The sequence below is a fragment of the Micromys minutus genome, assembly GCF_963924665.1.
Source record: "Micromys minutus genome assembly, chromosome: 25".
In the NCBI taxonomy this organism is placed as follows: domain Eukaryota; kingdom Metazoa; phylum Chordata; class Mammalia; order Rodentia; family Muridae; genus Micromys; species Micromys minutus.
The window spans coordinates 19,599,714-19,671,802 of NC_137960.1; positions in this window are offsets into that span (position 1 = coordinate 19,599,714).

Sequence of the window (72,089 nt, forward strand, 5' to 3'; positions counted from 1 at the left end):
AGGTATTTTCTTGTTTTTACTATGATGTTGTTTCCCTCCTTGGATTGGGTTTTCCACCTATTCTATATACTGGTCAATATTTAAGATATTCATTGTAATGCTCGGTTTGTGGTCAGATATTGTGTAAATTTAGTTTTGTCTTGGAATATCTTGGTCTCTCCATCTATGGTGATTGAGAGTTTTTCTGCCTATAGCAGCTTGGGCTGACACTTGTGTTCTCTTGAGGTTTGCATGATGTCTGTCCAGAATCTTCTAGCTTTCATAGTGTCTGTTGAGAAGTCAGTGTGATTCTGATTGGTCTGCCTTTATATGTTACGAGACCTTTTTTCCCTTATTGCTTTTAGTATTTTTTCTTTGCTTTGGGCACTTGGCCTTTTGACTATTATGTGTTGGTAGGAATTTCTTTTCTGGTCCAATTTATTTGGAGTTCTATAGGCTTCTTTTATGCTCATGGTCATCTCATTCTTAAGGATAGGGAATTTTTTTCTACGATTTTTGAAGATAGTTCCTGTGCCTCTTAGTTGATATTCTTTGCCCTCTTCTATTATTATCCTTAGGTTTGGTCTTCTCTTTGTGTCCTGGATCTCCTGAACATTTTGGATGAGGACTTTTTTGGCTTTTGCATCTTCTCTGACTGTTTTGTCTATGTTTTTAATGTTGTCTTCAGCCCCTGAGATTCTCTCTTCCATCTCTTGTAGTCTGTTGGAGATGTTTACATCTGTGACTCCTGATTTGTTTTTTAGGTTTTCTACCTCTAGGGTTGTGTCTTTTAGTGTTTTCTTTATTGTTTTCATTTCCATTTTAAATTTCTTCTTCAATTCCTTCATCTCTTTGGTTCTGTTTTTTTTTTTCCAGTTATTTGATTTATTTGAGTGTTTTTATTGTTTCCTCTTTAAAAGCTTCTATTTCTTTATGCTTTTCCTGCCGTTCTTGTTTAAGAATCTCCATCATCATCTTGAGGTATGATTTCAGGTCTGAGTCTTCTTTTTCTGGAGTGTTTAGCATTCCGCTGTTTGCGGTGATGGGAGAGCTGGGTTCTGGTGTTGCCAGGTTGTCTTGGTTTCCCTGGGGTAAGTTCTTTTGCTTTGCTCTTGCCATCTTGTCTGTCATTATATGTGGTCTTGTTGTCAGTGATTGTTTCCTGTCTCTCCCATATACCTGACCTGTTTCCCTGGATCTCTGCTGTTCCCATTGGCAGATACCCTGAGCTTTTTTTCTGCATGCAAGGGCCCTCCAGATGGAAACCAGGTCCCTATGGCAGAGTTCCTGCTCCCTTGAACCAATCGGGAAAGAGGGTGCATGCTTTCTGTGGGCTTGACCTAGACCCCTCTACACCCTGGCTACTCGCAGCAGAGTCTTATCAGGCCAGTATCCATGGATCTCAGCTGTTCCTCTTGAACATACATATCATGTCATGAGTTACCACTCTCAAATCAAGACTCAAGTCAAATTCTTTGTAATGTAAAATTTTTTTTCTTTTTTAAAATCAATACATTATGTTATTGATTTAGATCCCAAATGTTTCCACCCTGCCTGTCCTCTCTTACAGAGTTCTTCTCCACATCCTGTTTCCTCTTCATATCTGAGAGTTTGTTCCTCTCTCTAGTATCCCTGTACCTTGGGGCATTGAGTTGCTACAGGATTAGGCGTAGCTTCTCCCACTGAAGCCAGACAAGGCTACTATATATGTGCCTGTGACCTTGGACCAGGTTCAGTATGTATGCTTTTTGGTTGATGACTCAGTCAGTCTCTGGAAGTTTCCATGGGTTCAGGTTAGATGACACTGTTGGTCTTTCTATGGGTTTGCCACCCCCTTTACTGTTGAGGGCCGAAGGCTGCGCCCTTACAAGATGGCGCTGGTTTCAGGTGCCATGAATCAGCTAAAGTGTGGTAAATAACCACTGGACACATGTGCAAAGTGTGGTGCGAGCCAAGTCACTGCCCATCCCGGGGCGTCACGATCAGACCACTAATGGGCAGCCAATCACACAGCGACATGCCACCCTTGCGGGTATAAATTAGGGTGCCTTTTTCTGCCCAGTGTTTCCTCTTCAAGATGCAATAAAGGTTTTGCTACAGAAGGATCCTGGTGTCCGTGTGCGTTCTTGCTGGCGAGACGGTAGCGCGGGACACTTTACTTCCTACAATCTTTCACCTAATTCTTCCCTAGGGGTCTCCTACCTCCTTCTAATATTTGGCTGTGAGTGTCTGCATCGGTTTCAGTCAGCTGCTAGTAGAACCTCTCAGAGGACAGCCATGGTAGGCTTCTGTCAGCAAGCACAACTTAGCATAAGAAATAATGTCAGGGATTGGTTACTACCCATGGGATAGATCCTGTGTTGTATAATTCACTGGACTGCTATTTCTTCAGACTCTGATCCATTTTTATCCCTGCATTTCTTTTAGACAAAAACAATTCTGGGTTTAAAATTTTGTGGAGGGATTGGTGTCCTTATAATACCAATGGCTCAAACTCTTGGTAAATGGAAACTCTTGAAACTGAAAAGCTTCTGTTAATTCTTCTGGTAAGGTATTCTGCTTGACAATAACTGAGTGTACAGAGTAATAATTTTATCATAATTTATATCTTAACTTTCAAAAGCAATAATTAAAACACACACATAAAATATATATTATTGAGAGGAACTTGAAGTATTTCATATATTCTACATTTATACAAGATATGATGTAGAAAAAAATATGATATGATAAAAGAACATTACATATATTTAATAATGTTTGGCCTAGATAGTTAAGACATTCATGAACTTATTTTCTAAGGTTTTTTTTTCTTTTCTTTTTTTCTTGTTTTTTGCTTTGTCTTTTGAAAGGTGCTTTCTTTAGGTAGCCAAGGCAGACTTCAATCTTTCTGCTTCATTCTCCTAACTAATGAGATTAACTGTGTATACTACTTCTGCCTTATAAATATTATTATTTCTTGATAAAGAGTTGTTTCTAATCCTACATCGAGACAAACAATGCATTGTTGTAAATGGTATTTGGCCTGACCTAGTGCAACAGACCTCACTAATGTCTAACTATATCAGTGGCTTCGCAAAGCTCTTCTATTCTCCCTGCCTTCCTCCACTTCCTCTCTCATCACCACTGCCCCATCTTCTGTAAGTCCAACCATTTAAATTTACACATATGAGCAAATCTTGTGCTTAGAGAGAGTGTAAGGCACATGTTAGAGGGAAAGCAAGTCATGGAAAATAATAGAGCTATTCCTTTGAAAAGTCTTAAAGTATAGAACTACTTTCATTGTTCTGTTAAGATTATTCCCAAGAGAACTAACATCTGTGTGTCAAAGGGAAACACCTGTATTTGTATGCATTAATGCTAGATTTTTATGAGAGCCAGGATACTAATTCAAGAAACTGTTAATCAGTGGGAGAATCAATCAAAAAAAAAAAAAAAAAAAAAAAAAAAAGACATGTACATCGGCTACATGGCCATACACAAACTTAATAAACAGTATTCATCTATTCAAAACCTCAAAAACTGTCATTTGTGATAGCATGTATGGGCCTCTGTGTCAGAATATATTGTACAATAAATCAGGAACAAAAGGTCTTAAAATTTGTTCAGATCACTCTCTGAGGTATTCCACCTTCCAGGTCTAGTTAACCATAAGCTCTTCCATTTTACATTTCTCTAGCTGAAATTTTCTAGCTGTTCACTTATCATAATCATATTTCCTGTAGTTCTTTGAGCATATTTAGGAGGTTTGCTTTAAAGCCCTTATCTGTTCATCTAAATGTATGACGTAACATGCACTGAGTTACTTTTATTTCATTTTTACTGGTATTAGTTCATTTTTCCTACTTTTTTGTGTACCTTATAAAAACAAAAGCAACACATATTAACTCTTAATTTAGTAATGACTCAGAAAAGGGTTGTTAGTTTTATACCAAAACAAACTAAAAGAACACTCCATATTTAGTACTTTGACATACAAGCACATTAAAGACATAATCAAACCACAGAGAGATGGCTGGGAACTTAGGGTTTAACCTGGTCTCTTGCAGAGGACCCAGGATTGGTTTCTTTTACCTACACAGAGTCTCTTTACAGAACTATAGTTTCAGGAAATATGATGCCTTCTTCTGTCCTCTCCAGGCACTGCAGACAAGTAGGGCACATGCAAGTGCAAACTAAAACATGTATTCATTTTTTCCAGAATGACTGAAAGCATTTCAGTTGAGTTCCTCTAGTGATCTAAATGTTTACTGAAAGCAAATTTAACATGAGTGTAAATCATGTCAATATGTGTGTGTGCATGTGTGTTTATACGTATATAAACATACATATAAACATACATAACATGCATATGTTACTGAAGCATAAATATTTTGAATCCAAGGGAAGTACAGTTGAAGTTTCTGCACAATATCTGTTGTATCTAAAATATTTGCAAATACATTTTTTTTTATAAAGACATGTCTGCTTCCCTGTGGAACAGACACTGGAAAACAAAACAAGGTTAATTCAATAAAGTGTCATTACCTGACCTTATACTGTGGTATACATTTGCTTTCTTTTGGCTGATATATCAGTCATTTTTAACATTAATATCTCAGAAAGAATTTCTAAGGGTACTGCCTAAGGGAAGAGAAGTTTAATTATATTAAATGGTACACTAAGTAATAGACCTTATTTTTGCTCAAATGAATGAAATTTAAATGAGGATACAAAGCAAATTTATTCAAGTTGCGATTTTAATACAAAATGGTAGCAAAACAACACTTTGGGTAAATATTTAACAATAAATTGTATGAAACTAGAATGTTATCTTTAAAAATGAAGCAGAAATTATGAATCTAAACAAAACAATCATTAATTCATCACAGAGTAGAGTCATATTGACTAAATTTCAATTAAAGATGAAACATGCACAGTTTGCTAAAAACTCCACAGACAGTATAAATGTGCATGTGTGTGAGGATGTGCCTCTGTGTGTGATTGAGCACATATATGGCATTTATATGTACATGTCTCTGTGTTCTTGTGTACATGTATATGTGTGGGAATGTGTCTTTGTATGAGCTTATGTGTACTGTAGAAACTTATACGTCTTACTATCATTCGTCTAATATTATAGGAAAACAACTATTTACATATTATTTGTATTGTGATAAATATTACAGTAATCAGTTGATTTAACCCATATGGAATGCATAGATATCTGTATATGGGGAAGATATCTACAATATTGAAACTTCTTTGTGTGGTTGTCCGATTGGGAAGACTCGGGAACCAATCTTCCAAATATTCCTACCTAGGAGTTACTATACATAGATTTTAGAAGTACATTATTAGGAATTATCAATAATGGCAAGACACTGCACACTTAATCTTATTTCTTTCTGAGCTGTTTCCATGGTCTTTCATGAAGAAAATGCTATTGGAAAAGGGTATCTGGTACAAGAGAAAACATTGCCAGGTGGGAACCAGAGCCTGTATATTTTTATTTCTGTGACCTTGATTCCTTATTTGTCAAGTCAATTCTGCTATGGCACTTGAAGGGCTGTAATTATGAATTGTCTGCAAAGCACTGCCTATTGTTAGGTCAATTGAGCAGAGGCAGGAAACACTTTAAAGACCTTTGCTGCTCCCCAAATAAAGCAGGAGTCTAGTGGAACATTCCGGGAAAGAAGCAATCCCTTTCTTTGGATTCAAATGGCTTTGGTACTAGGTTTTCGCTTACACAATTTTCACAATGGCTGTTTTAGAGAAACTGCCCTGGCAAATGTATGTCTGCTAGGTCTCACCCAAATGATGTCATGCTGAATACTCAGCTTAAGCTGATTACAGGGGGCAAAACTAGGAACATTTTTAAGAGAAACTTGGAACTGGTGAGAATCAGATCTTTAAAAATAAAAACATGACATAGTCAAATTATATCTTAATAAATGTGAGACCTGGAATTTGAAAAGAGAGAGAGGAGGGTACCTTTGGAGAGATTGGAGGAAGGAACGGGAAGGGAGAAATTTTGTAATTAGATTATAATTACACAAATTACTGTAAAACATTGAGAGAAAATCATCTAGAAAAAAAATCTTTGATTTTTAATAACTAATTTTAGTTTTAATAGAACACATTATAGGTTTATATTTATTATGTGAGCAGGAGTGAATGGGTGAATACATTCATGTAACTTACCACTTTGATTTATAGAGCACTTAGACTGATATTTTTAGTGTGTGGTTCTCTAATTAACTGCTACATCCCACAATCTGTTCATCAATATTACTTTAATAAACTGCATAAACATTTTCACTCTGATGTTTACCTGAATTACAATGTAAATCTCACTCCAGTTTCCTAATTTCACAATGCAATCTTATGCACCCATGAATAAGGGAGCACACGTGGAGTTAAGACACAGGTACAGCGGGTTAAAAATCAGATTTAAAACATGCATAATGGTAGAAAAAAGTAGGGAAATATATTTTCCAATATCCTACAAATTAAAATACATGTCATGTACATTAAGACCAAATGAAACAGCCATAACTTGCCACCTGAGGCCCAGGCAATATACATGATGGTAATTAAGCTCATTGCCAATATTTTGGCCAGTCTAAATTTAACTAAATTCTGAAGCTGGGAACATAAATATCCAGAAAAAAAGGCACATTAAAATAGATCAGAATACTTTCTTCCTTGATATGTTCATGAGCCTATATTATAGATTTGAACAGTTCAGGCACAATAATAATCTGAAATAAAGTACCAGGAAGGAGTGAAGAAAGACATTTAGATTCTATCCATTTTCTTATGGTAAAGAAGCCTACGTTCCATGATACTCAGAAAACTGACTTTAATTTGTTTTGATTTTCTTTTTAGATCAGACTGGCCTCAAGCTTACAGAGATACAAATGGCTTTGCCTCCCAAGTACTTAGATTAAAGATCATTTGCAATGTTCAAACTAGGTGAGAATAATACTTTCTGATAACCATATGAAAACTTGACTGCCAAAGAAAATAATTTAGCAAAAAAAAAAAAAAATGAACATTTATATTTTCGTACAGTCAAATAATTTTTCATGTCCCTACTGTTTGCAACAGAAACCCCTTTGAAAAATGCAGAAATAGTTAAGATCACAAAATTTAAAAGTTAAATTCTTTTTTTCTCTTTTATTAGATACTTTGTATTTACATTTGAGATATTATTCCTTTCCCGTCCAAGACAGGCTTCTATCCCCCTCCCCCTCCATTTGCCTTCACAAAGGTACACTCCCTCCTAATCACCCTCTCCACCCAATTGTTTTGGCATTCCCCTACACTGGGGAAACATGCTCTCACTGGACCAAAAGCCTCTTCTCACATTTATGCCAGACACTGCTATCTTCAGCTACATATGCAACTGAATCAACAGGTCTCTCAGTGTGTGCAAAAAGGTTGGCATTTTATTCCATGGGAGTTTTGGAGGTAACCCAGTCACAAAAGTGCACTCATGGAATGTACTCACTTATAAGTGGATACTAGCCCAAAAAGCTTGGAATACCCAAGAAACCATCCACAGAATTTATGAAGCTCAAAGAGAAAAAAGACCAGAAGCTGGATGCCTTGGTCTTTCTTTAAAGAAAGAATAAAACATTCATGGGAGGAAATAAAGGGACAAATAGAGAAGCAGAAAATTTGAGAAAAGATCATCCAGATTTTATACTTTTAATACTTACTATAATGCAACATTTTGCACTTGTACTATTATGGATGACACTAATTTCTTATCTTTATTGTAAGAGAAAAATGTTTTTAGGTACAAAAAACCCTCAACTTTTCAGGAGGAAGGTCATCCTAACCTACTTAATTGTTTACTTTCAAGTCTAAGTACATGAACTGTATACATACTCTGTACATTAGTGAATAATTATACAGTCTCCTATAGCTATAAATATCAACAAGCTCTTAGTACTTTCCAATATCATTTACAAGATTATTGTTTCTGCTGGAGCTTTGAGGGAACCCTACGACTGATTGATTTTAGAAGTTGATGCTAAGGACAGTACATCAGCATCATGTCTAAACTCAGACACAAACTCTTAGAGCCCACCCCTAGATATAAAAATCCTACTGAGATAGAAACCAGTAAATTCAGGCTGAAACTAATGTTTATGATCAACCAGTAGTAGCTAGATCCCCCTTGCTGAATTTGTTTTCTCTACAAGATGTAACTGATAACATCACAGAAAACAGGCAGCATCTCTAGTCATTTAGGTTTCACCATAGTCCTGGTAGAGGAAAAATAGGGTCCAAGATGAACCAGGAATCCTAGGTGTACAGATAAGATAATTTCATATCATAGAGGTATTCGTGGTCAGAACATCAAAAACAAGTATAATGAAACTTATCTATCAAGCTAGCAGAAAAAATGGTGTAAAGATTCAGCCACATGAGCTAGCATTTGCTTAGCGATTACTTAAAACACTAAGGAGGCTAAGCCAGGTGAACTACCTTACACTGAAGCACAGATAGGATTTAGAGTGAGACAGCCTCATTAAAACAAAGCAGACAATCCAACAAGATAGAAAGTGAAGCCTAGACTCAATCAAAGGAGGTGGAAAACCCAAGTATCTCTTGAACACTCCAAAAGTCACCAACTTCGAAATGACAAAGATTTACTTTTGAAAGATTATCATAATGCTCAAAAGTGACAGTTAACAGAAATAACTGTGATGCATTCAGATTTTGGCAAGCCTTTAATGCAATATGCCAGTTTATCTTCCTCCAAATCCTGTGGGATAGCTATCAATATCATTTTCAGTTTGCATAGCACGGAACTGCAATTTAAAGAGTTGGGCTAAGTTATCTAATTGAGGATCACTGGTAGACGGAGATGAGGGAAGGAATGAAGAGACAAACCTGGAGCTTGGGATAAGCAAAGCAGTGACTACATTGCCTAGCAAAGAGCTGATCATTTTAAAAGGTAGAAAGGGGGAAACTAGAAAGCGTTGTAAAGCTGTCTAGAGGGATTACTTATTACACAATAAGAACAAAGATACCTTCATGTTCATTTCAGTACATCAGGGACTTATTTATACTTTGGAAGGCAGAAGAGAAGAATTAACCATCTGGCTACAAGTTTATCATAAGTAATCTCATCATTTTGAAACACCATTATTTGGGAGATGAGACAAAAAAGTAAAATCAAATTCCTGTAGAAATGGTCTTGCAGTCACAGTCTGCCAATATATCCATGAAAAAGAATACCACAGACTTTACCTTTGTCTTATCAAATTAAAACATATAGAAAAACTTTTTTAAAAGGGGGAAAATATAATGGAATTGAAGGTAGGCAGAAAAAAGCTGTTTTCACGTTTTTTTTTTTTTGAAAATTCTCACTTCCATTGTGAATTTGTGTGAATTCTGTGTAAATGTGTACCATGTAGCTGGCTCTTAATGAGAAAAGATGCTTTGATATGCTTGCAAAGGTTACATTTCTATGAAGAAATCATGGTACATGCTGGAAGGGTAGAATAGAAAAAGAAAAGGGTTTCAAACCATCTCTGAAATAAGGAGCAGTCTGCAGATGTGCCTCGTAGTGAAAGTGAAGAGCAGAGAGGCCCCCCCACATTTACAACCTCAGCTCACAGTCAGTCTGGACTTTATAGAGAAGAGAACAGGAAAGGTTGAGACTCAGGTGCCATGAGTCCTATGGCATTTTTGATAAAATTCCCAGTAGAATTTGGGACATGTGACCAGTGCTTAAACTTCTGTAGCATATCTCAGTGAGAGAGATGTTCATCAAGTCTATTGTTAATGTCTTCAAGAAGCAAAAGCAGAATTCTGATGAAACACTGAAGATGGTTTGTAAGGACATTCCATAGTTTCCATCCAGTCTTTTCTCCTCTCTGGGCTTCTCCTCCTGTGAGGATCTCTATTTTGCTTTCAGTTAGGAACAGTACTTCTGGAAGATTATGTTTGTCTATTTGGGATCCTAGACTTGAACCTGCACTGAAGGCTTCCTTTCAGTCTCTTTTTTATAAAAAAAATAATTGAATATTGTCTTTAATTACATTTCAAATATTATCCCCTTTCCCAGTTTCCCTCTGGAATCCCTCTATCCCATTACTTCTCACCCTGCCTCTAAAAGAGTGTTCCCCCCACCCACCAACTCCCTCCCACTTCCATGCCTTAGCATTTCCCTACACTGGGACATCAAGCCTTCACAGAGCCTAGGGCTTCTCCTGTCCTTGGATGCCTGATAGACATCCTCTGTTACATATATGGCTGGAGCCATGGCTTCCCCTCCCCCATGTGTACTCTTTGGATGGTGGTTTAGTCTCTGGGAAGTCTGGTTGATTGATGTTGTTGTTCTTTCTGTGGTGTTGAAAACTCCTTCAGTTTATTCAGTCCTTTTCCTAACTCTTCAATTAGGAATCCCTTTTTTAATCCAGTGGTTGCTTGAGAGCATTCTACTCTGTATTTCTCAGACTCTAGCAAAGCCTCTCAGCATACAGCTATATGTGGCACCTGTCAGCATGCACTTCTTGGCATCCAAAATATTGTGTGATTTTTATTTTGCTTGTTTTCTAAAACTCTCTTAATGCTTTGGGAACATCTCTTTTATTGCATCTTTTCTCATTCATTGATTTCCCCCTTTTTATATGTACATAATATATAAAAAAGATAATCCCAAGTTTGAACACAGTTTAAAATGTTTGTTAACAATTTACATTCATCATGATTTTAATTTTAATTTTTTTACTCTCTGTGTGTGCACATGTATGTGTGTTTGCATGTGTTTGTGTGTGTTAGTATGTGTGTGTGTGTTGGTCTGTGCCTGTGTATCTGTGGTATATGTTTTAACTCCTCTGGTGACCTAGAATAGCTCTTAACATATCCTCTATATACTTTTGCCTCTTTTGGTGTAAAAAAAATCTTTGTTGCTTAGTAAATTAACTTTAATATACTGCTTAATGGCTGTTACAGCCTTACTTTCATTAAACAGATATTTGTGTTGGCAGATGTGCACATTCCTGTGTAAGGACTTTTGCAGTCACAAGAGAAAAACAGATCTTTCAATATTTCTTCTAATCTTTTCTAGTTTTATTTTGATACTTGGTACCTCATGCAGAAATTGTTCTAATATGAGTTGATTACTGTGTCTGTTATTTTTGCTAAAATTGTTTTGAAACTTTCATGGGGTATATTTTTCTTTACTAGATAATACTTTTTAAACTGACAAAACTCTCCAGTTTGATATTTTTTCCATTTATTTCCAGTTGATCAAACTGTTATACTTTTTATTACTTGTACACTTCTTACAATATTTTCTTGTTAAATGAGTGATTAAATGGATAATTTATTCTGAATTGTTTTATTTAATTTCACACATATACACAATTAATGTATTTGACCTATTCCTCCATTACCCTCTCTTGTCACATCTCCTTCCATGAGACTCTGTCCCAAAAGCTCTCTCTCCCAGTTTCAAATTGGGGAATGATCTGATGTTCTTACATTAAGTGTGATGGACCCATATTAGCAGAAGTGTTGTTTTGTGCCTGTGCCTCTACATTTCTTCTACAGAGAATAGAAATATCTAGCACTGTAAGAATCCAAAATATTTGCTCAATAAATTCATGGGTTCTTTTAAGCCATAAAAGAGTGAATCAGTTCTTCAGACCTGAGAGTGACGGTGTTTGAAGTATTCACAGATACATAAATACAGCTGTGTGCATTTATCCTCATAGTTCTATCCATGTGCACTCTTTACAAACGTGTTACATTGGAATCTACTTCAGAGTAATTGATAAAATCGAATAAGCATATCTGGCTATGGGATTTTTTGGAAAATTTACTTTGGCATTCTGCCTCTATGTCAGGAGTTACAGACAGTTGTGAACTGCCATGTGGGTGCTGAGATTTGAACCCAGGTCCTTTTGGAAGAGCATTCAGTGCTCTCAACAACTGAGCATTCACTTTAGACCTTTCAAATGAGCATCTCTGATCTCTTCTCTCCAATTTCCTGGTTAATGTCTTTTATCCTTAAGAAAATATTCCTTAAGGGCTTGAGAATAACTGAAATGTTTGTTTCTCCACTGATAATAGTGTCTATAATTACATTTATTTTGTCTATTACCTTTTTCTGAAACTTAGCATTGTATGACTTTCTTGCTTTTTTTATTTGTTTGCTTTTGCTTTGTTTTGTTTAACATTTTATTTTCCATCCTGGCTATGGATGATATTCTTGAATACTACTGAGCTCATTGCCTTCCAGTGTAGGAAGTGTCAAGTAAAAAGGTAAGTAAATCACACTTTAATATTGCATCTTTCAGGTTCATATTTTTTTTTAAAGTTAGACATTGCATCAGACATGCTTTAATGAATGCTGGGCATTATTCTGTGTATTTCCAATGAGATATGGAGTGAGTGGAAGAGCCATATGAATGTCATTTCCATTACCTTATAAACACTTTCTGAGGGACTGCCAGATTGATTTCCAGAGAACTTGTTCCAGCATGCAATCCCACCAACAATGGAGGAGTGTTCTTTCTCCTCCACCTCCTCCTGAGCGTCTGTTGTCACCTGAGTTTTTGATCTTAGCCTGAAGACCCTGCTATACCACTCCTGGGCATATACCAGAAATATCATCCAACATATATCAAGGACACATGCTCCACTATGTTCATAGCAGAATTATTTACAATAGCCAGAAGCTATAAGAAACTCAGATGTCCTTCAACAGAGGAACTGATGCAAAACAATGTGGTACATTTACACAATGGAGCACTAATCAGCTATTAAAAACAATGACTTCATGAAATTCTTAGGCAAATGGATGGAACTAGAAAATATCATCCTAAGTGAGGTAACCCAGTCACAAAAGTACACACATGGTATGCACTCACTGCTAAGTGGATAGTAGCCCGAAATCTCAAAATAGCCAAGATACAACTCACAGACCATATGAAGCTCACAAAGAATTAAAACCAACATGCCAATGCATCAGTCCTTCTTAGAAGAGGGAACAAAATACTCACAGCAGATAGATGGTGGGAAAGACTAGGTGAAAAAAGAGAAGGGGGGAATCAGGTATGGGAATACACAGTGAGGATGCACAGAAGGTCAGGAATTTGAACAGAAGTGGCCAACCATGGGGTGTGGGGAACTGGCATTAACCACCAGTAAGTGTCAGATGCCAGAAAAGTAAGAAGCTCCCAGGACCCAACAAGGATGAGATTAGCTTAAATGCCCAACAAAGGGGAGGGGGAACCTGTAGAGACAATATCCAGAGGTTAGGCAAGGCCCCCTGTTGAGGCACAGACCCACCCACTCATCTCCATATTTTTAGCCCAGAATTGCTTCTATCTAAAGGAATATAGGTACAAAGTGTGGAGCAGAGACTGGAGGAAAAGCCATCCAGAGACTGTCCACCTAAGGATTCATCCCATATACAGACAGCAAACCCAGACACTCTTGTAGATGCCAAGAAGTGCTTTCTGACAGGAGCCTGATATAGCTGTCCGAGAGGCTCAGCCAGAGCCTGACAAATACAGAGGCAGATGCTAACAGCCAACCATTGGACTGAGCACAGGGACCCCAATAGAGGAGTTAGAGAAAAGACTGAAGGAGGTGATAGGGTTTGTAACCCCATAGGAAGAACAGCAATATCAACCAACCAGACCCCACAAAGTTCCCAGGGACTAAATCACCAACCAAAGAGTACACATGGAGAGACCCATGGCTCCAGCAGCGTATGTAGCTGAGGATGGCACTGTCTGACATCTGAGAGGAGAGGCCCATGGTCCTATGAAAGCATAAAGTCCTTGTAAAAGTGTAGGGGAATGCCAAGGTGCTGAGGCAGGACTGAGTGGGTGGGTAGGTGGGGGAGAACCCTCATAGAAGCAGGGGGAGAGGGGATGGGATAGGGAGTTTCCAGAGGGAAAACTGGCTAAAAGGATAACATTTGAAATGTAAATAAATAAAATATCCAATTAAAGAAATAAGTAAAATGCTGGTAAGCATGTGTCCTCCTCTCTGTGTAGAATCTGTCAGTGAGCCACCTACATGTTGTCTCTGTCATATATACTTGTCATCAACTTTTGATGGCTATTTGAGAGAACATGTGACAGAAGAGAGAATTAATGTGTTTGACTGCATACAATTTTTATTCTGCTTCTAAAAATACATTTTATTTTTTGTGTTTGTGTGTCTCTCTCTCTCCCTCCCTCCCTCCCTCTCTCTCTCTCTCTCTCTCTCTCTCTCTCTCTCTCTCTCTCTCTCTCTCTCTCTCTCTCTCTCTGTGTGTGTGTGTGTGTGTGTGTGTGTGTATGTGTGTGTGTGCGTGCAGGTGACTTTGGTTTTGTAACAGGAGGCTTTGAACATCCTAACTTGAGTTATGAAGCTGAATTTGAATCTTTTATGAGAGCAGCAAGATTAATAAAATACTGGGTCACTTTTTTAGATCCATAATTTTCATTCTGAAAAAAAATTATTTCCTGACTGAGTTTTAAAAAATTTTATACAGTCAGTTTTTTATTGTGTTGTATATTTTCTGGGATGTTTCAGCTTGAAGTTTTAGTGTCTTTTTTTAGGTTTTGATATGTGCATGAGTGTGTGGCGTTTGCTCATGCATGTGTAGTATGTATATGTGTGTGTGAGTACTTGTGTTATGTGTGTATATATGCTCATGCCTCTCTGTGTGAGTGCATGTGTTTCTATTGTGTGTTTGTGTCTCTATAGTTGTACATTCCACAGGATACATATGGACAACCTGAAATGTTAGTTTTTGCCTTCCAACTTCACCACTGCATGTGCTACGCTGACTTGCTTCCCTGCTTTAGGGGATTTTCTTATCAGTACCTCACTTCTGAGATGAAGACCACCGCCATTGCAGGCACACTGTACAGTGCACACTCATCCTTGTGTAGATTCTCCAGATTCAAACCCAGAACTTCATCCTTGTGCTGTGCAGCTAATACTTTATCTAACTCTTCATGACATATTAAAAAGCCTAGTTCAGCTTAGTTGGCATAGGTTTCCCTGGGTATTCCTGTTTAAATGCTAAACAACTTCTTCGGGTCATCCCTTATAAATATAAAAGGATAAGTGGTGATGTGTGGCTAAGTTGCTGTTATAAAGCTTGAAGCTAGACATCTGGCTGTTGGTGATGGAAAACTTTATGCTTTCTTATATCCACATTTTATGGCAGAGTTATATCTAAAGATGTTCCCTTTCATATTATTTTTAGGAGAACAAAGGAACCAGACATTTTTATTTAGAGAAGTGATTTTCAGTTAAAAGCAGAACGTAAGTTCATTGTCTTGTGCAATGAGCAGTCTCACAGAATCTGGTGGGGTTATTGTTTGCCTCCAGCAATTTAATTAAAAGCTCAAACAAATAGAGCCCTTGGGGGGTTTCCACCAGCAGCTAACTTATTACTAAATGCTGTTCTGGGTAGTACTGCAGTGAAAGTAAAATGTCTGCTGTAAGTAGCCTAATTTACGAAGGACACTAATACAGTAGCAGTTCATAAGAGTGTTCCTTCTCATTGTGCAGGAGCAGAGTCTTTGGCACTTAGCCTGATTAATTGATTGTTTGGGACAATTTTATTATAGATACTGCTACAAAATACAACCAAATATGAGTCCCTAGAATGTTTTTTCCTTGGACTCTTCTATTACTACATATATACCTACAAATATATAGACACACACACACACACACAGAGAGAGAGACTTTCTGTCTTTCCATGTGTGTGATAATTCTTGATTAAATATATCTATGATTTATTTATCATGTACTGTTTATGATTACCTGATTCTGTCTACTGCATCTGTCTGTATCTGTCATCTATAAATCATGTATATATCTATCATGTATCTGCATATCATTTTTCTATAGCCTATCATATTTCTCTCACTTGTCTCTATTATCTATCAGCTGTCTTCTTTCATCTATCTATCTATCTATCTATCTATCTATCTATCTATCTATCTATCAATCTATCTATCTAACTATCTATCTATCTATCTATCTATCTATCTATCTATCTACCTATCATCTATCTATCATCTACCTATCTGTACTGGCTGGTTTTATGTGTAAATTTGACACAAGCTGGAGTTAATCACAGAGAAAGGGGTCTCAGTTGAGGAAATGCCTCCATGAGATCCAGCTGTAAGGCATTTTAACAACTAGAAACCAAGGCAGGGGCAGGACCCTGCCCATTGTGGGTGGTGCTACCCCTGGGCTTGTAGACCTGGGTTCTATAAAAAAGCAAGCTGAGCAAGCCAAGGGAAGCAATTCAGTAAGTGACATCCCTCCATGGCCTCTGCATCAGCTCCGGTTTCCTGACCTGCTTGAGTTTCAGTCCTGTCTTCCTTTGGTGATGAACAGCAATGTGGAAGTGTAAGATAAATAAACCCTTTCCTCCCCAACTTGCTTCTTGGTTGTGATGTTTTGTGCAGGAATAGAAACCCTGACTAAGACACTATCTATCTATCTATCTATCTATCTATCTATCTATCTATCTATCTATCTATTATCTATCTATCTATCTATCATCTATCTATCATCTATCTATCTATCTATCTATCTATCTATCGATATATATATATCGATATATATATATATATATATATATATATATATATATATCATCTATCTACCTTGTATAGTAGATCTTCCACCATTTCTATTATATAATATTTCTTTTATAAATCATCAATCTACCACTCTATCATCTAACATCTTTCTACCTATCTTGAATTTGGCCCATCATATTTTATATTTACACTTGTTTACAATAATCTTACTATGCATAGACCCTAAATAATGTTTAGCTCTAACAATGTCTTAATCCTTGTATACTGAATATCACTTCAAAATATATGGTAAAATATTACTAATAACTATTAATGTTAACACAAAAACCCTTCTCTCTTCTCATATTTATAACAAGAGAATTGTGACCTTAATAGTACCTGATAAAGCTTATCTTTAATAAATAAGTTCAGGACTAAAAGTGACTTCTTTTTTCAGGCACTGATTTATCATCCAGGTTCTACTGGAGTATAAAACTAGAAATATGAAACAAAGGAATAGAATTGGCAGAGTTCCAACACCACACAGGCTTTATTTAGGCTTACTTACTTATATTACTTACTTACTTTATTTAGAATAATACAAAGGAATACATTAATACAAAGGAATGTTCAAATGTGGGTTCACAGAGCCCAAATGGATGTATATCTTGCCTTAGAAATTACTACTAGATTTGAATGTTAATACATCTTGTTTTATAGGTTATATGGGTACTGACACTCTAACTTTAATCCTCATGATTGTGCAGTAAGTGTTCTACTGCTCAGTGGTTTTTCCAGAACCAAGAAAACCTGAAGTTAAAGTGGTCTTGGCAATGATTCCTGGTAAATGCTTATTTTAGAATGTTTGAGAACAACATGAGATATAACATATTCAATTCTGTACAGATCTTGAGATTCGACAATGACAATAAGTAATGATGCTGGAGGTTCCTTGGTAACCTTTCACTTTGATGTATACTCTTGACTGTAAACTTGATAGTACTTCAAATTGCCATGGAAAGAAACCTCCCAATTGCCGAGGAGAGTTTCGAAATTGGGTTAGTGAAGATGGAAAAGCCCATCCTCAACACAACCACAATTCTATGGGCTGGGCTCCGGGGCTAAAGAGACAGAAGAAAAGTTGGAATAGATGAGCATTGCTTTCTCTTTGCTTCTTAAGTAAAGTGGAATGTGATCACCCCATTCTAGCTCCTGCAGCCACCATGCTTTTTCTTCAGTGATTGGAATGTGTCTTCAAAGTGTTGGCTTTTGCCTGGAAATCAGGATTTGAAATTCTGATCATGTTAGGTGTTTGATTATCTTCATATTGTGCCTTTTGTCATTATCACCCTCCCAACCCCCCCCCCGAAAAGAACCCTGTGATCCAAAACAAACTTCTTCTTTCTTGACTTGTTTGTATCAAAATAGAAAAGTAACTACAAAATCTCTAAGATTTAGAAAAAATTTCTCAATCTTATTAAAGTTCTCAAAGTAGATTTGGGAAAACAAAACAAGAAATTCTAATATTTAACCAGTGTTTCATAATTCATTTAGAAATCTATTGCCTAACATTCTACAATAGAATGTTTACTCTAATATAACTTAATTATATAAGTAATTCATAATCATAAAATCTTCCAGAGTTTTAGATTGTTTTACAAAGGGAAATTTCACTGTGTTATATAAATTTAAACAGATAAAAAATTTAGGTATCATGGCATTCATTTCCCAACAGTTTAATAAAAAGTAAATAAATAACTGAAATTCATTCGAGCAAAGGTTGACATCATCTATTCTTACTAACTGTGACTTAACTTTATCACAGTTGTTATTTTTCTAATTTATGAAAATTGCATTGCTTTCATGGTAATAATACATTGATGTATTATAATAGTTAAATAATTCCCCTTGTCTGTCCATAAGCAACTCATAGATTAGCAAACAGATGGAGGGGATAATAGAAAAGAAGTTGCATTTCTAATAAATATTCTATTTTAGAAATAGAAAAGTGACTACATGTTCAGACACTGTTGAAGATTACTCTAGAATTTTTCCAAAGTAATATTAACCAATAAGTTTCCAAAAATTATTAACAAGTCTAATTTTAATTTGTTATTAGAAAAAATGAGTCACCAGATAATAATAAGGATGACATCCTCTCCATAAGGAATTTTTTTAATTTAATTTAATTTTTATTTATTTATTTTCATTCTTTAGTCCACTCTTTATCACTTTCTAGGTCCACCCTCCAACTGTCCTACATTCCATACCTACCCCCTCTGTTTCCAAGAGGATGCCTCTGACACATACCCCACCATACCTCTCTACTCCCTGGGGCCACAAGTCTCTCAAGAGTTAGGTGTATCTTCTCTGACTGAGTCCAGATCTGGCAGTCTTCTGCTGTATATATGTCAGGGGCCTCATATCAGCTGGTGTACACTCCCTGGTTTGTGGCTTGGTGTCTGAGAGATCCCAAGAGTCCAGGTTGGTTGAGACTGCTGATCTTTCTCTTGGGTTGTCATCTTCCTCAGATTCTTCCAGCATTTTCCTAATTCAACCACAGGGGCCACCAGCAACTTTCCATTGGTTGGTCGTAAATATCTGCATCTGACTCTTTCAGCTACTTTTTGGGCCTTTCAAATGGCAGTCATGATAAGCATTGGTGATAGTGTCAGTCCTTGGGGACTACCCCCTGAGCTGGATTTCAAATTGAGCCTGCCACTGAACCTCCTTTTTCTTAACCTCTTCTCCTCTTTTTCTCTGGCAGTTCTTTCAGACAGGAATAATTCTGGGTCATAGTTTTTGACTGTGAATTGGCAACCCCATCCCTACACTTGATGCCCTGTCCTTTTACTGAAGGTGGGCTCTACAAGTTCCCTCTCTCCACTGTGGAGGCATTCCATCTAATATCCCCCTCTTTAACTCCTGAGAGTCACTCACCTCCCATGTCTGGTACATTCTAGGGGGTGCCCCCACCTCCTACCTTCTGAGGATGCCTGTTTCCGTTCTTTCTCTTTGCCCTCAGGGCTTCAGTCCTATTCCCCCCTGAATACCTGAACATGTTTCCCTCTTTCCCTCCCTGTTACCTTTCCCACCCAGGTCCTTCCCTGCCTCTTTTCTTCTTGTGGTTGCTTTTCCCCCTTCCCATGTGGGATTGAGATATCCCCACTTGGGACCTTCAGCTTGTTAGCCTTGACTTCTGTGGATTGTATCCGGAGAATTCTGTACATTTTGGCTAATATTTAATTATTAGCGAGTATATACCATGCATATCCTTTTGGGTATGAGTTATGTCACTCAGGATAATATTTTATAGTTCTACACATTTTCCTGCAAAACTCATGATGTCCTCGTTCTTAATAGCTGAGTAGTATTCCGTTGTGTAAAAACATTTTCTGAATCCATTCTTCCATTGTAAGACATCTGGGTTGTTTCTAGCTTCTGACTATCAGAAATAAGGCTGCTATGAACATAGTGAGCATTCCCCTGTGTCATGGTGGGGCATCTTTTCAGTATATTCCGAAGAGTGGTATAGCTGGGTCTTCAAGTAGATCTATTTCAATTACAGTTGTTAAATGCCTAATAAGGCACTTTTATATTCATTGTTTCATTAAGTACAGCAATCCTAGCAATCCTTGATTCGTCCAGTAAGATAATGGCAGAAGGCCCTACCCAGTATGTTCTGAGGCAGTAAGTCTCTAGATGCTAATACATACTGAGGCAGCGGTTCTCAATCTTCTTTTGCTTTGGCCCCTAAATACAGTTCCTCATGTGGTAATGGCCAATAATATTTCATTAATCCTTCATAACCATAATTTTCTTAATGTTATTTATCATAATATAAATATCTAATATGTAGGATATATTATATGCAATACATGTGAAAGGATCATTTGACCTCCAAAGGAGTTGTGACCCATGTATTAGGAAAAACTGTTCTCAGAAGATAAAAATAAAAGCATAACTGCACAAATTTTCATTAAACACACAGCCCTAGTACTCTTCTGAGAGAACAGATAGAGAAGATTCGCTTTTGGATTCCATGTGAATCTTTGTAACCAGTGTGAATTAACAGAGGTCTTATAGAACTGGACCAGCAGCAACACCCTTGATGACTCTTGGCATTTCCCCTGAGATGGAACCATGGCCCAAGGTTGCCAATTTCAGGCTTTGGTTCTGGTCTACAACATCTATGGTTTTGAAGTTCACTATCATTTAACAAGCACCATCATGCTGACTTAAAGATTCGATTGGTTCACACTGGTAAAATCCCAGATAACTATATATTAAAGTCAGTACTTTAATGACCGAATGGTAGCATGTATACCTTATTTTGATGTATTTTTTCATATATTCCTGAAATTTGATTGTTTTTTATTACTCTTATTACAGGAGTTTCTTACTTGTTTTTTTTTTTTTACAATGCTCAAGATTGACCCCAAATCCTATCCTTGATGGTTGACTACACTGATACTGAGCTACATCTAAAGTTGATGAGATTCTCAACCTAGTTCTGATGTTTTATTTTAGTAATATCTCCTTGTGTCTCTGTGGCATTACAGTAAATATCAAGTGTCTCTTGAATTCCTATCTAGTAAAATAAGGTCAGGTCCTCTTAGGTTTAAAAGCATGTTTTGAATTGGAAGATGGTTTCCACTTCTGAGAGTCTGAGTAGATTGAAACTTAGGACTGTTATAAAGTAGATTGAAACTTAGGACTTATGAATCATGAGTTGGGGAATGAAGTGTGAAGAAGCTTAGAGTCCATTTTTTCCCCAGCATTCTGTGGAGTTCCAGCTACCATATATCAGCTACCTGGTTTTAAATTTAGCACATATTATTAGCCACCTCCTAACATGAAACAGCTAGACAAAAGGTACAACATACACTCTTCATAGTAAAACATTTAGCATTTAGCATGTGAAATCCCAGTAGGTAGAAAAGTGATAAAGAAAAGAACAATGTGTTTTTGAGATGGCAATAAACATAGACAGGCTTGAATGAACTTTGATCTGCAGCAGAAGCTTCCTACAGCTATTGACTTCCCAGAGACAGAGAGATAATGAGATTCCTGTGGAGGTGCACAGCAAACTTAAGCAGATTCATTGAGACCAGTTCACTTGCTGTGCATTAATTTTCAGATAATGGGGCATAACTAAAATAGGTATAGGCTGTGAGCTGCAAATCAGACTCCAAGTTTAGAGAAAATCAGTGGGAAATGAAGAAGGCTAAGGCAATGCTCACTGCCAGAGGATTACACAGCAAAAGTCTCAGGCAGTTATTGAAGTTGGTTGTAGAGCGATGTCAAGCTCATCAACTGAGTTTTATAATGGTAATAATATATGACACATTTAGAGATAGATACTAACCAAACGTGTGAATGTTATTTGGATTGGGGAGTCTTAAATTTTCTCTTCAGGAATGCCATGAGAGTCATCTGTGCCTTTATTCAAAGAATATAGGAATAATTCAATATTTTTTCTTTGTATTTACTTTCAAATATTATCCTCTTCCCAGTTTCCCCTCCAAATACCACCCTATACCCTCACCCTCACCCTGCCTCTGTGAGAGTGTTCCTCCACCCACCTACTTCTGCCTCAGTGCCCTTGCTAGAAGTTTTCATAGAAGAAAAATTCCCTCCACAGGATAATTCCCCTCCCATTGATAAGGTAATCCTCTCCTTCATATGCACTTAGAGCCATGGGTCTCTTCATGTGTACTCTTTGGTTGGTGGTTTAGTCTCTGGAGGTTTTGTGGGGTCTGGTTGGTTGATATTGTTTTTCTTCCTATGGGGTTACAAACCACTTTAACTCCTTTAGTCCTTCCCCTAACTTTTCCATTGGGGTCCCTGTGCTTAGTCCAATGGTTGGCTGCATGCATCCCATCTGTATTGGTCAGGTTCCTCTCAAGGGAAAATTCAATATTTGGTATCAGCTTCCCTCCAGACATAAGTCAATGACCAAACCATGATTTTCCCTTCTAGGACCTTAGGCTACTATACTGGACAACACTGGACTGAGTCAATATTTCCAGGGTAGACAAGTCAGTAGAGACCAGGAAGATAACAAGAAACTAATTTTAGAGGAGGACAGAAAGACATGATTCCTGAATACAGTGTAATAATCTGTATAGAGTCAAGGATAAGAAAAAGCCAACTCATGTAAAGATCATGGAAACTGAAGTTGAGAGAAGAGTCAATAGCCAAAGTAATTTATCAGTTTAAAAAGAAAAAAAAAACTTAGCATATATAAGAATGATATAATATGTAAATGATGGAAAAACAGGAAAAAATCTACATGGGGAAATCTAGAACTGGGGCAATGTTTCTATAAATATGTGGTTACTCTCATTTACAAAAAAATAATGTCTTAGGTAAGATACTTAACTCAGTAGTTCTGATTCTTAATATGTCTAATTCAGTGTTTCATTTAGAATCTATCCAGAAGATGAAGAGAGTATTTTGCAGTTAATCCACAATGGGTTGCTTAGACTTTGTAGTTGAGTGAAAAAGAGCCCATGATAATAAGTGACAAGGATTATTAATTCTCACAATGGACCCTTTAAAATGCTGCTCACTGACATGAAATACGCCTTTGACATGTGCTCTTTTCTTTCCTTCCCCTATAATTAGCTACAATCATCAGTGTCGTTGAAATAAAGGGAAGACAGTCTGCAAATTTCACTTAGGTATAATAGAGAAACTCTTCAAACATCCTTTATGTAGTGTCAAATGAGAAAAATTAAAATGAGAAAATATGGTATCACCATATACTTGAGGCTACTTTATATTAGAGAAAAAAAACATGTAAAGAGAGCAGAAAACTCTCCTCTCCCCTTTTCTTCTCTTCTCTTCTCTCTCCCCCCTTTTGTATATGTATAAAACATTTCACTGGTGTGTGTGTGTGTGTTTGTGAAATATTTATCACTGGTGTGCTTGTATGTAAAACATTTGTCACTGGGATTATATTTATTGATTTATTACTATTATTTTAATCAAAAGTAATTTTATTTACCTTATCTTACTTTTAATTATTGGTTAAAATATTAAGAGAAAAAAATGTTTATTGTTTCCTTATGGTTTCAGGGTATTTGATTCATCATGGTGAGGAATGTATGCACAACAGAAAAGTCTGTATTATGGTAGTCAGGAGCAGTGACAGAGAATCATAGAGGTACTATGACATATATAGGTCCCATAACCTAATTGCAACCTCATCTAGCCTCACTGTATTATGTTATTAATACTTAATTATTAGTAATGCTCAATGTATTTATTTATTAGGTCAGTGCCCCATCATCTTTTTCTCATTGAAAGTAATAAGACATACAACATTGAAAAGTACACATTTGTTAGCTCTTGGGTCTCATTTAATACCACTGAGTTGACACAACAGGCTACTAAGCTATGAGGTTAACAGTATACTAGTAAGGATAATAAATACTTGAATGTTTAGATGTTTCTTGCTACCTTTACCAAATTATGTGTCTACCTGCATAGGTATTCATGGACACATGCAATTTTGAATGCATGCAGTCATGGAATTAGGGCCTTTGCTTACAGCTTTGCTTGCGATAAATCTAAACCATTAACACCAGCAAATTACAAGTTTCTATATCCATATTCTTGAACCATAAAACACATTTTTCACAACTGTTACCACAATATCTTATGATTTTATATTTTTAATTAATTTTTCAGTTCCCAACAGTTACAGATTACAGATTAACATCCTACTTTTCTCTCTTGAACCCTACCACTTGGAAGTATTATCCTCAATACAAAGCTTATAAGAAAGGAATGACAGAAATTAAATTAACAATAAATGCCAGGCTAGCAGGTTTTTAGAAAAAGAAATGAGGTGGTTTCCTATTTCCTAGCACATTTCATCTATCTAGTTTGCTGAATGGAAGCTATTATAAGCATCAGACATTGTTCAGCAGATACTTAAGTTTCTCCTCAAATTGAAACAAACAAGCTACAAGGCAGGGCTTGTATCTTTGTAAATTTTCCTGGGTTTATGTCAGAGAAGCCAGTTGGAAGCTGACTATTATTTCCTAATGGTAAAGTGGTTAGGTTACAACAAGATCATAGGTATGAGGACAGAAAATGACACTGGAGGTTGCTTTGAGGCTAAGTTGGGAAACAGTGATGCTACCCACATAAAAAAGGGATACCTTGTCATTGCTCAGAAGCTTCCTCATCTCTAAACTTATCCTCACCTCAGTGGTCTACTTTAGTCTTGGGTTTACTTGCTGAGCATAAGGCGTCTGCTTTTAGAAGCTTGGTTACCTTTAATTTTTTATTATTTATTTATTTATTTATTCATTTATTTATTTATTTATTTATTTATTTATGGCTACATTCTCCCTCTACTACAGGCACTCTCACAAATTCTTTATGTTCTCTGAATTCTAATAAGGAAGATATATATATAATCTGTGCAAATGTGATCTTATTTACACATCTTTAATGCACTGAGCACATTGCCCTGTGTAAGTTTAGGTATTAGGAAGACTTTGGAAAAAGAAAAATGGCATAAAATTGGCTATGTACAATTATTTACTTTGTGGTCACAGACCAGATTTATAAAGCTGTAATTAGGGTGTTGTGTACATTGAAAGCCATAGACATACCCTAGTCACTGTGAACATTGTGAAAGAGTGTGACTCTGAGTTGGCCTGACACAAATTCTGCAACCTCACATATGACTCTTTGAAAAATCAACAGAAATTTTCAAACAAATAATTGAATCAATGGGAGTAGAATAAGATATTGAATAAAATATAGATTAAAGTACAAAAGTAAAATTTTAGAATAAATATCACAAAAGAGCAATGAACTCCTCTAATTCTAGAAGTATGACATTAGAAAAGGGCCTGATGTTCAGGTTGTCTCGACTAGCATCTCAAACATACAAACATATGGTGGGTAGGTACCAGTCTAAATTCTTTTCTTCTGATTATTTACCATTCAGAAATTTATCACTGCTTCCCTGAACTATCTGCTTTATTTCCCCTTTATTTTGACTTATTTTTCAGTCTCTATCTCTTTCATAAAGTTATATGTCTCCAACGAGTGGATGGCATGTATGGGGAAGGCATTAATGTCTCTGAGTAAATTAATGATGGACTTTCACTCTGGGTATTAGAACTTGAGAATGTGCTTGGCAGCACAGAGATCCACCGAGAATAACAATCAATAATGCACATTTATTTCCTATGGTCCCTCTTTAAAAATGCTGACAAAAGACTTTCAAATCCATTTCAGTTTCCATGGCCAACACCCAAGGCATCACTTCTGAGCACACTGAGAAAGAACAGCCATAATTTTTTCTTCTGCTCCCACTACCTTCTGAGATTTATTACCTTAGTTACAGTTGGCAGAATTTTTAGTTATTGACTCTGGATTAGTAATTCTCCCAGATTTTGCTAGTTAAAAAAAAATGGGAAAGAATTCACAGTCTACAGTTATTCTTCCTGAAATTGATATGAGTCTGCTGCTAACAGAAACATTTACCCAAATGATACAAATTTGCAGCTGACCTTGAAAAGTAACAACAACTTTGTCCACATACATGCAAGTCCCCACTTGGCACTTCCCTTCTGAAAATGATCTGGAACAGGTGTTCCTTCTCAATTTGCAGGTTCATTATAGATCTATGAAAGTTTAGAAGTTTAACAAATATCTCAAGCGATTCCAAATTCTGCCATTTTCATCTGCATAGTGGGTTTATGTTCCATTGCTTCCAGGGAACATATGCTGTTCAATGCTAATGGGGTCCATTGCATCATGAGTAGTATGTAAACTTCCTCTCTGCGAAGCATTTTCCCATAAATGTGACACAGCCTGACTTTCTCCTCATTTCCAAAATTCATTTAAATTGCAAATCGTGGGTTCCTTTAAAACATTTTAACACTTTGACCAAGAGATTTTTTTTTTTTTTAAACAACCAGTATGTATTTCTTGTGACACCTTCTGGAGAGAATATATTTCCAAAGACACGGAGATGCCACTGCATAGCTAAAAGGCTATAGCATGGGACAAGCAAAATCGGAAAACAAAGCAGAATTTGTACTGGATTTTTTTCATGTGAAAGTGCCTCACTCATCTATAAATGTATTGTCCTATTTAGACACAAACAATAGTAGATATTAACATTATTTGTGTATAGTCATAAGAATGATTTTAACCTCATAGGCTGCCTTTCAGGGTAATCAAAGGGTAATCACATTACTTCCTGGTTCATCTGAACATGAAAAATGACAATGTTACTATGGATTAGTGAGAGGAACATACCAGTATAGAAAAATATTAAAATATAACATATTAGAGGTATTACACTGAACAGAAATAAGAATAGGTACAGTTTATGAAAAAAAAAGGATCTCAGGATATAAAGCAAGACTACAACACATATAATAAAAAGCATTAGTTAGATCATTAATTTAATGAAGACATGAATAATTTTAAAATGGTAAGTTAATATGTATCAAATAGTTGGTTATTTGAAATTGTCTAAAAAATAAATGGTCTTATATATTTATTACAAGTTTAATTTAAATGTTTACATTGATGGGGATGGAAAAAATGATTCAGAAATTTAGAGCACTGACTGCTCTTCTAGGAGTCCTGAGTTTGTTTCCCAACAACCACATTGTGGCTCACAACCACCTATAATATGATCTGGCACCCTCTGCTGGCATGCAGGTATATATGCAGGCACAACATACTGTACATAAAAATCTTTAAAAAGAATAAAACTAAAGTAATAAAATTTTAAATCAAATTTGGTTTAAAACATGGCAAAAACCATTAACGTATATGCTTGTGCGTTTTTGTATTTGTTGCTTAGAGTTGGTTTCACTATAGAGCTTTGCCTTATTGAGCTCACGATGTAGACCAGATAGGCTTCAATTTCAACCTGCCTCTGACTCTCAAGTGCTGCGATTAAAGACATATACCACCATCTGTGGATCCTATTAAAATTGTATTTACTACTGTGTGTGCAAATTAGTGAATGTGCAAGCCGAGGCAAAAAGGGAACATCAGATTAGCTGGAACTGTAGTAATAGGCAGTTGTTTGCTAACTAATATGGACAGGCATTGGAAACCAAACCGCCTTCAGGTGCAACTAGCACTCTTACCCACTGAGCCATCTCTCCAGTCCAAGAAACCTGGTTAAACATTGTGTGCGTGCATGTTCATGTGTGCGTATGCATTTTTTCAAACATCTATCACATTACTATAAGAAATTTTAAATCATTTTTTTTGTCTTCTTAGGCGTAGAATTTATATAATTAACTATACTTGCATTCTTTTCCCCTGTGACAGCATCTCTTCTTGTTTCTCTCTTGTATCTTTGGACGTATTCTCACCTCTGCATGTTTCTCCCCAGCCTCTTGTAAATACCATGGTATAGGCAGCTACTATGAGATCATCTCTGTGGGTTTGTTGGTTTGTTTCATTATTTTGGCATTCACATGTCAATAACATCACCCAGTTGCTATTCTTATGTGCCTGGCTTATTTTACTTTATGTAAGAATCTTTAGTTCCATCTGTGTTGCCATAGGAGACAATATTTCTTTTTTTTCTTTTTTTTTTTATTTTATTTTTTGTATAAAGTGAAGTGTTGTTTATCCATTTAAAAGTTGCTGGGCATGATGATTACTTCTCTTCATTTGCTATCTTAAATACTGGTGCATCCAACACAGTGACTCAGATGTCTTCATGGCATATAATTTGACTTTGTCTTGGTTCTTAGATTTCTTTTTTATTTTAAATATGTGGATTTGTCTATGTTCACATGTAGGTCCATGAACAGGAGTTCAGTTGGATGGTGAATCCCAAAGTTCTCAGATCCTTGGACGCTAAACTTGAAGGCTGTTGTCACCCAACATGGGTCTTTGGGAATTGAACTCAGGACCTCTGTATAAGCAATGCACACTCTTAACTGCTGAATCATTGCTGAGGCCCTTTGACTTGGTTTTGAGGTATACAAAGTAGTGACACTATTGGCTTGAGATTTTAAATTTCTGAAGAATTTCCACACTCGTTTTCTAAAGTAACTCTGATTTCCACAGTGCAGTTGACTGAGGCAGATACTGTCACTCAGTCATTGCCTTGCAGTCAGGGACTCCTGAATTAAGGGAACAGCTGAAGGATCTGACAGAGAGGATGGCCTCATTAGAAAACCTACAGTCTCAACTAACCCAGACCCCTTGGATATCCTAGAGACTGGTCCACCAACCAGGCAACATACACAGGCTACTCTGAACATCCCCATCACATATATAGCAGAGTGTTCTCTGGTCTGGCCTCAGTGGGAGAAGATGCATCAATTCTTGCGAGACTTGGGGCCACAAGGAAGGGGAATACCTGGGCAGGGGAAAGCACCCTCTCAAGGCAAGAGAGAAGGAGAATGGGGTGAGGAACTGTTGAGTGGATGGGGAGTTTTACAATGTCTGGAAGGTAAATAAACAAAATTAATTAAAAATAAAAGAGTAATTTTTCTCCACCTTCCTAACAGTCCCAAAGTTGTTCTTTTTTGTTTGTTTGTTTGTTTACTGTAATAGTGTTCCTACTAGGAAAAGGTCACATATTTTTAGATCAAATAAAAATTTGTTATTTAATTATAGTTATCTGAGAAATGATTATAAGAATATTGTTTTTAAAAAGGAATGAGAGGTAGTTAAAACACGTTAGAATTCTAAGTATTCCTGGAAAAACTTTCATGTAAGATGGTTTGCTTAACCAGCACAAGTAACTAACAAGTTACAATACTGTCCTTTTGCAGACAAAACTATTGAATTGTAAAGTTAGTTTTGGAAGTTTATTCACTTACTTTTGTATGTACATATGAGCACTCTTGTGTATAGATGTCAGAGGTCTACTTGCAAGGTCTCTTCCCATCATGTAGATCCTGGTGCTGTGTGGTGAGGACTTTTCCTAAAGACACCAAACACATATGTCAATATACCCTACAACCTATGGCAGGACAAATCAAACATACAACCAAAGTGTGAATTTTTGAACAAATGCATTTTAATGAGAATACTTATGAAAGTATGTGTGAAGAGTTAATTGGATGAGCAGAAATGATTTAAAAGACAGGTACATCACCAAAACTGTGAACATGGAACACACTATACAGCCTTCATGTTCAAGAGTTTCCCTTCCATGTGACTCAATTGGTCCAAACCCTTTTCAGGCCGTTGCCTGGTTTCTGTTTCTTTTGCACAGCTTGTATGGTCTTAGTGTCTTCTTTGAAGCTTGTCTTGTATGAGAGTAACTCTCTGGAGTCTTTATTGTTTCCTCTTGGAAGAGAGGAGCCTAGTGGCTCTGGTCAACTTCAAGGACGTTCTGAACCTATTTTGAGTTGTTTGTTGACCTTCTTGAAATAAGGAGCTTGACTGCAGGATGGAATGTTTCAGTCTCAGAGAAAACTTCTTCAGTACACTTGGGGAATCAAATTCAGGTGACCAGACCTGTAAATCAAGTCACTTTCCTCACCGAGGCATCCAACTGCCTTCCATTTAAAACTTCGTCTCAATGAATACAAATAGATGAAGTTCTGTGCTAAGTGACCAACACAGCCAGGATGGAGACTCTGTCTGTCTTGTGTAATTTTCTGTTCTTCTAATAAAACTTTAGAAACATATAACTCTGCAACAATGTATGAGTTTGCCCAGAGAAAGGATTTGAATTTGTATTAATGAGCAATCTGAAGTTATTTCAGTTGGAGTATCTATGAAGCAGGGGTGTTGGAGTTTAATGGTTATTAACTGTAGTGAGAGGAAGTGCTGCTATGTTACAGGAGATTTAGTTTTGAAAGAGCTACTCCTGACATAGAAATCAAGAATGGTGTAGTAAAAAGTCTTCAGAAATCCTTTTTACCAGGCACATGTGGCTCTCAAATAAGCACTTAAGGAAAATGATAAAGTATGATGAAAACAGAAAGCTTTAGTGTCTAAGAAGAAGCAAGGAAACACACAACAACAACAAATCCATGCCTTTCATCTTCTCACAAGGAAATTTTGGAAAGAATACGTTCTATAAATGTCTGCATGTTTGTTTTAATTGCAGATCACAGAGTTAGAAATTTCCAGAACTGTATGACACTAAGAAAGCAAAAATGTCTTAAAGACTTACCGACCTGTACGCTAAAGATGTTTCAAATGTTTCAGGGCCTCAAAACCACTACAGTAAAAAGTCTATGAGATCATATTGGTCTGAATTCCCTGGGAAAACAGAAGCAATAGTAGATCGAAGTATAATGAAGATAGATAAATAGAGTCCTAGACCCTATTCATATGGACACAAGTAAATCTTTTCCACTATTAACTAACACATGAGGATCTACCAGTGGAATGCTAGTAGATATACCAGAAATAATGGATAGATGGATGGATGAATGGATGGATGGATAGATAGATAGACCGACAGACAGACAGACAGACAGACAGATAGATAGATAGATACAGAAAACATTTATTTGATATATACATATAAATGATATATTCATGCGCATAGTAGATAAATAGATTAATAAATATAATACTATTGAAGGTAAATGGGTAGGTAAATAGGTATGTATGTAGATAGATAATGGGTGTATAAATAAATGATAATTACAAGATTTAAATTTCAGAAATTATTCTCTGAAAATTCCTATACATAGGAATAAATACTGAGAAATATATATATATTTCTTGGATTCAGGTATTCATGAAATCCCACAGGAAAGACGAGGGCTTGGAATAAATCCTAAAGGTGGAAACCTCAGTCTTTTGATGTCCAACTATCCAAAGGAAGCATATGATGGCTATCTATGCTCAAAGAAAGACAGATCTGTACCTTCTTTGAATGTTTTATATTCTACAAACATCTGAATGAGCCCTGCCCACATTGATGTAGATGAATCTTCCCTATTCTTTCTCAGTTAATGCAGCTATATCTACCAGAGAAATTCTAGCAAATGCAGAAGAAATATTGCTTCATTACTTACCTGGACATCCAATAACCAGTCAAGTTCACAAATAAACTTAATTATCACAGAGGTTAATAAAGAAAGTTCTGTGATAAGCTGTGGCTATTGAAATGTTGATTGTAACACATGCAAGACTCTCTGAAGAAGGTTTTAGTTGTCCTGACTCAGGTCAAGGTTGATAGATGGTTATCAGACTTAGGCTTAAAAACCCATCATGCGCCTGATACATATAGAACATCTACTTAAATGAAAGAAGATTTTCCATCCAACTGCCTATCTAATGAATATAAAAAGAGTGCATTGGAATGTGTATTTTTAACACCAGGGCATTTATGATATCTCTTCGGTAAGAAATTCTATAGTAGTGAATAGTCCCATAGTCACAAATAAGTGTGTGTGTGAAGCATGTCTATAGGTATGAGAAAATAATCTATGAATAGGAAGATTTCTTTAAGGTCTATTAACATGCATTGAATGGCAAAGAAAAATTTCTACAATATAATATAATCTATAAATGAGGCAGAATAAAAAAAAATGATAATTCCTTTTGGGTTAGTAGAAATTTTAAACTCTTGAATAGGCTCTGGGTCTGGTTAATTTTACTGTGTATTGTTTTTATTTGAACTTCTTTTTATAAGAAAGCTTTAAAAATTAACAATAATATACTACATTATATGTAGTATGAATGAATAGACATGTATGTATATGGATTACAGATATGTGAAAAAATAAGAAAGGAGAACAGAGATAGAGATGATAATGAGACACATATAATGCTATGGTGATATGTAATTTTACTTCTATGTACATATTTAAGTGCCCTTTCCCTCTCCCTCCTTCCTTCTCCTCCTCCTCCTCCTCCTCCTCCTCCTCCTTCTCCTCCTCCTCCTCCTCCTCCTCCTCCTCCTCCTCATTCTCCTCCTCCTCCTCCTCCTCCTCCTCTTCCTCCTCCTTCTCCTCCTCCTCCTCCTCCTCCTTCTCCTCCTCTCTCTCTCTCTCTCTCTCTCTCTCTCTCTCTCTCTCTCTCTCTCTCTCTCTCTGTGTGTGTGAGTGTGTGTGTGAAGAGTTTGGTCTGATTTATAAGATTGTTTGGTGGATTACGAGAAACCTCCACAGCTAAATCTGTTGAGGGAAGTGTAAGGCTAGAGTGAGAAATAAAGACAAAAGTTAAAACTGCAATGTGACCCAAGTGGCAGTCTCAGTTGAGCTCCTGAGGACTTCTGTATCTAAAATAGCCCATCAGAGATATCTCACAATGAGCCAAAACATTATGGCTTTTGTCTCACTCTGAAGAAGTCGCTGGATATCGGTTCCTCTCAAAACACCTGCCTTGCAGAGTTCAAATAAATTGATGCTGAGACAATCCCTGGAGTGAGAGAAAGCTGCAGACTGAGCTGCCAGCACTTCATACAGGAGCCACCTCAATAACTCTTCTTTTGAAGGGGACCTAGCAGGCACAATTCAATAACCATAGGCAGAGACAAATGAATAATAAAAGGAGGAATAAATATTTGCAAAGAATATGGCTCACCAAGGACTAATTTCCTTAGTACATAAGAATTTCTTATAGCTCAGGAGAAAATAATGAATCAAACAACGTAATAGAAAAGACACAGAGGACACAAACAGAGTTTACACCCTTCACACACACACAAACACACACACACACACACACACAGAGAGAGAGAGAGAGAGAGAGAGAGAGACTCAAATAATCATTGTAAAGAATAGATTATATCTTTTATGATTCAGAAAGCATCAAATGAAGTAAATTTGATAAATTGAGATGACAATCTAAAATCTTTAAAGATACTTTACATTAGCAATGCTTACAAGATATCAGGGAGACATGTTTTACACATTACCTAAATTTATAATGAATAGTTTGATGCTGAATGTTCATGAATTTTCATTATTTTGTAAGAATTATGCTCTTCATCTAAAATGTTCTTTTTTTCAAAATATATCCATGGCAGGTAAATATACTCCCTTGTCACCAAGTCTGATTGATGACCTGAGTATGATTCCCACCAACACACATAAGAAACAGGGAGAGCTAACTTTGATCAGTTGTTCTCTGACCTTCCCAGGTATTTCCTGTGCAGCTAAATAAATAAATAGTCATTGAAAATATTTTAACATATAATGTTATATATGTCCATGGATATATTTACTTTGTGAAACCTATTACATAAGTTATTTTAGATTTGGACAGTAGAAAATACATTCATTTCACATATCTCTGTATTTTAAAGGGAACCTTACACCCCCTTCTGGACACTACAGGTACCTACATTCACATGTATGCACCCTACACACACACACACACACACACACACACACACACACATATATATATATATATATATACATACACACTTCATGTGTTTATATGAAAGCTTTCACTGGAAGAAATGAGAGCTAATACATGGTTAACATCATGAGAACAAAGAAACTCAAAGTCAGGATGTGAAATCTTGTCTCCCAACATATGATGTCCAAGAATTTTTGCCTTAGGAAAGCATTATTTTTAAATTTCCTAAAGTTTTTCAATGATTAAAAATCGGGAATGAATACTTAATGAAAAGACTCCCTTGGATTCCACCATGACTTTCTGATGGAGAGAGACTTACACTTGCTTTCTGCTTGTTGCATATCCTTCCTTAGTGTATGAACAAAGACTGGTAGAATCTTCATTTTACATGAACACAAAAAAATATACTGATGAAAATAAATGCAAATATTTACCATTTTAAAACATAATCCAATTCCTAGGAAAATGGACGGAACTAGAGAATATCATCCTGAGTGAGGTAACCCAGTCACAAAAGAACAGACATAATATGCAGTCACTGATAATTGGATACTAGCTCCAGAAAGCTCTGAACACCACAGAAATAACTCACAGGCCATATGAAGCTCAATAAATAAATAAATAAATAAATAAATAAATAAAAGCCAAAAAGTGAAAGCCTCAGTCCTTCTTAGAAAAATAAAATGTGTATAGCACCCTCTCAGAGTCGGGTACACCTGAACCTTAAATCATTAATAACTCAAGAACTAAGAATAGAGCCTTGTGGCATTTTTGTTTTGTATTCTAAAATCATTATGCTTATTCTATACTCACCAAGAAAACTCTGACTGTTTCCATGTTATGTTCTGTTCTACATATACATTATGCTTATGGTAAATAGTGGGATTTCAATGCATGCTATCAAACCTCTAAAAGAATCAAGTACTGACAAAAATAAATTCATATAGTTTTATGCCAAAATGCCTTTAAAAATCTGTGCATGTATCTCTTTCTTAAATAAAGTTGCAAGGAAAAAAAAAACATAATTCAGGATACCCTTTAGAAGCTGGAGTAAGGAATGCCATGTTTGGCTTCGTTTTTAAGATTCTTTAAATTTTTTCCCCAGTGTGTTTGCTCTCTTTTGTATTAGGTGCTTATAATTTTTCTTAGTGAAAAGTAATGGGAAAATTACTTGTTAAGCTGCCAAGATAAATACAAAGGTTTCATAATATCCACCAATATAAAAAGAACTAACACCCAACTGTGTGGGTGCCATTTGGCAGTGTGTGTGTGTACACACACACACACACACAAACACACACACACACACACATACATATATGCACTTGGATATCAAAATAATACTCATTCTTAAATTTTCTTTTTTGCACATAATCTACAGTGCATGTGCCACAATTTACTATTTTATTAGATTTTTAAATAAAATTATAATTCTTTGTTTTAATAGAATGGAATATTTCATAGTAGAAAAAATTAATATATCATATTTCTACATATAATCAATTATTAATCATCCTAAATTTTCCAAAGGAAGGTAGCTTAGCCACTTAATGACTGATTTGTAGGAAAAGAGCCCCATGATCATGGGACATTTTTGTTATTACTTTTTAATTTAATTTTAATTTTATTTTATTGAGCAATTTTGGCTAGATAGTAGTAATCAGTTTCACATACACACAATCATACACATACACAAAACACACGATTAAAATCTAAGAAAAAAAGCAGATTCTGTAAGAACTGTAAGGTAACAAACATTGTAACAGTTGCAAATACACCATCAGATGTAGTTCCAAGTATGGTAAATTCATATTCAATATGAGTGGTTCTTAGAGAATGAGCTATGCACACAGAGGGGTTTGGGGACTTGGTTTGCATAACATGAGCTGTGCTGATCTTTTGCCTTGTGAGGCTTTTGGGCATGTATTCTAGACGTTAAATGATGGTAAGCGAGATGGGAAAATGTCTGTAGCCTTTCCGATGTGTTTGGGTTAGTTGAACAAGAACATCTGCTTTCTCTTTATAACCGGAGACTGGAGAATACAATCAATCTGTAGCATTAACAACTTCTGCTCTAAGAACAGCAGACAGCTCTTGGTTGGAACGCCACACTGCAGAGTCTGTTCAGGGAGCTGCTTTTCATCACTCACATTGACAGAGAGCCAACAACGTGGTACTTGCTGCATAGAAGAGGGTGTTCAACCTATACTGCCCAGCTATTTCTTTCCTTTCCTGTATCTGTCCATCCTTGAGCAAATGGGAGAATTCACATGTTTGTTATCTAAATTTTAAAATCGGTCACTCAGTCATTAGATCTATGTGTTTATATTATAGTGATATCTGAAAGGTTTCTCAACCTTTTCATCCTGCCATTTAGAGCAAACCATGACTTTTGGAACCTGTCACAGATTATTTACTGCATCGGCTGCTGGATATTTCCATTCCTATACATTGATACATGTGTAACTATTTTGTCATTATGAACACTACTCCGGAATGTTTAAAGCATTTTATTACAACTTTGAGAGTTTGCTAAGAATGTACATTGATTCTCTTCAGCAGACTCCTCCCACGGACTCCTCCCACAGACTCCTCCCACATCTAACTTCTTCATCCTTACTCCCTTAAAACAGATTTGATTTTAGCACTAGTACCTCCTTGCCTGACTTTTACTCAAAGGGCTACCAGTCTTTTGTTACTGCCTCTCTGGGAACATTTTGTACTTTATCTTTATAAAAATCATATTCTATGACCCTACATCTTTCAAAGAACATCCAAATAATTATTCTTCATAGTTGTGTTTAACTGACTATAGTTTCTCTCATTTAAATATCATGTTATGTCCTCTTCAAGATTTGGAATAAACCAAGTTTCCCTGACTCACCTTTTCCTTGAATATCTTTTTTCAATGATTGTCTCATAATTGTAGTATATGGGATATCTGAATCGTCTTCAATGGCATCTCAACATAGCAAAAATTTTGAATATGTAAATGAGTAAAGTCTTCTCCTATCAAAGAAAGACAACTCATTGGCATCAGGAAGTTCCTTGGCATGCTTACCCCCTTTAGTTAATACTATGAAAATAAAACTTTCAAGAATTTTCTTCTGTTTTAGTTCAGATTAAGCAATACAGCAAATTTATTTTCTCATTTTATGTTTTTACTTCCCAGTGAGTGTGTATAGTTGGTGTGTGTCTAGTATTTGTAAAGTTGGGTATATTGTTAAGTATTATAATACTAAATACTGTCCAGGGATGAGGAGATCCTCACATAGACCATGTACAATGTGACCTGGCCCCCTTCCTATGTTTTCCCACATTGATTAATACAGATGCCTACAGCCAAAAGCTGGGCACAAGAGAGATAGTTGGGGTTTCTGTTTCCAGGCTTGAGGTCTGAGGCTGTTACTCATAGCTTTTACTACCCTACCTTAGTTCCAGAAATGGGTGGACCTACCAGTCCCCACCCAGCTTCCCTTGAATCCATGGATAAACACCCCCCCCACACACACACACAGTTATTCCTTTTCAACTTGTCTTTGGTCACAATTGCTGGACACTACTATCTTCCACCTGAAAAGGCGTGCCCTTAACAATATTCTTATCTCTGATCATTCCACTTGCCTGAAATCCTAGTTGCTAAGATCTGTCTAGTCCCTGCTAAACATCCCTGACCTGCCTGTAGGAGTAGTCTATGTCACGGCTCCTCCCAAGACCACACATGGCTGCTTGGCTTTTCTCTCTGAAAACAATGTGAAGTCTCCTCTCCTCCCTTGCAGCTGTCTCTTCTCCCTCCAGAGACCTGGGAGTCCTGCCTGTACCTTCCACCCAGAAATTAGCCCATGATTTTCTATACTGATAGATTAAGAACCAATTCTGGCAGAGGACCTTAGCATCTGAAGCATCCCTAACCCAGACAGGAGACCATGAGAGGAGAAGGTGGCAAGAGAAATGACATCGTGGTGTGAATAGATCATGAAAACCTGGCCACGAGGGCTGGCCTTGGCTGGAATAAGATTGACTCAGGCAGAACATGGCATATTATAAATCAGAGTTATTGATAAGAATGTATATACTAATAGCTAAGAAAGATCTTTGCCCAGCTCTGCTTTAAAGGCTTACTATAAATATCAAAGATTTGTGTCATTTATCTTTGAACTGAATGGCTTCTGGTGGGGTAGAAACCCCCAATTGAGATTAAATATTTAATACAACATATCTGTCCTTGTTGTGTGCATGTGGATGTAGACATTTAGAAAACCCCTGTTGGATATCTTCTATTGCTCATCTTCTTGTTCTTTGAGACATAATTTTTTTCTGAAATCAAAAAAACATGTTCTGACTAAACTAAATGGCTGCTACATTCAATGGTTAATGATCTCCAGTATCCTCTGTATTGCTTCCCTACTGCTATGATTATAAAAACATTGCAACATGTGCTCCTTTATGTGGACGTTGAAGAAATTTAAGTTCCTCATGCATGTAACAAGTACTTTTTTTTCCCTTACAACTTTATTTAAAAAAAAAAGGTAAAAGAGGTACATGTACAGATTTTTAAAAGCATTATGGCATAAAACTATATGAATATATTTCTGTCAGTACTTGATATTTTTAAGGTTTGGTAGTATGCTTTGAAATCTTACTAGTTACCATAAGCATAAAGTACTTAATATGCAGTCTCTGATAACTGGATACTAGCCCCAGAAAGCTCTAAATACCAAAGAAACAACTCACAGATCATATGAAGCTCAAAAAAAAAAAAAAAAAAAAAAAGTGGAAGCCTCAGTCCTTCATAAACAACAACAAGTTTACAGCACCCACTTAGAGTGTGGTACACCTAGACCTTAAATCATTAATAACTCAAGAGCTAAGAAGATAGCCTTGTGGCAAAAAGTACTTTTATCAGCAACCATGTCCCTACCCTCCTGTTGCCTTCTTGAAAATTCCTGTAGTAAAACCCAGAGCCTGCAGAGTTCCTAGGTAACTTATGATGGAGATATGATGTGTATACTGGATTCACCTAATACTGAGTTTACTAAAACAAAGACTCCAGTACTAGGGCTCGGACTGCCCCAGAAACAACTCACAGACTGTGTGAAGTTCAAGAAAAAAGGAAAACAAAACAAAAAGAAAAAAAAAAAAAACATGCTCAATCCTTACACACCAAGAAAACTTTAACTAATTCCGGGTTACATCCTGTTTTACATGTACTTTTTGCTCATTGTAACTAGTAAGACCTTAATGCAGAGTAACAAACCTTAAAAAAAAAAAAAAAAAAAAAAAAAGCCAAGCACTGACACAATTGTATTTGTATACATTTATGCAAAAATGTTTAAAATTTTTTCTTTTATCTTTGTTTTTTAAAATAAAGTTAAAAAAAACAAAATAATCTGTTCCATTATAACAATGTTATATATTTATATATTTTAGATAACTTTTTTTAATGTTTAATTGCCTCAGCTTTTCTATATGTACCTATTCCCTAACTTTAGATCATTTGTCAGTATATTTCAGAAGCTGTCCTATTTATCATCTTCTACAGTTGTACCTTTCATCTTCCCCTCACTCTGTGCAAATCTGTTAGTGCTCAAGATTTCCACCATTAAATATGGACAATAATTTCCTGCTTCTGCTTTTCTAACTCCAACTTCCACTACCTACTCCTTCTTTCTCTACATATTTTTATTTCTGGTACTTACTCTTCCTTCAATAAAAGTTTCTTCTGATAATAAACATAAAAAAAAAGAAAGTGTTTTACTCAGAGCCATTAGTCATCAATTCATCTGAAAGGGTGTGGCTTAAATTTCCCATAATCAGCTTCCAGGGGCTTTTATAATAATGTTTTTACTCTACCAGTTTATCTATAACTTATTTTGGTAGAGTCCCTCTACACAAACACTACTAATGAATCTGGTTGCTATTGAATTTAAAATACCACAGTAAACACATATACAGTAGCAATGGAAATTTTGTTTGTAGAAGGACAATATCCCATATCAAAGATGGGAAAGTTGAGGGCAAAAAGTGGGACAGTAGAAATGAGGGTAGACACTAATGATTTTAGAAAAAAGAAAGTAAATATATATACAGTGATGGAATCAAGAAAGTTGAAAAATGTTTCATAACTATATACCATCAGTGTTGCTTTCATAAAAGTTCAAAATTATTTCGATAAACAATTGTTCCTCTTTCTATCTGATTGACAAGCATTTTCTCTTTCACTAGAACAATACAAATATGCATTTTAACTATGCTTTATTGAATAACGGAGGGAGAGATACTTTTAATAATAATTTCACTTGTTCTACATTTTCTTAAAATCACAGTGATACCGAGATTAAAGCCATATTTGATCCTCTCTTATCTCACAGAGGCATAAGAAGATTCCCAATGTTTTTCTTGGCCAGACAATTTCGCAGATATGATATGACCTAGAATTTTAATCTTCTCCCTTTTGTCTTAGACTTACTGTTTCTTCAAACGTAGCAACATGATTATCCGGTTTTATGTATTATTAATGGGATAAAATTGGAAATTCTTTGGCCTTAAAAAACATGCATTATTCATTTTCTGTCATGTCATTTACTCCTGAGTAAAAGATGTGACCTTAATTTTTAAACAGCTAACTTGTTTCCCTAACAAGCAGTCCAACCACATATCAAAGTTCACTCTTATTCCTGGGGCTTATGTTTAAAACTTGCTAAATATTTTATTTTCCAAAAGTTCCAAAGAATTTTTTTCAAGCCCCAAATACTTAATTATCACATCTTTAATTTGAAGAGTAAATACAGTTTATACCAACAAGGCAACATGGTAAGTCCCAGAATTCTTGATATGTATTATTGACTTACAAATTTACATGGCCATACCTAAAGACTTGTACAAATTGCATAAAATGTCCTTATAATTTCAAACTGTATTAATATGATATTATTTAGAATTTATCACAATTCATTGATTTTTTTTTTTCTTATGCAGCTATCAACTTGACATAGCACAGTTATCTGAGTGAGTCTCAGTTGGGGTTATAGCTTGGATCAGATTAGCCTGTGGCCAAGTTTGTAAGGCTATTTCTGATTATTGTTTAATGAAGAAGTGTTTACCCCACTATGGGTGGCACCCCATATGGCCAGGTAGGCCTGGTTATTTTAGAGATTAGGCTGAGACAGATCCAGAGGAGCAAGCTAGTGAGCCACATTCCTCCATGATCTCTGCTTTGGGTTCTACCTTCAGATTCCTATTTGAATTCCAGCTCTAACTTCCCTTAGTGATGTGTTTTGAACCAGGAGAGTAATATGAAATAAACCCTTTCCTCCTCAAAGTTGCTTACAGTGATGGTATTTTCCATAGCAGCTAAATTTGACTCGGGATAGTAGTATAATAAAAATAATCATTCATTTACTGTTAGGAGTATCACCATCCCTGTGCATCTTTGAGTATTTCATAGACATTTGGTGGTTAGAAATGCAGCTTCTTCCTTCATCTTCTGTCCTTTCATCCTCAGCAATAAGTAGGCTGTTTGGGATTGATGGTTAATTATCCCCAGGGTTCTTAACTACATGTGTCATTTTGCAGTCAACTATGGATCATTTGTTTTTCAGATTAGGCTGTTTAGGTCTATCCATTGACCAGTCTTAGTGGCTTCCTCCATCCTTACCGTCTGCAAACATCCTAAAATTTAAACTTTCCTCTTGGAATTTCTGTTCTTAACTTTCCACTGGTGTGCAAGTCTCCTAACGCTGGGTGTCTATTGTATCTCCTCCAAGATCCCCCAAAAACCTTCCCCTTGTTTACTCTTTTCACTGTTTTTCATTTACAATAGTTCCTATTCTTTGGTAATTTTGTACATAGACATAATGTTTCTCAGTCCTACCCACATGTCATCTCCCCTAATAGACTCATTCAGCAACTTCTCCTACATTCAACTTCCTCCTACCCTGTGTCTTTCTCATGAATCACTGAGCCAAGTGCTAGTTGCTTTTACATGGGTGCATGCCATTCACTGGGACATGGGCACTTTACTATGGAACTAACTGCAGAAGAAAATTAACCCTTTCTTTCTCAGTAACTGTCAACTGCCAGTATATCCCCAGGTAAGTGTGAAAGTTCATGAGCCTTTCCTCCACTCTTTGGAATTTTGTCTGACCGTTTTTTTTTTTTTTTTTTTTTTTTTTTTTTGTGAAGTTTTTTTTTTTTTTTTTTTTTTTTTTTTTTTTTTTTTTTTTTTTTTTTCAGGTAAGCAAAGATGCTATGATTGTATGAGTAGAAGATACTACTCAGGTCCAGAAAGCAGAATTCCAGAGCACTTTCCCCCATATTCGTGATTGTCCATTACTTTTACTCTGTCTCCTTCCATGATGCTACAGAAGTGGGGAGGGAGATATAAGAGAAACATCACTTATTCCTCAGTGCCACGTTCTGTGGTCCACTTCTGGAGGCTTTTTGCCGTGCACTGCATCTCCCACCCCTAATGCATCTTTCAGTTCTAATGTGGCCGGTTCTCTCCAAATGATATTTCCAGTCAAAGAACTGGCTTATAGCCTGTGTCTATATTGGTTGTGTCAGCTCTCATGGCTTCTGTATAGTGAGTAAGCTTTATTAGGATGAACTACAGATCCATCCCAATGGATCCTACATAGACAGTTTAGTGTTTTTTGTTTTTTTTTTTTAATTTAATATTTTAATCACTTTATTTTTAAAAAACAAAGATAAATGCACAAATTTTAAGCAGTTTTGCATAAAAGTATACGAATACATTTTTGTCAGTGCTTGGCTTTCTTTTTAAAAGTTTGATAGTGTGCATTAAAATCTTACTAGTTACAATGAGCATAAAGTACATGTAAAACAAGATGTAACCTGTTATTAGTCAACGTTTTCTTGGTGTGTAAGGATTAGACATAATGTTTCTTTCTTTTCTTTTTTTTTCTTTTCTTGAACTTCATATAGTCTGTGAGTTGTTTCTGGGGTGTTCAGAGCTTTCTGGGGTTAGTATCCAATTATCAGTGACCTCATGTCTGTTCTTCTGTGACTGGGTTATCTCACTCAGGATGATATTCTCTTTATGCATCCATTTTCTTAAGAATTTGGGGTACAGAGCTAAACAAAAAGTTCTCAATTGAGGAATACCGAATGGCTGAGAAGCATCTAAGGAAGTGCTCAACATCCTTAGCCATCAGGGAAATGCAAATCAAAACAACCCTGAGATTCTACCTCACACCAGTCAGATTGGCCAAGATAAAAAATTCAGATGACAGTAGATGCTGGTGAGGATGTGGAGAGAGAGGAACACTTCTCTAGTGTTGGTGGTATTGTAAACTGGTACAACCACTCTGGAAATCAGTCTGGCAATTCCTCAGAAAATTGGACATAATACTACCTGAAGACCCAGTTATTCCACTTCTGGGCATATACCCAAGAGAAGTTCCAACATACAACAAAGACACATGCACCACAATGTTCATAGCAGCTCTATTTATAATAGCCTGGAACTGGAAAGAACCCAGATGTCCTTCAATAGATGAATAGATACAAAAATTGTGGTACATTTACACAATGGAGTACTACTCAGTTTAGTGTTTTATCAGACAAAGCTGTAACATGGCCAATTGTAAATGAATTGTTCTAACTACCCCATAGAAAATATACAAAGGCTTCTATTTTATTGAAAACTGTAGGTCTAGATTGGGCAGATTCTGTGTTATTCTCACCTATACCCAAATCATTTGTCCCTTCTGACTTGCTGCTTGAGTCTCATGTGGGCTGCTTTACTTCCACAGTCTGTCCTCAGGGTGTACTTCTCTCACCAACATACTCTGTCCCGTGTAGTGGTGATATCCTGTTCTTTTTGTCTTACTTCTTCTTTTCTCTTATTGTCTCTCTCGTGACCCCCTTACTGGATTCTCAAGTCCTGCCCTTTTTTTTTTCTTTACTGCTCAATAACAGGTTCTACCCTTTGATGAACTAATAAGTTTACATGGGGCAAGGTTTACAAAACAAAGACCTTGTACAAGAGGATGGACTCATTTGTAGCAATTGTAGCAAGCAGTTTAAGGTGTTCAGTGCTCATGTTAAACTTAGCTTGGAAATCATGTTTTGACAATGTAAAGAAATCACATTGATAATTAAATAATTTAAAGTAATAATGATAATATCAATAATAATGATGACAGAGGTGATAATTATGGTGATGATGAAGTCAAGCTGGGAATTGGAGCTCACATCTATAATGCTAGGAATCTGGAAGGAAAAGGTGGAGAAGCAAAATTTCAAGTTCACTCTCCAGTACATGAGGAATCCTAGATTAACACAGAATGCATGAGACCTGGTCTTTTAACAAATGTAATAACAAAAAATGATAATGTAATTGTTATTAATTTTACCAAATTCCAGTGTTTAGTCTTCAAGGAGTCAAGTGTCTGAACTTGGTCTTCCCTCTTGTCTCCATTTCTAGAATGCACTGAACCACAGTCTTCCAAAATCTCATGGCGGTTGAGGTTCTCTCACAGGAGGAGCCTTCCAGTAGCTGTGTGAAAAAAAAATATTCCAGGAAAACATATTGTGCAGTCTTTTATTAATGTGCTTAGCTTGCTTTTAATGACAGCAAAATCTTTTACATTAAAACTATTGATGAAATTCTCATGTCATAGTCCATCAAACTTTGGTAAGATCTTCCAAGCCTCCCCTTGGACCTCCCTCTAAAGTCTGTTGTCTTGGCATCTTTGCCCCTTACTCTGTGGTGGCTGAACTGCACAACCAATGTTTATTAATTTGGCCTCACTTAGGTCGCTTACTGGATTCACAGTATCCACTTTTTAGAAACTTCAGTGTAGGCAGCCTCTGTTGGATTTTTATTTGATGCTGTACTTTCTCTGAAAACCACATAATCTTTTGAACTGAAGAGTAGAGAGGAAAATGGAGACAACAGGAAATAGAAGAAGGAGGAAGGGGAGAGAACAAGGTTGACATTTCAACTAAAAATTCAAATTAGAAGTAAAGTGTTCAAGGATGAACTATAGAGAAAAAGACAGATATCAGCAGAAGAGAGAAAAGGTGGCCTTTGTATCCTAAACTAAGGAGGGAGGAAAGAAGAGAGAGAGAGAGAGAAAGAGAGAGAGAGAGAGAGAGAGAGAGAGAGAGAGAGAGAGAGAGAGAGAGAGAGAGAGAGAGAGAGAGAGAGAGGAAATGAGAGAGTTAGAGAGGGAGAGTGGTGGAGGGAGAGATAGAAAGGTGCTACTTTTAAAGTATTGAGTGTCTTATTGAGAGTCCTAGACTGAAGTTCCTGGGTTCAAGAATCAAGGATAGGTGAGCAAAGGCCAGCTTAGCAGAGGACTCAGGCACACATCACTAGCACAGCATCAATGGGAGCTATGCAGTTTAAAATGTTTTAACAAATACACTGAGAGCAAACTTTGTATATGTAGTGCAGATATATAACTTTCTACCTGGAGCTTGTCCAGAGTTCTCATATAATGAATAGATGATATAGAAATTCAGTTTTACTACTGTTGTATTCAAAGGTGAAATTTAAATAACCTGTGTTGTTTATCAGGAACCAGAGAATTCTTGAACCCAAGAACTTAATGCTAATTAAGACACTCAATCCTTTAAGAAAAGCCTGCCCCAGCCATTTTAATTTTAAGATACAAAGTAACAGTTTTCTATGGTACTTCCATACCTCCTGACTTTTAGTTGGTCTCTATCCCACTCCACCTTCCCATCACCACGTCAGAAGCCTGGAATATACCTTATGTTCTCAGCATCCCCCCTTACACTTCAATCACATACCTTCTATACTCTGTGCTCCATCCTGTATCCTCTACTTTCAACTGAGTATGTATCAGTAGTCCCCAAAAGGAAAAGAGATTTGGGAATATAGAGAATATTCTTCCATGTTTGGCTTTGAATGATGACCCAAGTGTTACTCAGTGAGTGGGTTTGTTTCCACAGCATTTGCTACTGAAATGGATAGGATAGCAAGTTGCTCCCTAGCCTGAAGTCTGGAGTCTGCCTAGTGGGTCGGAGCTCAGACCCGCTCACTGACTCACTGTGGTGACCTGCAGTCTTCCTCATACACCAAACCACAGTTTTCTCATAATCAACTCACCAGATCACCTAACAAGGCGTCCAATTGGGCGTGGAAAAGGTATTTCCAGAGTCGAGCTCCTTTTGTGTCAGTTATTTTAGTAGCAAACACAGTAGTTTGTGAGATTAAAAAAAAAAAAAAAAACAAGATGTTTCCAGACTCACAATATAGAGCTGTTGAACTCTTTATGAGTTATCCAACAAGCTCATTGGTTTCATAATCCTCAAAGAGGTCAGCATTAGAGGAGCCTAACCACAGAAGTCATAGCCTGCTTGGTTTCCTGACTCTCTTAGTTTGGGTTTATGGAACAGACTTAATCTCACCAGTCTTTATTTTCCTTCCTTGGCACAATGGGTATAATAGTAAATTGTTTGACTGAAGATTAAGCACACTGGGATACACAAAGCACTTGCCTTTGCCTGCAGTCTCTCAAGCAATCACTGTGAATGCCATGGTCAACCAGTCACAACTGGTATTGTCATGGTATCCAGTGTTGTTTTTGTGTCACCTATCAGTTGTAAGACAAAAGGTCTCAGAGTTACTTCCCAACGCTGACCTGCCATGTATGGAAAGAAGTCGCTTATGTCCAACGGAGTTCTCTTCATAAGCCCCAAAGAATATTGTACAAGGATAGCCTGGTAACTATAAAAATACTTTGCTTCACAGTAAATCTCCTGACTCTTATTTGGATAGAGCATTTAGACCAATTTGAAGAGAGAAAGTTCAAAGTCACAAATACTAGTCACAATGTCAGAAATATTTGGGTTAGAAGATACACCCATTGACTTGCTCTTGCTTTGACATTGACAAGCAGTTGCTGGAGTTTCCAAGTTTAAACAAGTTTTGATCCTTATGTCTAAGGACTGCCTTGCCTGTTAAAGAATCCCGAAAGGTTCAAATGAGGTAAAATACACTTGGTTAAGTTTTAAACACTTTTAAGATTCTATATAGAATGTCAATATTTACATAAAAGTCAACAGTCTTCATTACAGGATTTATTCATGCATTCCTTTATGTCCTTGAACATACTCATGAATGATATTTTGAAGTTCTTGCCTTGTACCTCAGCTATATTTCATTTCACAGAGCCTCTTGCCATAGGGTCACTGGCTTCTAGTGCAAGCATATTGTCTTGGCTGTTCACATTCTTGTTTCTGTGCTGTGGTTTAGAAACCTGAAGTTATGTTTAAAGTGTCCATTGATACTGATATCTGAACTTGTCTTTGCTGGGTGGGTGTTCTGTTACTTGATTGCTAAGAATCTGGGCAAGTATGGTGTGGTGGCTATTTGGGTCCCTGATCAAAAGCACATCTATAGGTGGTGGGTGGCAGGAGGGATGGGAGATAAGGTAGGAGAAATGGCTGAGAGAAATTTGGGGACAAAATAATAACAATCAAGTCCAAACAGGCTTATTTAACCATACAGTCTCTTCTTTCATAATTATTTTTCTTGTTAACATTATTATAAATAAAGTACTGAATACTTTTGATGAGATCCGACAAAAAGAACAGCCACTGAAGACAAAAGGCCTACAGTCTGAAAACAGCTTTGAAGGATGCAGACATGCTTTTATTAACCAAAGGGCAGGGGAACACAGCTACTGAATTTTCAGCAAGCTTTATGAAGCCTAAGAATAGACAGTAATGGCCCCCCATCCTTAGCCCCTAATATAGAATAGACAAGGAGATTTTTTTTTTTTTTTTTTTTTGCAGGACTTGCTATGGCTTTAAATGAAAAACCAATTGTTTCTGATCTGTTCCTGGAAATGTGAATAGAATAATTATCTTATCTATTCTTACTCAAAGAATCTGTAAGGGTAGCTATGCCCATAAGACAAATCTAGTTTCTTTTTTTCTTGTGTCCAGTCTTGGTGACATATTGGCTTACTGTTTTTTCATTATGTGTAAAGCTTCCATCTTAAAGTGAAGGACATCATTTGTGCGGGTGTTGCTATCTGCCTATGTCAGGAGCTTGTGAGTCTGCAGCCTAAGGTTCTTTACACAGTTATTTAGAAGCATTGGAAGCAAGTGAAGGATCTGTATGACAAGAACTTCAAGTCTCTGAGGAAGGAAATTAAATCACTCAGAAGGTGTAAAAATCTTCCATGCTCATAGTTTGGAAGGATCAACACAGTACAAATGGCCACCTTTCTTAAAGCAATCTACAGGTTCAATGCAGACCCCATCAAAGTACCAAATGAATTTGTAATGGAGTTAGAAAGAGCAATTTGCAAATTCATTCAGCACAAAATATTGTCACCCATTAAAAAACTTCCAGAGGAATCACCATCTCTAACCTCATGCTGTGTTACAGATCAGTTGTGATAAAAACTTTATGCTATTGGTACAGAGACTGCCAAGTAGGTCAGTGGAATAGAATTGAAGACCCAGAAGTGAACCACACACCTATGGTCACTTGATCTTTGACAGAGGAGCTAAAAACATTCAATAGAAAAAGGACAGCGTCTTCAACAAATGGTGCTTGTTCAACTGTCAGTCAGCATGCAGAAGAAAGCAAATCAATCCTTTCTTAGCTGCTAGTACAAAGTTCAAGTCCAAGTGGATCAAAGGCCTCCACATAAATCCAGGTACTCTGAATATAATAGAACAGAAAGTGGGGAAGAACATAGAACACATAGGCACAGGGGAAATTTTCCAGAACAGAACACCAGTGGCTTTTGCTCTAAGAGCTAGAATAGACAAATGGGACCTCATCAAATTGCAAAGCTTATGTAATGCAAAGGACACCATTAAAAGGGCAAACCAACAAACAGCAGATTGGGAAAAGATCTTTACCTATCTGATAGAGAGCTAGTATCTAATACATACACAGACCTCAAGAAGTTAGACTCTAGAGAATCAAATAATCCCATTACAAAAATGGGGTACAGAGCTATACAAAGAATTCTTGACTGAGGAATATCAAATGGCTGATAAACACCTAAAGAAATGCTGAACACCTCTATAGTCATCAGGGGAATGCACATCACAAAAACCCTGTGATTGCACCTCACACCATTCAGAATGACTAAGGTAAAAAAAAAAAACAAACAAACAAACAAAAAAAAAACTCATGTGACAGCAGATGCTGGTGAGGATGTGGAGAAAAAGGAACACTTCTCCACTGTTGATGGGATTGTAAGCTGATTCAAACACTCTGGAAATCAATAGGGGTTCTTCAGAAAACAGAACATAGTGCTACCTGAGGATCCAGCTATACCACTTCTGGGCATATAACCAAAAGAAGCTCCAACATCTAACAAGGACTCATGCACAACCATGTTCATCGCAGCCTTATTTGTAATACCCAGAAGCTGAAAAGAACCCAGATGTCCTTCAACAAACGAATGGATAAAAATAATTGTGATACATATACACAATGGAATACTATTCAACTTTTAAAAACAAGTTCATGAAATCCCTAGGCAGATGGATTGACCTTGAAGCTGTCATCCTGAGTGAAGTAACCAAGTCACAAAAGAACACTCATGATATGCACTCACTAATAAGCAGATACTAGCCCAAAAACCTAGGAATAACCAAGAAACAATTCACACAAATTATGAAGCTCAAAGAGAAGGAAGACCAGAAAATGGATGCCTCAGTTCTTCTTTGAAGGGAGAACAAAATACTCATGGAAGGAAATAATGGGAGTAATAGAGGAGCAGGATTGGAGAAAAGATTATCCAAAGACTGCTTCACCTGGGTATCCATCCCATATGTAGCCACTAAACCCAAGCACTATTGCTGATACCAAGTAGTGCTTCCTGGCAGGAATCTGATATGGATGTTTTCTCCGAGGCTTGGCCAGAACCATACTGATACAGTAGAGGATGCTTGCAGCTCACCATTTGACTGAATACAGAGACCAAAATAAAGGAACTAGAGAATAGACTGAAAGAGCTGAAAGTATCTGCAACCCTATGAGAAGAACAAAATTATTAACGAACCAAATCCACTCCAGCTTCTAGGGACTAAACCACCCAATGTGTTCTTATGGAGAGACCCATGGCTCCAGGTACATATGCAGCAGAGGATATCATTCTCTAGTATCAATGAGAGGAGAGGACTTTGTTATAGAGGAGGTTCCTTTTCCCAGTTTAGGGGAATGCCAAGGTGCTGAGATGGGAGTCTGAGTTTGGGAGAGTGAGCATCTTCAGGGAGGCAATGGGTAGTGAGCGGGGTGGGATTGGCAGAAACAGGATAACACCTCAAATGTAAATACAAAGAATATCCAATTTAAAAAAAGAAGATAATAATAATGCTAGTAGGTTTGCCTGATAGCTGTATAAGTATATAAAATCTATACATTTTATAATAGAAATATTCTCAATGTTTTTCATGTATGTTGAAACAAACATGAATGTTAATATGATATGGAGGCTTCAATGGAGAATTTATTTCCTTTTGCAGCAACGGTTTCACCTTCTACATAAGACATTTTTCTTTCCTTCCCAGGTTTTATCATTCAGTGTGAAACTCTATGAGCCTTTATGCCTGTATATGCAACTTTTATGATCATTGACCTCAAAATCATCCCTTTTCTGTCTCTCACCCTTATATATGTGTGTGTGTGTGTGTGTGTGTGTGTGTGTGTAATTATATATATATATATATATGTGTGTGTGTGTGTGTGTGTATGTGTGTGTAATTATATGTACGTGTGTGTGTGTGAAAACCTAGGATAATATGTATTTCTATATGTACTGAGTCTAGCTATAGCTGGAGTATGGAGAGATGGATACTTTAAACATTGGATCTCAGGCAAGAGATTGACTTTCTTGCACCCTAGTTTGTTTCTAAACCTTTCTGGTCTTCAAAGGATACTGAAGGATACTCCCTTTTAGGAGTGGGGTACCAGGTAAAAGCCATGAAGATGACACAGATTATGTATGTTAGGAAACTAATATGATGGCCCTATCAGAAAACTATTTACATCATGTTGACACCTGGCAAGGTGCCACCTAGGGAACTGAAACCTCTTGGGGGAGTTTATAGTCACACAGGCAAATATAGCTCATCACTACGTGCTTAGCCTGAGCACCACCTTAGTATGCCTAGCACTGCATGCTCAGTTTCAAAGATGGTCAGAGGATTGTATTCTGCACTTTTTCCTGAGAACATTGTTCTCTGGAATTGATCCTAGGACCTTGCCATCCCCACTGATGTATCTCACTTCTTACTCTTGTCTATACCAGTCAATGAACAAAAATCCTGTTACAGAAAATGGGCCCTGGTTTAGGACTGGAGAAGCTTTATTTTCCCCATCATTCAATCCCTGTTTCTCTGATCTTGATAAGGGAGAAAGCAAGGGTTTTTGTTTTGTTTGTTAGTTTGTGGCAGCATATCTGTAAATAGCATATTTTTTGTGTTGAGGAGTGTTCTGTTTAATAGGAAACAGTCTCAAGAAATACCAGGAGCTACCAAATCAGTATTTCAGCAATGTTCCTTTACCCACTTGCTTGGTCGAACAAGACTGTACAGAAAATTATTACAAATACCATCTGATTGGTGTTCAAAGGAAGTCAGTAACCAAAGGCAAGTTTCACAGAAGTGTTAATATAAAAGTCTGCATTATTGGAGGGAACTATACAAATTAAGTGATCACAATCTTACAAAGAAGAAGTTGTTCCAAAGGAGAAAAGATGAAAAATTTAATTTTAAGATAATCCTCTATTGTCTGTAGCTAAGTCTCTTCCTGCTGTTTCTCCGAGTGTCAGTTATAATGAAAGGCAAGGATGAATTTAAATACGTAATTTCTCTTCTGCCAGAATAATTTTATACTCATTAAAAGTCCTTGATAATAAATGCCCCAGTTTCACTTCTGTTGCTAAGATAAAATACTCTGACTAAAACTTAGCAGGGACAGTGATAGTGTTTATTATAGCTCACACTTGCAGATTACAGCCTATTATTGTAGGATAGTCAAGGTGTCATGGAGTTGAAAGGGGTAGTTATATCATATAGGCAGTCAGGAGCAGACGGAAGTGAATACATGAATATCCATTTGCTTGATTGATTTCTCAAATGGCATAAAACTCCATCTAGGAAATGGCACAATCTACAGAGGAATGGGTCTTTAGAGAGCCTAACAGTCATACAACCTAAATAACTTTCAGAGTTCTCAAAAAACAGATCTTTCAGTAAATTATGTAATCCTACTTGTTTTATCAAGGAGCCAGTCATCTATGAATCTCATATATCTACAAATCTATAAGCTATATTTCTTTCTGTCTGTCTTTAATAAGTCTATGTCCTATCCAATTCATCTATTATCTATGTCTATCATCTATCTATCTATCTATCTATCTATCTATCTATCTATTTATCTATCTATCTATATAAATATATATATATATATCATCTATCTGCCTACCTGTCTGTCTATTTATCTATTTATTATTTATCTACCTAATATATCTAATAGGGGATAGATAGAACTACCTAGCCTAGCCCTTCATTCCCAGGTCCAAAGATGAACAGAGGTTTGTATTCTAGACTTATACCCATGGACAATATTCTCAAGATTTGATCCTGGATCTTGTCATCCCCACTGATACATTTCACTTTGAACTCTTCTCTATATGATTAAATGGTTAAAAATTCTATTACAGAGATTGGGTTATGGTAGAGAGCTGGGAACAAGTTCTCCCTCTTCTCAAGTCAAGCCCTGTTTCTCCACTCTTGATAAGAGAGAAAGCAGTTTGTGTGTATGTGTGTGTGTGTGTGTGTGTGTGTGTGTGTGTGGTGTGAGAGAGAGAGAGAGAGAGACAGAGAGAGAGAGAGACAGAGAGAGAGACAGAGAGAGAGACAAAGAGAGACAGAGAGAGAGACAGAGAGACAGAGAGAGAGACAGAGAAAGAGACATCTGTCTGTAAGAATGATCTATTTAAGGTGATATTCCACAGACAGGCACACATCCCCACATAATCTAGACAATTCTTCAATCAATAGATACACTGTTCTGGATGATTCTTGGTTGCATTAAATTGAAAATTAAGTCTAACAATCAAATTAAGTAAATGAAAAAAATTCTAATTCTTCTTTGGGTTTTATTTTTCCCATTTTCCAATTGGCTCTCAATTCCTTAATTTCACAATTTGGTGAGATTTTGTTCCATACTCTGTTGTTTGGTAGTTTTATACATCAATATAATTAATTTTAGTTATAACCATCACTCTTTGTGTTTACCTTAAGACTTGAAATACCCAATGATACTGCAAGTATACATGCATAAAAAGAGTGAAAGGGGGGTATGCATGTGTTTATTTAGATGATGTAGCTATTGCAACTTTCAGTGTTGATTATCTAATTCTAAGGGTTTCAACTGAGCTGAATACAAGATTTGAAATGAAGTTATAAGTAGAAGATAAAGCGTATAGGTGTTTAAACTTTATCCAAACTCAGAGTAAAACCCAAAAAAAGAAGCAGATTGGGAGAGAAAAATGAAGAATAATATAATATAGGGAGAAGAAAGATTGATAATAGGAAAAAGGCAGCTCAGGGTCTTATAGACTAGTGGTTAAGGATTGTTGTTGGTGTTTGGTTTGGTTTTGGAGTTGGTTTGTGGACTTTTAGTCAAACCATATTGACTCTGTGTTACAGTTACAGAAACTGTGGGAGCTCTTATCATGTCTGTGTCCTTTACCTGGAAAAAATCAGCAAAATGAAGGCTTCAGTTTGGCTGCTTAAGTAGCAGCCATTCAGACTAGGTGCAGGCATTCATGGCCCTTTGGAAATAAGATCCAATACCACCAAAGATGTACTGCAGCTGGATACTTAAACATGTAGATGATGTTTATCATTAAAAAAACTCATAGGGAACCAGAGAGATGGATTATCAGTAAGAGCACTTGCTGTAATTAATACCCGATTGCTACCCATATATTACTCATTTTGTGTTTAGTGTTAGGAAATAGTTTACTATGCAATAGTTAGGAAATTGATTACTGTGTGAATGAGTAAGCAAGGCCGCTCTCCCTTTCTCTCTCTTTAATATAAGCTGTCCCAGGACAAAGGGAGCTGTCATTGTTCTTCTACCTACTTGCTTTGCAGGGACTGCTTCAGACATCCATGGCCTCAGCCACTAAATAGTTTGCTTTTTTTTTGGTTTGTTTTGGCAGATATTTCTGCTCAGATTCCTCAGTGTGACCAGTAGTCTTGAACAATCTTCAAATTATACAATGAGGTTTGCATGTCATTCATTCTATTCTGTAATGAAATCATGTAAGAAAATTCTTTGCAGGCCACCACCATTTTAAAAGACATAAACAGTAGTGTAATAATGCAGTGTCAACATCAAATATTGCATTTTGTTTGAATTCAATTACCATGTTACAGTAAATTCTGAGAACAGCTATTTGGTTTAACATTTTAAACCTGCAAACTTCTAAACACCCAGTGAGTCGATAACTTGAAGTTGTCAAGGAACTATCATCAAATCTTGAAAAGACAGTAAGTTGGATTTCTCGCTGTTGGTCTGATGTGTTATGAGCATGGAAATCATTGTTGTAGAAGACTGTGGAGCAAGAAAACCAATAGTCTGACAAGAAACAGATTGTCTTAGGTCCAACAGAGTATTGACGCCCCAGATAAACTGCCACCCTAAAACCGAGAGACAGGAAATTGCTTTGGAATGTCTCAGGAACATAGCTGTCCTCTGAGGACAGTGTCTGTTGTAACACAGTCTTTGACTGATAAATTGCTGAATGCTTAATGTAAATATGTTTAACTTAAACACCCCTGTCCTCCCCAGTCTTTACTAATCTTACTTCCTGGAATAGGTTCTCAAAGTCAATGTGGAGGGACAAATCTCTGCTATTTCCTGTAGAGGAAAGGGAAAAGTAGCCCTCTGGAAATACACTTCAAAAAACTAAGGTCCCTTCAACAAAAACAAATCCTTAAAGTCAATTGGAAAGCAGAACTTAACTGAAGTGTGTCTTGTGTCTTCTATCCCTCTGTGCTGTTTATTCAGAAGAAAGACTAATAAAAAGTGGTTGAGCTCCTCAACCAACAGTACTAGAATAACTGACCTTCTGTGAAAAGAAAATGTAGAATTCCCAAGAAGAGAAGAAGGTAGGGAAAGGAAGGGTGGACCTCTCCAAAAAGTCAGGAGCATGATAAATATGATACAAAATACTGTATGAAATTCTCAAAATACTAGGAATTATTCACACCCAGATGCCATTAGGGAATCATAACCTTCACAGCCCCTGTTTGGATTACTTTCTTAGAACTGTTCATGTACTACATTAATTAGATCAATCAAAGAATCAGATTACTAATTTTCTCTCCTTTTTTCTTTTTGAGACAAGACCTTACTAAACAGCCAAGGCTTGCTTTAACAATCCTCCTGTTTCATTCTCTGGAATGAGTATGTTTACTTTACTTATTTCTGTTAGGAGAAGTCATCTTCATTTTGACTTGGTTTGGTTATTCTAGAACACTAGGAAAACTTACACTACAAAGCACTTGGGACTTCTGTTCAGAGCACAAACCTACATTTCAGACAAGGCTTGATAATATGGTCATTTTAGGCTGCATATCTAGCACATAAGAGTCAGCAAATTAGCCTTGTCTCTAAAATTCAGGCAAAAGACAACTTAGACCACATATTCTTTACCTAAAGACCTAAATGAAAGATGACACCATAAATGCTAACCTTTAACAAATGAATGTGGGGAAAAACAGCTACTTTGCCTTTAAATTACACACTGCATTTGTGTTTCATATGCATATTAAAGGGAAATAAATTAATTCTGAATTTCAGAATTCTAAAATATTTCAAGCATTTGTGTTTCATACTATGTCATTGGCAGAGGGAGTGGGATATTTATACAGACCTGTCATTGCAGGAGCCTTCTGTAGAGAGACTTAGATTTTCACTTTAAGGAAATTATGCAATGGTAACATCTCCCCATTTCATTATTGAATGCTTAATGATAATGGTCATTATATTTGTAATATAACATCATTGTAAAATAAAATCCCATCTATATAATTATTTATAGTAATATTACTTTTAAATTTTAATAATAATTTCTTTTCATTTTTTTATAATTCATCCATGGACAACTGTCTCTTCTAGATACTTGTTCTGTCTCTCTCTCCCATTCTCTCTCTCTCTCTCTCTCTCTCTCTCTCTCTCTCTCTCTCTCTCTCTCTGTCTCTCTCTCTCTCTCTCTCTCTCTCTCTCTCTCTCTCTCTCTCTCTCTCTGTGTGTGTGTGTGTGTGTGTGTGTGTGTGTTTGTGTGTGTCTGTCTGTCTGTTTATAGGTAATGTGTATCAGTGCCAGAGAGCTCTCAGAAGAGGGTATTAGATTCTCCTAGAGATCAAGATGAAGGTGTTTATTAGACATGGGTCTTCTAGAAGATCAGTGTGTCTACTTAAGTGTTAAACAGTCTCAATCTGAATCTTTTCAATCTATACACATGAGTGTATATATACACAAAAACAAGTCCATGTTTTTGTGCTTAGAATTAGAATTAGGAAACCTGTACTTTTGAGTCCTGTTCACACAATCTCGAGGTCATTTGTGTGTGTGTGTGTGTGTGTGTGTGTGATAGATTAAGAATCCTCTTCTTGGTGCTTTTCTTCCATATATGTACAAGTTTAGAATCACAAACCCATGACTTTTCTGTGTGTTTATGTGCTCATATAGATTTGGGGAAGGAACACTAGAAATTAATATGCAAATGTGGAATGTATAATTTATTGTAACTTGTCAAAATACTCCAGAAAGTTAAATGTACATTTTTGATTTGTTTCAATATTAAAGGATAACAGCAGAACATAAAAATAGATAGAAATAATTATGATACAGGTAGTACAGGGCTAAACTGTTCTTGAAAAAAACTTGATAAAAGGAACTATTGTATAGATGTCAATTGGCATGCATCTACTGTGGGATACAAGATATACTGCATTTTAATCATTATATATTTAGTAAAGGACACCATAAAAATTAGTTTTGATTAGTATGTATCTGCTAGTATAAAATCTAATACCACATGTTTGCTGCCACTCAGAAAGGCATAAAATAAAATGGGGAATTATTTCCATTTTCTTAGTAAATAGTTGAAATCCTACTAGGGTCCATTAAAAATATGTAACTGTGAACTTAATTTCTTTCTTAGCATGTTTATCATTTGAATAATGAAAGGATATTGATTTGTTTGAGTTAGTTTTATATCCAGCTATTTGCTGAAGTTGTTTATCAGCCTTTAGAGTTCTCTGGTAGATTCTGGGGTCACATACTTATACTATAATACCATCCACAAATAGTGATATTTTGACTTCTTTTTTTTCTAATTTGTATCATTAGATCTACTTTTATTGTTGAATTGCTGTAGCTAGAATTTAAAATAATATATCGAATACATAGACAGAGAATAGGCAGTTTTGGCTTTGGTTTTATTTTCTTTCCATTTCATTTGATATTTGCTGTTCATTTGCTATATATTGTTTTTAATTATATTTAGTTATGGGGCATAAATTTCTGATCCTCCTAAAATTATATCATAAAGGAGTTTGCTATTTTGTCAAAGGCATTTTCAGCATCTAATGAGATGAACACATGACTTTTTCTTTGCATTTGTTTATATATTGTGTTATTGTTGATTAATTTTCATATTTTGAACCACCCCTGCATCCCTGGAATGAAGTCTACTTGATTCTGTAGATAATGGTTTTGATGTGTTCTTGGATTCTGTTTGTAAGAATTATATTGAGTATTTTTGCATCTACATTTATAAATGAAATTGACCTGAAGTTCTCTTTCTCTGTTGGTTTTTTGTGTAGTTTAGGTGTCAGAGTAACTATGGTTCAATTAAATGACTTAGGTACAATTTCTTTTGTCTTTATTTGGGAAATAGTTTGAGGAATATTGATATAAGGTCTTCTTTAAAGATCTAGTAGATTTCTTCAATAAAATGATCTGACCCTGGATTTTTTTGTTGGGAGGTTTTTAATGACAACTTGTATTTCCTTAGGTGTTATATAAGTGTTTAGACAGTTTACCTGATCTTAATTTAACTTTGATATAATATATCTGTCAAGAAAAATCAACCATTTTATCTAGATTTTCCAGTTTATTAAGTATAGGCTTTTTTTTGTAGTTATACATGATGGTTTTTTAAATTTTCCCAGTTTCTGTTGTTATGGCTTTTTCACTTCTAATTTTGTTAATTTGGACACTGTTTCTGAAACAACATTCTGCACAATAGGCAGAAATAATATAAAATATCTTGGTGTAACTCTTACCAAGCAAGTGAAAGATATGTATGACAGGAACTTCAAATCTTAAAGAAAGAAATCAAAGACTTCAGAAGATGGAAAAATGCTCATAGATTGGTAAGATTAACTTAGTGAAAACAGCTATCTTACCAACAGCAATAAAATACACATCAAAATCCCAACATAATTTTTACAGACATGGAAAAAGCAATTCTCAACATCATATGGCAAACCAAAAACCCAGGATATCAAAAACAATTCTCAACAAAAAAAAGATCTGAGGAAATCACCATCTCTGAGTTAAAGCTATACTACAGAGAAATAATGATTAAAAAAAAAACTGTTTCCTCAAGCATTGAGGAAGCAGACCCATCAAGACAGCCACTAACAGAGGCTCCTGCATCTTCCAAGAAGTGAGAAGAGCATCAGGAACCTCTCAAGAGACAGTTGCCTCACAAGTTCTACAAGTTCACCTTCAAACCGTGAATTAGCCTGGCCTTCAATGGAGTCACTTTCCTAAATCCCATTGACCAGCTACCATATTGGGTAGGTCATAGCAAGGCATGATGCTGTCAAAATATTGCAGATTTCTGGCATTGTCTGAGATCTTGTCCAATCATGTGGTTTTACATGTGAAGAACCAGAGAAAGAAGGGATTGAGGATCAGACTCTGACACTCTAGGTATCAAGTCTTAGGTGCAACACTAACCACTTTCCTCTTGAGTAAGATAGCTGAGAACTTGCAAGGCAAAGATTATTATTTATATCTGTAAACTAATATCCAAGGGTTTAGTCTGCCAATATCCTGTCAAATTTGCATTGTGCCCTGCGCCACAGGCAGAGTTCCTGATCCTGTTGATTGATGGTGGTGGAGGTGTGGCAATTCACATGGGCTAAACATATCCTGATTTTGTCTTGTTCTTTAAGTTAAATATCTCCATTGCCCAGACTATGAGCTAGCAAAAGTTATGGTCTGTATATACAAGGGGAGAACAGAGTAACATCAGCCAGCTGACACACAGTTGTCTAGGACATGTTCAGTATTTAACACTGAATGGTTATCTTGATACATTTTGGGCTGTGGACATAATTGAGTCTTTCACCTTGAATAGCCACAACTTCAAATATTGTTATTCTTACAGACAAAATATCCAGTAAATTATTAGATAATTAGATGTCCTCCATGGCATCCTAATGCTACCTGGAAGAGACCAGGCAACCTAAAAGATTCCAGGAGACCCATGCTCCTAAAGAAATAAAAAATGGGGTGGTGGTGGTTTGAGGGTTAAGGAACTGGAATATATTTTAAGAAATTTCATGGCTACCACAGAGATCTACCCTCCAGCCCAATATTTTTCTTCTTTTGCCATGTTTTGGGCTTTTCAGGAAATCCCTGAAGCCTGCTCCATATTTGGTTTCAGATAGACACAACAGGAAAACATCTGGATTGCCCAGTTATATATGTGAGACCCTTGGAACTAAAGCCTTCTTTCAGACTATGCTAGAGGGCAACTGGCAGCTAGTTCGTAAATGATGCCAGGAAGTGGGGGACTAGGCAACTCTGTGTATCTGGTTCACCAGACTCCTATTCTCTGTCCTTCATATTGATAAATGGGATATGGGATCCTTGAGTCAAATATCACCCATGGCCTAGGGCTTTTGTATAAAAACTGGCTTGGAGAGAAACCCAATAAAAATGGCTATAGAGAAAAAAAAACTGCATGGCATTTATACAGAGATACATCGTTCAATGCAATAAAATTGAAGACCCAGAAATATTCCCAAATACTTATGGAGACTTGATCTTTGACAAAGAATCCAAAACCACACAATGGAAAAAGAAACATCTTTAATAAAAGGTGCTGGTCTAACTGGCTGTCTGTAGGTATAAAAATGAAAATAGATCCATGTTTATCACCTTGTACAAAGTTCAAGTCCAAGTGGATCAAGAACCTCAATGTAAAACCAGATACACTGAATCTAATAGAAGGTGGGAAAAAGCCTCAAACTCATTGACACAGAGGGAAACTTTTATGTGAGAGACTCCTAGGACTCAATAGGGATGGCCTTAGCCAAAATGTCCAATAATGGGGAGAGGGAACTTGAAGACTATAACTCCAGTAGATAGACAGTACCCTAAGTAGAGGGACAGGGTTACAAACCCACAGTCAAATTTCTGACCAAGAATTGTTCCTATCTAAAAGAACTGCAGGGACAAAAACAGTAAAAAAAAAAAAAAAAAAAAAAGGAAAGGCTGTCCAGTGACCAGTTCAAATTGGGTTCTATTTCAAGGGGGAGGGGGCATCGAGGTCTGACACTATTACTGATGCTATAATGTGCTTTCAGAGGGAAACAGCACAGCTGTCCTCTGAGGCCCTACCAACAGCTGATTGAGATAGATGGTGATATACTTAACTTTTTGACTGAAGTCAGGGACCCCTATGGGAAGGATTAAAGGAGCTGAAGGGTAAGGCAGTCCCATAGGAAGATATGTAGTCTCAATTAACCCAAGCCACTGAGAGCTCCTAGAGACTAAACCTCCAATGAGTTAGCGTACACCAGCTGGTGTGAGGCACCAGGCACACATATAAAAGAGTATTGCATAGTCTAGCCTCAGTGGGAGAAGATGTGACTAAACTTTGAAAGCCCTGAGGCCCTGAGAGGAGATTTGTGGGTGGCAGCACCCTCTCAGAGGCAAGGGTAAGGCGGAATGGAATGAGGAACTGTGGTAGGGGGGCCTGGAGGGGACAATGGATGGAATATAAATAAATAAAATAATTAATAAAAACAATATAACTGAATTTCGGGTGATTAGACCATTGATGAACCTAATATATATATATTTACAGAGATTTCACATTTAGACATGTCATGGGTCTCATAATTATCCTCTGGGGGATATGTGGGTCCATATTACTGTTCTTTCATACCTTATGAATAGCTGGGGTCTAGTGGGATACACAGAACAGAACAGGGAAAGTTCAACATGACCTGAAAACTAAAATTCCTCAGTGGACTTTCTCTTTTAAGTTGATTCATTGCTGTTATAGTAAGCCATTTAATGGCTAAATGAAGATTATTTTGAAAAATGCAGAAATACCCCCACAACACATAAAATTATGCTATTATTCATAAACCCTGTATTTGAAATGGTAGTAAAGAAAGGTTGTAGATTTGCAGGAAGAAGCAGGCAATGAAAATAACAACTTGGGACATGTTGAAATTTACTAGTTTCAGCAAGAGATAAATATGTATAGGTAGTGTCATGGATATAATTGGAAAGTATTCTGTGGAGGGCCTGCAGTGAAAGGGGACAAATTGAATATGTAAGCACGAACAAAGACAAGTTCGACAAGATTGCCTGTTGAGTCCTACAGAAGAAAAGTAAGGTTGGCATTCATTCTTTCCCTTAGTGTTTTCTGAAATAACAATAAAACGCTAATGCGAACTTTATTTCTACTCAAGCTGTATTAAGCTTGGAGGACAAGTGTGCAACCAGTTTCCTAAATACATAAGAAACCAGATCTTGTTTGAAGTTAGATCGTTTTCTCTCTCTTTTTTTTATTTATCATCAATTGTGTTGTGTTTCTTCCTTGACATTTTCATGCATGTGTAACATACATTCTGATTATTATTCTTAATTTCTCCATTCTAACTTTCTCTCCACCCAGATTACTCTGCTCTCCTCACAAGCAAGGAAACAAAGGAGAATCCATCTAGTCTCCTGCTTTCTGCATTCTGACAGGTTGTAGTTTTCTCTAATGGGATTGTAAAAACAAAACAAGAGCCCATGAATTTGAGAGACATCAGGGGCATGGTATGGGGGAAGAGACTTGAGGGGAGAAATACAAGGAGGGGTAATGTAATTATATTATAGTTTCAGAAATAAAGTGTTATAAAAAACACACTGCCACAAAAAGAATAGATATTTTGAATCTAATGTGGAAAGCAGTGATTTTTTTTCTTTGCAGCTTTTCTTTGCTATTCTGTCAGTGTTCTTTGCTAATTAAAATGTACATGGTTGGAGATTAAGTTGAGTTCTCTATGAAAAGCTGCATGCTAATGGCAGAAAGGAAGGCAGAAGGCTATGGGGGAGTTTGAAAGCCACTCTTTCTCCTATCCCATTAGGAAACTCAATTAAACTGTCTCTATGCCTTTAGTTATTCTGGCTGTTTATTTATATTGCTTCATCTCAGACCACCCCAGGTCCCTCACTTCACCTTCTCTGGAATAGTCATATATACTTGACCCTTGCAAATCCTTGCAATTTGAAGGACTCAGATTGTCTCTCATAATTAATTACCCAGCTGCGCATATGGGTGGATCCCTACTTTCACTTGATTTCAACATAAAAGAGACCCTGATAAAGTACTTCTAACAGAATGAAGATATTAATAGCCAAAACATCTTTGAACACCCATCTGTGCCCCAGTGATTCAATCCTGGTTTGCTTTAACTCGGGAACATTGTTAAGTTATAAATGTATTACTAAAAAAAATGCTTTTTATATGAAACTAAGTAAGGAGAGGACAATGAGTGATTTATGTGTCTTCGTGGTTTTAGTTTGGGTACGTATGAATTCTCATATAGTCTTAGCATAACACTGGCTAAAGGAATCATGCTACCAAATGTTTGGCTCTGGTCAAATGTCGAAATGTTAAAATAAGGAGAAACAAGTAGAAATCATAAATGGTATGGTTTCGCAGGACCTTTGGACAACATCTAATTTTACATCCTGGTTCAAGCACTGGTGACTTCTCTATAGTATAGCAAGAGTGACTGTGGGGTTTCTGAATATCACCAGAGAAAGAAAGATTTTCTAAGACAAAATATAACCACAACTGAGTTTTATCTCTTCCATTGATTCAATGTATGCTTTTGTATACTAAACAACTTAAACATTATTATTTTAAAAAACAAAAAAGCATTTAAAAAATCAAGTTTTTGATTACAAGCTAGAATATATATGTGTGTGTGTGTGTGTGTGTGTGTGTGTGTGTGTGTGTGTGTATGTGTGTGTGTGCGTGCACACACACACACACACAATAACACTATTTGACATGCCAAAGTAGATGCCAAAATTTCACATGGATCCCCACTTAGAAAAGAGCTTTAATAAATTAATGGCCATTGAGAGTTGAAGCATTTCTCTAGGGATGTGACTGAACGATTATCTAGTTCTATGCTATGAGCAAAACTGAATGAACTCTGTGATTGTTATATATATATATATATATATATATATATATATATATATATATGGTTATGTGCATGTGTACATATGTATCCATAATAAATTTTTAAAAAGAGATCATGACTTTGAGGGGGTATAGGAAGAGTTAGACGGTAGGGAGAATAAAAATGATGTAAGTGCAGTATTCACATACAAAGTTCTCAAAACGTTAAAAACGAAGTCAGGCTTTATTATGTGAGAAAAAAAATCAATGAAAGGCAAAATTCATTTTGTAATATGTTATGGCAAGCTGTAATGTCACATCAGAAAGTAAAACACACTCTACCCTCAGTGAAGAGTCAAACTGTTAAGCGAATCATGGTACAGTTATTAATGCAATAATACCATGAACAAAAAAGGAAACATGAGCTTTCATTACATACAACAGAGCGAAGGGCCTCAAAAATGTTATGAGTAAAAAGAAACTGCTTTCTAGTGAGCCTAGAATTTTTTTCTCCAAATTATCAATATATATAATTTCATCTGTATGATTAACACTTACATTTGGAGCTGGATATTCTGATGAATATTTGAATTTCTAGGATCCATATATCAAAGCTAGGTGCAGTGACATATATGTGTAATCCCAAAAAGAGAACACAAAGACCATCCTGGGCAATCATAGGCCAACCAGAAACTGCTTACACAAGTGTATTGAAGGAAGGTACTGAGGGACTCTGCCCCCTGTTGGTTCTGATTGGCAAATAAAGATATTGGAAGCCAGTGGCTGGGCAGAGCACACAGAGGTGGGACTTTAAGGATTCTCAGGCTTGAGACAGAGAGGAGGGAGAAACAAGAGCCACCATGTAGAAAGAATGTGGAGGAGAGGGAGCCACCAAGTGAAGAACTGGGAGAGGCCCAGAGCAGAGCAGACTGGGAAGTCCTCTACATCCAGAACATCCTAGTTAGGAAATAGAATTAGTAAGTAATAATTTGGGATTAACCCCATGGAGGTTAAAAACTGTCTAGCTACTGCAGAGTTTAAGACATATCAAAAATATAAAGTCTGAGTGTGTCTTTCATTTGGGAGTGTAAACCATTGGGGTGGGTAGGGAACACACAACACTGGGATTATTTATTAAATACTTATTTCCTTATGAAAAGGCATCATAATATTAGACTCTGGCCTCCATATTCTCCTGCATGAGCTAGTGTTTGTACAGTCAGAAAGACTGACAGATGGATGGATGGACACACACACATACACACACACACACACACACACACACACACACAGAGAGAGAGAGAGAGAGAGAGAGAGAGAGAGAGAGAGAGAGACAGACTGACTGACACAGAGACGGATAGAGACAGAGACAGAGAGACAGATACAGAGTGTTTTCTTATAGTCTCTGATATTATTAAAAGGCACCTATTTTGAACTGAAGAAGTGCTTTATGTAAATAAAGAAGACATTTTAAATTACATTTAAGTGGCCACATATGCTACTAGTGATTATCAGATAGCATAATTCTGTATCTTGTTTGAAATGGTTTTAAATTGGTATATATTGATGCCAATAGGTATCAATCTTAAATACTAGTTTTTCTTTTTCAAAATGACATAATTTTAAAACAAAAAATTATGCATGGTTCAGTTGTATTAAACTTTAAAAGCAAAACCCAGAATATAATGTATCATTGTTTTTAGATATGCTGAGAACATAAGGAAAATAAAGCTTCATCTATCTATTCTTGGATTTTAAATAAAGCCCAACAGATTAAAAGATTAAAGAAATGCCTGGGGACTGTACTCAGTCTCTATGTCCCTCAGCTGAATCTAAACTGGTTCAAATATTACAATGTCTATTTCTACCATCGAATGGCATTTGTGATTAATCGAATTGCCATAATTAACCAGCAGTGATGTGGTGGTCACCTATAGTGGTCAGCTTCCAGCCACCTGAGTTTCATGAACTCATCTCAATTCCCTCCTATTTCACAAAATCCCCTACCAATATGCCTGACTTTAACATTTGTAAAAGTCTTATTTACCTTACTCAGGAGCTGACAAGGCAATATATCACTACTTCATAGTGGCATGAATGTTAGGAGAATGTAATACTTATATGTCACAGGTAAGAGCTGTAGTACTCAGAGAAAGCCAGGAACATAAGCTCAAACAGACTTTGCCTCCCAGATGCTTTGGTGGTGCTGTTAGTGATAACACAGACACTGAACCTAGGCTGAGTTTGAATTCAGCCATGGATACCCCTTAGGAAACTTGATCCAGGGGCTGGGAAGATGGCTCAGCGGTTAACAACACTGGCTCTTCTAGAGGCCCTGAGTTCAATTCCCAGCAACCACGTGGTGGCTCACAACCATCTATAATGGGATCTGATGCCCTCTTCTGGTGTGTCTGAAGACAGTGACAGGGTGTACTCTTAAATAAATTGAATATGTAAAACAACAATAACAACAACAAAAAGAAATGATCCTTTCTGCAGATTGAGAAATTCTGCCTAAACGATTCATTGTGTGGAAACGTTCACTTTTCTCTTCCAAAGCCATTTGTTAGACTAGACAACAACCAAAAAAAAAAAAAAAAAAAAACTGAAAGAAGGAAAAAGAAAGAAAGAAAGAAACCAACAAAGCAAAACAAAACAAAAGAAAAAATGCTATATTACATTTCTACTGACCAGTTCCAGTACAACCCCTAGACAATTAGTATCTGCTGAGCCTGCCTGGCAGAGAGAAACAAGTCACACCTAGTGCCCCATATTTAGCCTCTAAATCAGAGAAACAGGCCATGTGGGATCTTACAGAATGGCTTGCTGGAAGTTTGAGGGTGCTTTGCTCAGGAATTTTCAGTAGCTGCTTCAGTTCTTTGCTGGGACAATCTTGTCTCCCCTCACTGTTGGAGGTCCCATATATCAATGCATCTCCCTCTAGTACTGGGATCCTTCCTTACATCCTGCTGAGCACAGAATGATCTTTGCCATCCACACACAGTGAAAAATGCAGAAACTTAAGAAATTCAGCATTTTCTTCTGTGTCCATTACTTGAGCTCAAATTTTGTGATTATCTTGGTACTCACACTTACCAGGGCGTCGAAGACACCTTGGTGGAACAGAAAAGATCAATGGAAATTTTATTAACTACTTTTCCACTAATCCTTGATGACCTTTAGCAGCCATGGGACTGGCAAAATTTTGCTGAAACATGACTTTGGCAAAGTGTATTGTATGCATTTTGTGGGTGTTTTACAATTCTTCTGGAATTAAAAACAAACAAACAAACAAACAAAGAGACGTCCACTATGCTCTTGTCATCCACTCATACCTTATAACTTCCAAAGTTCACAAGAATTAAGACCCTACGTTTAATTATTTTTAAGGTGTTTTTCTCATAGAGGCAAATACAACTCTCCCAGCCAAGGAGTTACCCACACTGTTGACAAGCTGGGGCAAACATATTTATATATTCTAGGAACATTATTTTTTTTACTCAAGATTTGGACCCAGAAAATGACATGGATTGCATATCATTTATGAGTTAGGCACCACTGTTAGAGTTTCCAAGGACATATCTCATATTTTCTAATGCTAAAAAAGTGTTGCTAAGATAACAACTTGGTTTGCTGAAGTGAGATTTGGCAGGACTTTAGGTGAAATGCATCCTTGATCCTAACATAGAGAATAATATTTGGTAAATTATTTCAGCCCCACCCTAACCCCCAAGTTTCAACAGGCACTTCTATAAAACAAAGGAATCTGGAAAAAAATTTCTAAAGTACTTGTTAGACACATTCCGTATTTGTGTATTCTACTTAGGTTCTATTGCTGTGATGAACACTAACTCAGTCAGGGTTTGTAATCCTGCATAAAACATCATGACCAAGATGCAAGTTGGGAAGAAAAAGTTTATTTAGCTTCCACTTCCATTTTGCTGTTTATCACCAAAGAAAGTCAGGACAGGAACTCACACAGGACAGGAACTTGGAGGCAGGAGCCGACATGGAAACTATGGAGACATGCTACTTACTAGATTGCTTCCCATGGCTTGCTCAGCTTGTTTTCTTATAGAACCCAGGTCTACTAGCCCAGGGAAGGTATCACCCACAATGAGCCCTCCCACCCTTGATCATTAATTGAGAAAATGCCTTATGAAAAGACAATGGGCCCTCCCACCCTTGATCACTAATTGAAAAAACTCTCATGAAGGCTTTTCCTCAAGTGAGGCTCCTTTCTCTGTGATAACTCTAGCTTGTATCAAGTTAACACACAGAACTGGTCAGTACAAAAAACACTGACAACATTTACTTGGGAGGGATTTTTTTTGTTTGTTTGTTTGTTTTTTTATCTGAACAACTTACCACTGTATAAAGTTGGAGTAGGAAGTCAAGGCAGGAACCTGGAGTCAGGAACTAAAACAGGCCACGGAGGGGTGCTGCTTACTTGATTGCATTCTATGGCTTGCTCAGCTTGTTTACTTATACCACCCAAGACCACCTGCTCAGGAGTAGCACTGCCAACAGTAAGCATGGCCTTCTCATATCAATCAATGCCCAAATATATGTCCTACAGATGTGTGTACATGCCAATCATATGAAGAACTTTCTTAATTATGATCCTTCCCTTCCAGATATGTCTAGGTACACCTCAAGTTGACAAGAACCAACCAGTATATTGCTGTTTTTCTTCATTTATCATCTAGTCTCATAATTATTATGATAAGAATGATTCCAGATACTAAACTAGTTTCTATTATATGCCAGGTACTTGCAGAAATGTAGCATTTTATAACATCAAGAAGAGCAAACACTCAATCAACACTTGATGTTATTTCATTGAATTCTCATTTTAAGCTTACGGATTTATTTACGAAATATGATAGTTTGAGCTCCTGCGTTATATGAGCCAAAGTCAAATATACACTAATCATATACAACACAAAATTTTATCTTTTCTCCCTGATATATATATATTTTTACACAGTATGGAAGTAGTCCTATAAGCAGGGATTTCACTTTGCTTCCTGCCTCAGTCCGAGCACAAGTTGATTCTCAGGTATGCTGTCAGTAGTTCACTACAGGGAACATTGTTTCCCCTGGCCCCAGGGCAAGAGAGACTTTTGAAACTTATTTTATAATGACACATACCCATTTTCTCTTGCATTAATTTGTGTGCATTGACTTTGTTCTTGTGTTTTCAACTCACATGGTGAGATGAAGAGAAAGAGTGAATTCTATAGTCTATTGAGTCTCTGTGGGGGAGGGGGGATGCATGGCTTCCAGGGTAATAACTCAGACTCACTGGCTGCCTTGATTGGAACTCCATAGAAAAATACAGAGGGGGTATTTGAAAGATAGAAAATTACTGTTGTTTCAGTCTGGGAAAAAGGAAGTCAGTGATAAGGGCTCATCCATGTGTGTTTCTTATTACATCCTCCCTCCAAGCCTGGGAGAAGGTATGTGTGTGACCTAGACTCCTATAACAAACACAGAAGTCTCATTAAATTAAGGCCCGCTCTAGGAAATTCAATTTATGTTTTGTCAAAAAAATTCTTTTTTATTGAAAATGTGATTTTTATATGATATATTCTACTTATGATTTCCTCTTCCCAATGCCTCTCAGAAAGCTCCATTTACCCACCTACTAAAATCCACACTTTATATCTCCCATTAGAAAAGAGATATCTATAAGTTAATAATACAAAATAAAATCCAACCAGAATAAGGAAAAACAAATAAGCAAATACACAAACAAACAGTGAAGAAAAAAAGAGCCAAAGAAAAAGCACAAGAAACACACAGATGCTGAAACGTGTGTTCTCATTCCCAGACAACCCAGAAAACCAGAATCAGAACCAATAGAATAAAAGCAAAAGATCTATGAGGGAAAAAAAATATAAACAAGGACAAAAAGCATTATGAGACAAAAATCCTTCAAAAATATCATTTGAATTTGGGTTTTGTTTGTTTGGGTTTGTGTGTGTGTGTGTGTGTGTGTGTGTGTGTGTGTGTGTGTGTGTGTGTGTTGATCATTAATTTATTATTATTATTTATTATTATTTATTGCTTGTCATGGGACCTGACCTTAAGAGTGGTTTGTGTGCCCAGTGAAACTCTATTGCAGAAACTACTATTTGTTTATGAGCAGTTATTAATTAGAAATAGTTTCTGGAGCAATATACAGCAAACCAAAAGCCAACATCAAACTTAATGGCAAGAAACTTGAAGCAATCCCACTAAAATCAGGGACTCGACAAGGCTGGCCACTCTCCCCCTACCTATTCAACATAGTACTGGAAGACCTGGCTGGAGCAATTAGACAGCAAAAAAAGATCAAGGGGATAAAAATCAGAAAGGAAGAGATAAAAACATCACTCTTTGCCGATGACATGATAGTGTACTTGAGTGACCTCAAAAATTTCACCAGAGAATTCCTACAGCTGATAAACAAGTTCAGCAAAGTGGCTGGATACAAAATTAACTCGAAAAAATCAGTAGCCTTCCTATACTCAAAGGACAAACATGTGGAGAAAGAAATTAGGGAAAAGGTACCCTTCACAATCATAACAAAAACTATGAAATACCTTGGTGTGACTCTAACTAAGCAAGTGAAGGACCTGTATGACAAGAACTTCAAACCTCTAAAGAAAGAAATTGAGGAGGATCTCAGAAAATGGAAAGATCTCCCATGCTCATGGATTGGAAAGATCAACATCTTAAAATGGCCATCCTACCAAAAGCAATCTACAGATTTAATGCAATCCCCATCAAAATTCCAACCCAGTTCTTCATGGAATTGGAAAGATCAATGTGCAATTTCATATGAAATAACAAAAGACCTAGAATAGCGAAATCCATCCTCAACAACAAAAAAACATCTGCGGGAATCACTATCCCTGACCTCAAGCTATATTACAAGGCAATTGTGCTGAAAACTGCATGGTACTGGTACAGAAATAGGCATGTGGATCAATGGAATAGAATAGAAGATCCAGAAATGAGCCCTCATGTATATGCTCACCTGATTTTTGACAAAGGAGCAGTAAACATTCAATGGAAAAAGGACAGCCTATTCAACAAATGGTGCTGGTCCAACTGGCACTCAGCATGGAAAAGAATGAAAATAGACCCTTTCTTATCTCCTTGTACAAAGCTCAAGTGTAAGTGGATCAAAGATCTCCACATTAAACCAGATACAGTGAAACTATTAGATGAGAAAGTAGGGAAAACCTTAGAACACATAGGCACAGGAGAAAATTTCCTGAACAAAACACCAATGGCTCAAGCTTTAAGGTCAAAGATTAACAAATGGGACTTAATGAGATTGCAAAGTTTCTGTAAGGCTAAGGACATCGTCAAGAAAACAAAACGGCAACCAACAGAATGGGAAAAGATCTTTACCAACACCACATCAGATAGAGGCCTAATATCCAAGGTATACAAGGAACTCACAAAGCTAGACACCAGAGAAACAAATAACCCTTTTAAAAAATGGGGTACAGAGCTAAACAAAACGTTCTCAGGTGAGGAACACCGAATGGCTGAGAAACATCTGAGGAAGTGCTCTACATCCTTAGCCATCAGGGAAATACAAATCAAAACAACCCTGAGATTCCACCTCACACCAGTCAGATTGGCCAAGATCCTAAAATCAGATGACAGCAGATGCTGGAGAGGCTGCGGAGAAAGAGGAACACTTCTCCACTGTTGGTGGGGTTGCAAACTTATACAACCACTCTGGAAATCAGTCTGGCGATACCTCAGAAAATTGGATATAGTACTACCTGAAGACCCAGCTATTCCACTTCTGGGCATATACCCCAGAGACACTTTAATACACAACAAAGATATATGCACCACAATGTTCATAGCGGCTCTATTTATAATAGCCAGAAGCTGGAAAGAACCCAGATGTCCTTCAGAAGATGAATGGATACAAAAATTGTGGTACATTTACACAATGGAATACTACTCAGCCACCAGAAACAATGACTTAACCAAATTCTTAAGAAAATGGCTGCATCTAGAGAAGATCATCCTGAGTGAGATAACCCAGTCACAAAAGAACAGACATAATATGCAGTCACTGATATTGGGATGCTAACCCCAGAGGCTTGCACTCCCCCACAAACAACTCACAGACTGTATGAAGTCCAGGAAATAAAGAAAACAAAATATATATATATTTACAAAACAAGAAGACTTTGACAATTTCCATGTTGCGTTTTGTTTTGCATGTACTTTATGCTCATTGTAACTATTAGGTTTTCAATGCATACTGTCAAGCCCTTGAAAAAATCAAGTACTGACTAAAAAATATATTCACATAGTTTTATGTAAAAATTATTTTAATATCTGAAAAAACAGTACTGACAAAAATGTATAATTTTAAACAAAAAATGTTTAAAATCTGTAACTTTATCTTTGTTTTGTAAAATAAAGTCGTTTAAAAAAATTTAAAAAATATTAGCAATATCGATGAGGGTATCTAACACCAGTGACAAAAAAAAAAAGAAAATAAATAGTTTCTGGGTTAGGGATGGAGGTTTATATCCATCTCTGTGCTAGAGCCCCATATGGGTCAACCCTTTGGAAGCCCTGTGTGTTTTGCCAAAATCTCAGTAGCTTTATATGTTTCTCTTTCCTGTTACGTTCCAGAAAGCCTGGTTTCCATGGTGTCCTTCATCTCCATTGTCCTACACAAACATTCTACCTTTTTTTTTCAGAGTTTGTTAGATCCGGTGGGGAGGGA